We start from the raw sequence: 72,089 nt of genomic DNA on the forward strand, positions 1-72,089 counted from the left end.
CCAAAAACTTTTATAAAAATTGCATCACAACCGTTACTAAGTACACAATTTGATGGCCAACAATTAGCTTGCACACAATTCGTCACCAACACCCATTTGAGATTTTATGACAACTGTGGTAAATATAGCACACCAGTTCCACTTTCAAAACTATGGATTAAACCGTTATTATATCCTAATATTCACTTACTCCTAGGCTTAAATTTTCTTGTAGCACCAAATAGAGCTTTTCTCCTAACCAAGGATTATGCTCTTTTCTTTTCATCACCCATAATATCCCCAATAGTATCAGACTATCCCTCTGTTGTCCACTCCTTAACCACCAAACCTCACATAGAACTCCAACCTTTTGACAACACACCATCTTGTTAATGTTCTCCTAAAAATGCAAGTAAACGACCCAGTAAGCAACTACAACCTAATAACCAAACTTGTGCCATAGACTCTTCTGACCAACAAGACTAGGAAAACTAGCCTCACTTGGCTATTCAAGCCCTATAACTGAGGACATCTGGATCCCACATGATCTCATACTCCCACAACAGTTACTTCAAATAATAAACACCCATAAACCCGATTTAGGCTCCCTCATTTCTAGACTAGAAAAACTAGAAATTATTGGAGACAATCCTACTAAATATTGGGACCTAGATAAAGTCTATTGCAAACTATTAATAATTAATCTAGACCTTACAATTAAGGCTCAAGATTTAAAATATACAAATTGGGAAACTGAAGAATGTAAAATGCACATTAATCAACTCTTAACTTTAGGAGTCATTCAAAGGTCCACATCTAGGCACCGAAGTCCAGGCTTTATAATCAATAAAGGATCAGAACAAAAACGTGGCCAATCTAGAATGAGATTTAACTACAAAAGACTTAATGATAACTGTTAAGAAGATGATTATAAAATCCTTGACAAAGACCAACTCTTAAATAAAATCCAAAACTCAAAATGGTACTCTAAATTTGACATGAAATCATGATTTTGGCAAGTCAAAATGCACCCTGAGTCCATTGAATGGACAACCTTTTCTTGCCCTGAAGGATATTTTGAGTGGCTTGTTATGCCTTTTGGCCTTAAGGTAGCTCCTCAAATATTCCAAAGGAAAATGGATGACATCTTTCGAGATGTTTCTCTCTTCACCTGTGTATATATAGATGACATTCTAATTTTTTCTAAAGCTAAACAAGAACATTATGCTCATCTTCATATTATTTTTAACCTATTTGAGAAACATGGTTTGATTATTTCTTGAAAGAAAATGATAATAGCAACTACTCATATTGATTTCCTAGGCGCAGAGATAGGTCAGGGACAAATAGTCCTTCAACCTCATATCTCTGCTAAAATCCTTGCGTTTACAGAAAAAATGGAAGATACTAAAACCCTAAGAGTTTTTTAGGACTCCTAAATTATGCAAGACCTTATTTAAAAGATATAGGAAAAATTAGCGGCCCCTTATACAATAAAACCTCTTTAACCAAACAAAAATATTTTAATCAACAAGATATAGCACTTGTAAAAAAAAAATTAAACAATTAGTAAAAACAATCCCCATGCTAACACTCCCACTTGATTCTGACTACTTAGGTATTGAAACAGATGGATGTGAAACAGGATGGGGAGATATTTTATTTAGAAAACCCTCCAAATATGGCCCTAAAACTACAGAAACCTTATGCAGGTATGCCTTTGGAAAATTTCAAGAAAAAGGACATTTAACTTCACTAGATTTTGAAATATTAGCAGTTATTTACTGTCTAGAAGAATTCAAACTATTCATGTGCAATAAGCAAGAAATTACTATTAGAACAGACTATAAAGCTATAGTCAAATATAGCCAACAAACTAAAGAATTAAAAAAAGGATTAAGTATTAAAAGATGGTTAAAATTCACAGATACCATTATTAATAAAGGTTTACGTATTCACTGGGAACATATAAAGGGAATTAACAATTATTTAACAGATACTTTATCTCGTTTACTCCACTAAATTTTTTTTTTAGGTAATGGATAGACCAAGGAAGGTACGAACATCATTTGCTACTAAAGCATTAAGATTCGGTACTCAAGAATTATAACAGTTCACACAATAAGAGGATCAGTTCCTCTCTATATTCAGAGACAAACTAGATCATATACAACACTGTCTGATTGACAACATTTAACACATTCCGACTATTCCTGGAAGCTCTGGACATAAGATAGTAGTTATAAATGCTTTAACAAACTATTTTCTAACAACCATACAAAAACCAGCACGCAAGAAATTCTCTTGCTATGTTGTCTTCTCTGGACCACAAGCTAGGGTATATGTTACTTGGGAAGAGACAAATATGGCCATACAAGGCCTAGAACATCCTTTCTTTAAAGGGTACTATTCACTTGAGGAGGCTTTTAATGCTGCCAGAGCCCAACTTGGTGCTAATTTTTTTTATTAGCAGTTTATTAAAAACAACAACCATGATGACAAACTCAACCAGCTCACAAACTGAAGAGACTCCTACATATGCACAAATTACTGAAGGAACTCATGGGTCTCCGTCCTCTTCTATAGCATTAATAGACAAAAAGCCACAAAGGCCTAACTATTTAACATTAGCCCAACTAAAGGAACAAGCTGTTACAACCTTCGCTCAAAGAACAACAATAGCTCATATATTGAGTCTGCCCAATACCATACCTGAAGACATCAACTCTTACATGCAAAAATTAGCAGAACAGTCTACATTACAAACCTTTATTGAATTATGTAAAGCCTTATAAGCCTTCCATAAAAATCCCCCTCCTGGGATAACTATTGTCTATGAAGCAGAATTTGGCCCAAAGCTCAAATGTCAAAAGATCGGTCTAGCCTGTGAAGACTCTGCTAAATACGGATGCCCATGCTAACTGTTATATTCCTTCCGTAAGGTTAACTTGGACTATGAGAAGTATCAAGTAATCTTTTACCAAGGAAGGCTTATTACTCCTTTTCTTCTAATGGACTATGAACTACTTTACAAAGTTTGGATACATGATCCAAATTCGGTCAAAGATTTTCCTAAAAAACTTGGAACTATTATTTCTTTGGCCCTAGAAGAAGAGGAAACGTTTGTCGTATGCACTTTTAACAACTCTCCACCTGAATGGCTCAACCTCAACATTGAACCAGCTAAACATTTGGTTAAGATTGACATCAATGAAGTTGGAGGTATCCAGACAGAACTTGAAGATTATCCTTCCGACCCAGATCTTAATTGGGAAGCTCTTCCTACTATTGGAGATCAACTAAAGCACTGGAGAGCATCAGTACAAGGAACTAATTGGGCTTGGGACCGTCTGACAGATCCAGATAATTACTTCTTAGTCGGAGAAACTTATACCGAAAAAATCTACTAGCCAAAAGATATCGGTACTAGATTCTTCTCTTTTTCCTTTAAAATACAACATACAACTTTGCTGCAACATTATCAAAGAAAAACTGAAAGATACTGCCAGAAGCGACTAGCCAACTCAGTCCTCTCTGTTAGAGCATACAGAGCAGCAACACTCTACAAAAGTATGCAGCCAGACTTAGCCGGAAGCTCACAAACTCCCTCTCTGGACTTGACAGGAGACAATAACCTAGACAACCTAATGGAGACTTAAATGACAAATTTTCCCCTAAAACGTCATCCATGACATCTTCTTCCATTCACAACAACAACATCTAAAAACGTCATCCATGACATTTTTTTCTACTTCTCCAACAGTATGTCCACTCAACTAAATGAAGCCTCATTAAACCTACTTTTGCTTTCCACCTGTTCTCCACCAAGCCTCCTCTTTCTCAGCCCCTCTCTTCCCTTCTCTCCCTGCTTTCCTTCTTCTCCAAGCAAGCACCCTCTCCTCTGCTTATAAAAGGCCTCTCCTTTCTAGGCATCCACTTCCCTTTCCCCCCACTGCCATCGCAACTGTCCAAATTCCCCAGTTCTCTTCAAGTGTGTTTGTAAGTTTTTTTTTGTAAGCTATCTTTATGTACAAATATATAACTCTCTCAGTTTCTGGTTGTAATTCCCTGTAAAATTCTCTGTTACTATTTACTATTTAGTGTAACAAATTTACTATTCATTGTTTAGTATTTACTTCAAACACAACTTCTAAGAAGAAGCTTTTATAATGATAAACTAAGTTTGGTAAAAATAAGATATTCTGCCTATCTTTTCTTGGTTCTTTTCCTCAGTCCTTATCCTAGTAACCAATCGGTAAATGGTAACTGTATCAGGAATAACCAAAATCATATAAGACCTGTGCGGGCTCAGTAAAAAGGATATCCTTAACCTAAAATCTTACGCATAAGTCGGGACACTGATTAAATGGTGAGATCCTGAACATGTGAGGCTCCCTGGAAAATAAACAAGAACAGAAAGCAGCGTAAGTAAAAAAAAAAAAGAAGTAAAAATAGTACTACATCATCACTTTTACTACATCGTTACATTACTGTTATCATTTACTGTAATTCTGCAATTCACTACTACTATACTTTTATTTACTGTTCACTAATTAGTATTCACTATTACTATTCACTTCAAACACAACTTCTAAGAAGAAACATAAAAATAGTGGTATCATTATATATATATATATATTAATGATACCAATAACTATTTAAGAAAAACATGCAAATATAACAACAATAACAATAACTAGATAGATTGAGTTAGAGGGTACCTAGGAGGCATAGTTGGGATTCTGGAGGGAACAAATGGAGAAAAAAAGGATGAAAAGCCAACTGGAAGGTGCCTTGATGTGAAGAAATGAGAACAGAGAGCAAGCCTCTGTTCGCTGTAAAAATTTGGGTTAAAGGCGCCTTCCATGTGTTATGGAGAGAGCCTTCAAGTGCATTGAAGGCGCTTTCAATTGGTTGGGCAGGAATTTTCTTGCCCTTCCAAGGCCGCATTCGATTGAATCAGAGGTGCCTTCGACCAATTTTCTTTTTTTAAATGTTTAGTTTAATTTTATTTTAAGTTTTAATTTTAATTTAATTTTATATTAATTTTTATATTAATTTAAATCTTAAGTTAAGTTAAAATTTAAAACCTAACTTAAAACTTAAAACTTAAAACTTAAACTTAAAATTAAAATTAAAAATTTTAACTTAATGTAAAATTCCTTTATCTTCATACAAAAGACTCTTTCCTAGTGTGCCTCTTATATACCAAAGAATGCAAGTCACAACATCCCAATGTTCCTTGCATGGAGAGTTGAGAAACTGACTTACTACACTTACTGCGAACGAAATATCCGGGCGAGTAATAATAATCGTCTGTACTGTTCAGGATTTGGAAGAGGCTCCCCTTGATTTGGTAGGAGCTTGACATTAGGATCCATGAGGTTGTCGACTGTATTTGAGTTTAACATTCCTGTTTCTTCCATAATATCCATTACATATTTCCTTTGGGATATGAAGATCCCATCTTTCGACTGATCTACTTCTATTCCCAAGAAATATTTAAGTTTGCCGAGATCGTTTGTATGAAAATGTTTTGAAAAGATGTTGTTTCACCTGTGAAATCCCGAGCTGATCACTACCTGTGATGATAATATCATCCACATAAATCACTAAGTAAATGCAACTAGTAGATAAGTGTCGATAAAAGACAGAATGGTCTATCTTGCTTCGAGTCATGCCAAACTATGGGATTATAGCACTAAATCTATCGAATCATGCTCTGGGTGATTGCTTGAGGCCATATAAAGATTTTCACAGGCAACATACAAGACCAGAAGACTCCCCTTGAGTAACAAAACATGGAGGTTGCTTCATGTAGACTTCCTCGAGCAGATCACCATGTAAGAATGCATTTTTGATGTCCAATTGATAAAGAGGTCAATGTCGAATCACAACAATGGAAAGGAATAGGCGCATAGAAGACATCTTGGCAACAGGAGAAAAAGTGTCCCCCATAATCTAATCTGAAGATCTGAGTATAGCCTATAGCGATGAGGTGAGCCTTAAGCCGGTCAACCGTGCCATCTTGACCAACTTTCATCGTATACACCTATCGACAACCAACAACTGACTTCCCAGGTGGTAGAGGAACGAGGTCCCAAGTCTCACTGCGCTACAAGGCACACATTTCATCGAGCATAACCTGTTTCCACCTCAGATGGGCAAAGGCATCACCTGTAGTCTTTAGAAGAGAAACGGATGACAAGGAAGAAAGACAAAAATAGTAGGAAGGAGAAAGACGATGATAACTCAAAGAAACGTAATAAGGAGAAGGACTACGAGTGGAACACATACCTTTCTGAAGTGCAATGGGAATATCATACTCAGGAGATGGGACTGAAGGGAGAGGTGAAGGATGCAACTCCAAAGATGTGTCCATGGTAGTGTTAGTGATAGGCGGTGACAAAGAAGTACGAGGACGACGCTGATAAACCTATAAAGGAGGAGATGGTGCTAGAGGCAATAGAGACTACCCCAAAGGATAAAAGATAGTTACTGGTGCAGGTGGAGAAGGAGAACACTTGGATGGAGATACGTGAGGCCCAAAAAAGGGAACTGAATCAAAGAACGTGACATTAGTAGAGATAAAATACCAACGGAGAGTAGAGGAATAACACTTATATCCTTTCTGAGATCGGGGGTACCAAGGAATACACACTTATGAGACCAGGGAGAGAGTTTGTCAATGCCAGGATCAAAAGCATAAGCAAAACATGTAGAACCAAAGACCCAGGTGGTAAAGGATGAAGAGTCTGATGAGGATAAAGTACTTGATGAGGTATTTTACCCTGGAGAGTTGAGGTAGGCATGCAATTGATGAGATAACACGCAATAAGTACAACTTCACCCCAAAATAGATGAGGAACGTGAGAGTGGAGAAGAAGAGTCTGGGTGGTCTTGAGGATATGACAATTCTTACATTCTGTAATCCCATTTTGTTGAGGGGTATAAGGGCAAGACGTGCGATCCAGCACACCATGGAATGCCAAGAAGGTACAAAACTGAGTAGATAATACTCATTTACATTATCACTTTGCAAAGTTTGAAGAGAAATACCAAACTGAGTTTTGATTTCATGGAAAAAGATTGGAAAATAGAAAATAACTCTGAACGATCCTTCATCAGATACAACCAAGTACAATGGGAAAAATCATCTATAAAAGTAACAAAATATCATGACCCTAGTGTAGAAGAAATACGACTCGGACCCCAAGCATCAGAATGAACCAAAGTAAAAGGGGGCGTAGCGGGAGTGAGGAGAAAAAGAACTATGAATATGCTTTCCTAATTGACACGATTCACAAGACAAATACTCTAAATAAGAAAGACTAGATTGTAATTGTCTCAACTTATCCAGACTTGGATGTCCCAACTGAGCATGAATAAGAAGTGGAGATGTCGTCGTTAAACCAACAAGAGAGGGCTGGTGAAGCCAATATAGGCCATGAGACACATTCGAAGCTAATCATCCTCCCCGTACTCCGATCTTGTAAGGAAACAGAAGTTGTAGTAAAAGAGATGCCACAATCAAAGGACCGAGTAAGTTGAGTTATTGACAATAAATTAAAGGGAGCACCGAGAACATAAAGAACATTTTGGATAGAAAGAGACGGAGAAGGATGAACAATACCAACACCCTGGGACTGAGTTTGGGAACCATTGGCCATGATGGCAAAGAGTAAATAACCGGAAGTAGAGAGAGAAGAAAAAAGAAATTTATTAATATAATCGGTGGCTCCAGAGTCAAGAACCCAAGGACCCGAAGAGTGAGATATGTCAGCAAAGGAATTACCAATGTGTGCGGCGGTAGCAGTGGAATTTGAAGCCTGACGATCCTGGTACCACATCAGAAAGTCATCATAGGAAGGTGGTGGGGTTAGATCTGGTTATGACTGCGTAGTGAAAGCCGAAGAAGCGACAGAGCTCTAAACGACCTGAGCAGCACTAGGAGGTCGACCATGTAGGCTTCAACACTTATCAATCGTGTGTTCTGGTCAGTGGCAGTGATCACACCAACGACACCCTTTGCTATCCTTACAAGGTGGAGGTCTGTTGTTGTTTTGAGAGACTAAAGCTGATGAGTCACTAGGAACGGAAGGAGGCAACGTCAAGACTTTGGTAGGGACATGGAGGAGAGTTGCCCAGGTACTGTCTATGGTAGCTTCTGTGGGGTTGCTCAGGATCTGATCATGAACATGAAAATAATCTTTGGGTAGACCATATAAAGCTAGAGACATAAAAAACTTCTTCCAATTTTTAAGCTCTGCAATAGGAGTGGCCACAGGTGGAAGTAGTTCATTGAATTACAAAGAAGGCTAGAGTCTGAACCCAGATAAGTTGACATTGAATCATTAATCTGATGGGCACTGAGGATAGTCATGAGATCTTCACAAACTTGATAGAGTCACTGAGAGATGTTTGTAAAGAGTTGTTGAGCCTGTGTCCAAACAACTTTACAGGTTTTGTGAGTGCAGAAGACATCCCTAAGAGATGGATAGATGGTGGCTCGGAAATGCAACACAACTGGGTGTCAACCTTTTTTCACAGAGGACGATCGATGACTTAGACTCTTCTTTGGTTTGAGAGAGATGTGTCTCATAACCATGTCCAACAAGCTAAAGCTTAATGTGAGAGGCCCAAGAGGAGTAGTTCTTACCATCCAACTGCTCGGAAGAGAGTGGCGCAATGATGTGGTTGGTAAAGATCAAAATATCTGACTTTGGAGTGTTGGAGGTAGCCATTGATCAGCTCGGTGCCTGACTTTTCGACAATGTTGCAGCACCTCGGAGATAGACACTGAGTTTCTCTCCGTCGTCAGACTGTAGGAGAAGATGACGGTGTGCGCATGACTTAGACAAGAGATGTCAGCATCGGTTCGATCTGTGTGCAAAGAGAGTGGCAGTGATTTGTGTAGCGTTGTCGAAGAAAACGCAGAAAGGAGGGCCATTGGAAAATTTAGGGTTTGCTGCAGCGCAAGGAACGTGCACGATGTTGCGGCGCAAGGAAATTCCATGCAGAAGGGAGGGAAGCGGTGACTTGTGCTCGCAATCGGGAAGGACATGCCTCTGCTTGCGTGCAAGGAATGAAGGCGGCAACTTGTGCTTGCGGGTGACGTGGGAAGGGAGGGCAGCGGCAGCTTGCACTCACGATTGGGAAAGAGATGCCTCTACTCACGCACAAGGAAAGAAGGTGGTGGCTTGTGCTCGCGGGTGACGCGAGAGGGAGAAGCAACGGCTTGTGCTCATGGGCGACGCGAGAGGGAGAAGAGGGATCAGGAGAGATTTTCTCTCATCCAGGTGCGACTGATGGCGGCAGGAATTGGTGGGGTGGCGAAAAAATTAGGGTTGGCTCTGATACCATGTAAGAAGAGAAACGAGAGATATTGGATAAAAGTCTATCCCACTGCCGGATACTATGGGGTTACTTGTTTTTTATAGGGAAGAGGATACATCATAATTACAGAATTACCCCTAGCTATATTTACAATATTCTAACAATAACATTTCATATAAATATAACTGCGAACGTCACTTATACATACTACCATAGTGAGTTCTCAATTCAACGAAATTACATCAAGGATTCTTAAAATCTAAAATAATGCGGAAACTAAGCTGGAAGGTCTTCGGGCTGTACTGCCATTGTCTTAAGCTGGCTCACTAGTCGATGCCTCTTGTCTCATTCGTCCCATTGTCTGCAAAAAGGTTAAAATCTGTGAGTCGAGAGACTCAGTATATTCAAAATCGTGTTATGCAATAGTTAGCACCTACAATCTAGTGTACTAAGGGAACTACATTCTAGGTAACTGGGGGCATTTCTACTAACATACCATGAATGTAAGAATATGCATCGACAAAAGCATGAGAGCATAAATATAAGCATGTAAATGAACTAGGCATAATATTAGACTTGATCATGGGTATGTCCATAAGCATCGACATAAGCATACTTATCAACATACACATAAGAATAGACTTAATCATGAGCATGTATATAAGCATAAACATAAGAATACTTGCATAGAATAAACATACACATAAGAATAGACTTAATCATGAGCATCAGTGTGTAAATAGGCTAAGCATGAAAATAAATATACATAAGGTTAGTGAGCTCTCAGGCTAAGGACACCGGTCATAACCCCCGTCCTATTCATGAATACCAAGTTACATATTTATATGGTTATAACCACCATGTTTCTAAAAAGGATCATAAATTGTAAAATCTTTTTAAGATAAGGTTGGATCATTGACAGTGACTAGCTATCATCATTTTATCGATTGATCAATCTCAGCTGTAAAATCATGGTACCAGGCGGTGGGACATCAGCAATTGCCTTGGCCTATAGTTGGCGGAGTCTCCAGCAACTTTTTTGTCACTGGGCCGTGGCCTATGGAAATCTTGTGTTGGGCTCCCTCTGGGCCCTTGACCCATAAATGGAGTCCCTTTGAAGCCTTTTCCCTCATAGTATTTTCATCAAAATCATTATCATTTTGTCACAGTCCACTTACCCGATATTGGGCTCCCTCTGGGACCTTTTCCCATAAATGAGCTCCCTCTGGGGACTTTTCCCTCACGGTATTCTTATTAAATTTTTATCATTATCACTTTGTTATAGTCAAGTTACTCAATGTTAGGTTCCCTCTGGGGCCTTTTTTCGTAAACGGACTCCCTCTAGGGCCTTTTCCCTCACGGTATCCATATTAAATCTTTATCATTATTATAATTATCTTCATAGCATGTTTGATCCTAATGACCCACAAACTTAACATGTAATCTATAAATGTTATCATGATAAGATGTAGGAAGAAACATAAACATATACCTAAACCTAGAATTCCATAATTTACCTCTAACACCTTAAGGTATCATAATCAGGCATAAGTAGAACATGAATATAAACTTAAGAACAAGAGTACAAATTCATAGCATAAGCTTAAGCATAAGCTTATGCATCAACATAGCATGAGCATGCAGCAACTTAGACATGGTATAATCGTAAACCTAAACGTAAGCATGCAAATTCATATCATAAGCTTAAGCATATACTTGTATATCAACATAACATGAGCATGCATAGCAACTTAGACATGGCATAATCATAAAACTAAACGTAAGCATGCAAATTCATATCATACCTATAGCATACTAAATTATCATGATGTGAAGCAAGAGTAAGCACAAGCACACTAAGCAAATTCCGAAACTTACAAATTTATTGGAGCTAACATTTCTTACCTTCTTAAAAATAAAAGAGCATAAAGAGCTATTAAATCCGAAACCTACTAATTATACAACCCCCCTAGAGCATCAAGTGCCACTTCTAATAGAAAGCCAATATAAAGACCTAAACATGATTGTGAGGAAAGGACTTGATTAATAGCTTAACTTGTTGAATCCCAAGGATCCTAAACTTACATCCCATTAATGAGTTAATAAGGTTGCTGATTTCCTAACATTTATCATGATACAAACTGAAATTTAAGCTATAACATGTGATATTAAACAACTAGCATGTCAACAATATCATTCAATGGCCCTACTACATGGAATATGAAGATCCCCACATATTTTATAGTATTTAAGGGACCTTAAATTCTGATGAGATATCCTAAAATGTTCTCTATACAGTAACCATGAGTTCCATACTTTTAAGAGTCCTTGTATGCATCAATAAAATGAATAAACTACATAAAATGTTAAAGCTACAAACAAGGATCCGATTTAATGAAGCATGAAGAATCCTAACATTTTCACCAAGGATTAAATGACATTAATTCAGATTTAATTCACCTAAATATTTTCCACACAGTAACCATGAGTTCTCTAATTTTAACAGTCATTATATCACTACAAGAAAAACCCTCATAGACATCGGTGGAACAACAATGATTTTAAGCAAAAACCGATGTCTTTGAGTATTTTACACCGGTTTTTCCAAAAACCGGTGTCTATGAGCGCAGATTTTCACTCATAGACATCGGTTTTTTATCCGATGTCTATGAGCGCCTTTTTTTTGTTAATAGACACCAGTTTTAACAGCAGTTTTTAAAACCCGGTGTTAATGAACCAAAAAAAATAATTTAATTTTTCCACCAGCCAAAATTTACAGCACTTCACAAAGTTCCCTCCAAACCTAAACCAATATCGCGCCCTTCTCTCAGCCTAAACCTAAACCTAAACCTCCGACCATCTCTCTCAGCCTCATCTCCCTCTTCCCCTTCGATCGACACCCCTTCCTTCTTCCCCTTCGACCGACGCCCCTTCCTGGATCAACACCCCTTCCTCTCCCGAGCAAGATCAAAACCACCTGCTTCGGTCCTAAGCAAAATCGCAGCATAAATCGTTCCGTTCTGCCTCCTCGTCCGATCCTCTCTTCCTCCTCCTCCTTCCTCTCTTCGCTCTTCCCGGCTAAGGTAGGGGCCGACGAGATCCGAACAGCGAGAGGACGCCCACGACCACCATGGCACGGTTGGTCGGCAACGTGAGGGAATCCGAACGAAGAGAGAACAACACCAAGATCCAGGAGCTCGCTCGCTTTGCCATCGACGAGCACAACAAGAAACAGGTCTTGCTCTCCTCCTAATTACTATTTTTTTCTCTCCCAAAATTGGGGCTTTTTCTCCGGACCAATGTTTTTCGATCTGTCGATGTGCAGAATGCGCTTCTGGAGTTTGCGCATGTTGTGAAGGCGAGGGAGCAAGTTGTCGCTGGAACTCTACATCACTTGACGGTGGAGGCAGTTGAGGGAGGGGAGAAGAAGCTATACGAGCCCAAAGTGTGGGTGAAGACATGGCTTAATTTCAAACAGGTTGAAGAATTCAAGCATGTTGGCGAACAAGGTAAATCTGGCGTCAATTCTTAGCGATGGATTTGGGTTCAATTCCATCAATAAATAAAATGAAAAATAGTATTTTGAGTATCAAATTTCTATCCTCATCACTGTGCTCTATACAAAAAGATTAATATCATGTTTATGCTATACTGCACTGTAGAATAATCTAAACTAGGTTTTTTTGTTACATGTTTGTGCTGTGTATAGATCTTTACACATTTGTTGCACTTCATATCTTCTTGTGAATGTTTTTTAGTAAAATTATACAACCTGATTGTTTTTCTTATTTATTTGCTAGATCTCTGATGTTTTTAATTTTTTATTCATAAAATTGGGTCATCTAGTCAAAGAAATGCCTTAAGGTGTGGTCTATGGTGGGCAGAAATGCTCAAGGCCACGGGGCAGTTCAAGGTTGCCGCAAATATATTTTTTCACATTTCTAATGAAGTAATGCTAAGCGTGTAAATAAAATGACTAAACAGTGTAAACCTGAGTGTCTAAGAGTGCAGCTAATGTACATATTTCATCAGGAGCCTTCTCTGCATGCAGCTGTGATGCTTGAACAAGCATCCTACTGCTATTTGCTTTTCATCCCACCAATGTTACGCAAGTATGGTTTTCATCTTGTTTTGTCTGGAAACCATTACTACATTTCTGATCAGGTACTCGATTGCATGTCAAGTTCATCTTCATATTGAAACTTGTGTCTCAGATATTTAAAGCATGTTCAAAGTTTTATGTGCTAATTGTAAAACATTCATTCTGTAAAATGTAGAGACAACATGCGATTCGAGCTTACAGGAATGCACTCTTCATTTATAGAGAAAATTGTTGGAGTTATATATCTGATCATGTTCACTACAATGTTAGAAGGTTCTCTATGATTTGTTTGTATATTTGTGCATTTATCTTTGATGCTTTTGACCTTATCTCCATCCATTTACTTACGTGGTATTCTTTTATTGGAGTTCTTGATTTGGCTATCAAGCATATGCTGGAGGTTTTTGTTGGGTATTTCGGGCCGCGAAAACCGCTTTTCGCGTCGCGGAAACCTAGAAACTACCTAGCCAACGGATCCGTGCGAAGAGTATAGAACAAAAATTTTACATGTACGAGTTTCTTACCTAGATCTACTCTTAGATCTATATGTTTAGAAAATTACCCTTGATGCGTGCCCTTTTCGAATCTCGCTCGTCCAAGGAAGTGCCGGATCTCAAGATTGTCAACGTAGAGAATCCTCTAGAAGTATCCACACGAACAAGATGTGTTCTCTAATACACAAGGATGGAGAAGAGAACACCACAAGTGTGCTAGCACTTCTTGATGCTCTTGGATGGGATTGGAAGAAGAAGAAAGGAAAAGAAGAGAACACATTCCTCTAAAAAAATCTCTATGTGACTTTCACTAACCTTTCTTCTTGGATTAGACTCACTCTCCTTTCTTCTCCCTTGCTTGAAACCCACGACCAAGAGAAGAGATGGAGCAAAAAGAGAGCTTGAGGAAGAAGATGATGTGAATGTAAGTGAATGAAAAATTCATTCTCATTCAAAACCAAAAAGGTAACCCCTATTCTCATTAAATGTGGCCATTAAAGAGAAAAGATTTGTAACCCCCATGAGGTGGCACACTTTGATGATGTGGCACATCATCATTAGTCCTCCTAATGTCAAATCACTAATGATGTGTCAAATAGTCAAGTCAAACTTGACTCTTCCTCTTCCTCTCAAGTCAAGTCAAACTTGACTTAATCTCTCTCATGGTTGATCTAATCCAACCATTTAATTCAAGCCAATTTAATATAATGAATCTAATTCATTTAATTGAATTGATTCAATGAGTCATGATCTAAATTAGACTCATTGAACACATGAATCAACTTGAGTTCAACTCAATTAGCCCAATTAGGATTACTCTTAATCCAATTTGATTCATCACATGAATCTAATCCTCTTGGTTCATCATATGAACCTAATCTCCATCCACTTGCTCTTTGTGTGTGACCCAATAGGTTCTTGTAATGTTGGCAATGCCCCTAAATTCATTTAGAAGCATAAGTAATGAGCGGTATCTAGCAATACATCATTATTACCCAAGTTACAAGAATGTTGAGATCCAACATCACCTTGTGACTACTAATTGTGACTCCTCACAATATATGACAAGTGTCCTTCTATCCTAGACATCTAGATTGATCAATGTGAGGCATAGACCGTGTCATCCTCTAATCAATCTAAATCTTGAACTCCAAGTAGACTCACTAATCAAATGAGCTCAATATCTCATATTGACTCATTTAGGCATGGGCATGCACTTCGTGGTCTCACTCTATCAAGAATATCGTTGTCTCTCCCGTCATAAAGGAGGGATAGATCTCATCTACATCACTCACATCCCTCTGCATAATTTGTTACATACCCAGTAATCGCCTTTATAGTCCACCCAGTTACGGGTGACGTTTGACGAAACCAAAGTACATAACTCCTTATGTAGGGAATCATGGTGACTTCAAGTCTAAGGACTAATAGTCATACTAATAGCCCCATGAGAAAGTATATGACACTCATATAACGATCCATGATACTTTCTCATGGCGGGTCATTCAGTATACATTCTCCAATGCATACCCATGTGTCAACTTGATATCTCCATATCCATGACTTGTGAGATCAAGTCATCGAGTTGACCTACATGCTAGCCTTATTGTATTAACATTGTCCCTGAATGATAATACTAAACTAGGAATGATTAAGAGTAGTGTTCCCTATATCATCTCACTATCGATTCAACCAATCGATTGATATAGGTAAGAACCTTCTACTCAAGGACGCTATTATACTTAGTTTATTTGGCACCAATACAAGTAAGTATTATAACCAAAACAAATACCTTTATTTATATAGAATATCATACAACAAGTCCATAATACAATCATCAAATGATTGGCTCTAGGGCTCTAGCTAACAATCTCTCACTAGCACTAGTGCCAATCAGTGTAGGCTCTAAGCCCCAATGACCTAGTGTGACCATCATGCTTCCTCTGTGGCAAAGCCTTGGTCAAGGGATCTGCGATGTTAGCCTCTGTGGGTACTCTGCAAATCTTCACATCTCCTCTCTCGATAATCTCTCGAATGAGATGGAAGCGCCGTAGTATGTGTTTGGTCCGCTGGTGTGAGCGAGGTTCCTTCGCCTGTGCTATAGCTCCATTGTTGTCACAATAGAGCTCAATAGGGTCAACAATGCTAGGAACCACCCAAGTTCAGTGACGAACTTGCGAATTTAAACTGCCTCCTTTGCTGCCTCTGATGCTTCAATATACTCAGCCTCTGTCGTAGAATCAACTACTGTGTCCTGCTTCGAACTCTTTCAGCTCACAGCACCACCATTTATTCAAAACACGAACCCTGACTACGATCAATTATCATCCTGGTCGGTCTGGAAGCTAGCATCACTGTAACCCTTTACAGCTAGCTCATCATCGCCTCCATATATCAAGAAATATTCTTTAGTCCTTCTTAAGTACTTAAGAATATTCTTGACCGCTATCCAGTGACTTTCACCTAGATCTGACTGGTATCTGCTCGTCATGCTTAAAGCATATGAGACATCAGGTCGAGTACATAGCATGGTGTACATGATAGATCCTATGGCTGAAGCATAAGGGATCTGATCCATGCGGTCTCTCTCCTCTCTAGAAGAGGGATCTTGAGTCTTCGAAAGACTCACGCCATGTGACATCGGCAGAAACCCCTTCTTGGAGTTCTGCATGGCAAACCAAATGAGTACCTTATCAATATATGTACTCTAACTTAGGCCAAGCAATCTCTTAGATCTATCTCTATAGATCTGTATCCCTAGAATGCGGGATGCTTCACCTAAGTCCTTCATTGAGAAACATGTCCCTAGCCAAGTCTTGACAGACTGTAGCAAAGGGATGTCTTTCCCAATGAGTAGTATGTCATCCACATACAATATGAGGAAGACAACTATGTCCCCTACAACCTTCTTGTAGACACAATGTTCATCTTCGTTCTTGATGAAACCAAACTGTTTGATTGCATCATCGAATCGAAGATTCTAACTCCGAGAAGCTTGCTTTAGTCCATAAATGGACCTATGCAGCTTGCATACTCTGCTAGTATGCTTTAGATCTACAAAACCCTCAGGCTGTGTCATGTACACATCCTCGAGTAGGTTTCCATTCAGAAACGTGGTTTTGACATCCATCTGCCAGATCTCGTAATCGTGGTAAGCTGCAATAGCAAGCATGATCCGAATGGACTTAAACATCGCTACTGGTGAAAAGGTTTCATCATAGTCAATACCATGAATCTTCTTGAAACCTTTAGCTACCAAGCGACCCTTATAGATAAGTCCATCCATGTCAGTCTTTCTCTTAAAGACCCACTTACACCCTATGGGTTTTACCCCTTCAGGTGGATCAACCAAAGTCCATACTTGGTTGGTGTACATGGATTCCATTTCGGATCTCATGGCTTCTAGCCATTTCTCAGAATCTGGTCTCATCACAGCTTCCTGATAGGTGGTAGGCTCATCCTCTATGAGCACAACGTCATCATGGTCAGACAAGAGAAATGATTATCTCTCAGGCTGACGACGTACCCTATCAGACCTGCGAAGAGGTATGTCTACTTGAACTGGTTGTTGTTCCTCAACTCTTTGTGGAACAACATCATCCACAACACTTTGTGGTTCCAGTTCAACTTCCATCGAGGCTTCAGTGCTAGGATCCGCATCTTGAACTTCTTCAAGATCGAATGTACTCCCACTAGTCTTTATAGAAATAAAGTCCCTTTCTAAAAAGACTCCAGTCTTTGCCACAACTATCTTGTGATGACTGAGAATGTAGAAGTAATATACCTTAGTTTCCTTAGGATATCCTATAAAGTAGCACTTGTCGGGTTTGGGTCCTAATTTATCTGAGACTTGATGTCTAACGTAAGCCTCACAACCCCAAATCCTCATGAAAGACACCTGGGCATCTCTCCCAGTCCATATCCTATATGGTGTCTTTATCACGGCCTTAGATGGAACTCGGTTGAGTATAAAAGCTGTCGTGTCTAGAGCATAGCCACAAAGGAATGTCGGAAGATCTGTGTGACTCATCATAGACCGTACCATATCTAATTGGGTACGATTCCTCCTTTCGGATACACCATTCCACTGTGGTGTTCCAGGAGGAGTGAGTTGGGATAGGATCCCACACTCAGCTAGATAGTCACGAAACTCATGGCTAAGGTATTCTCCACCTCGATATGATCGAAGTATCTTAATACTCTTGCCAAGCTGGTTCTGTACTTCATTCTTGAATTCCTTGAACTTTTCAAAGGATTCAGACTTATGTGTCATCAAGTACACATAACCATATCTACTGAAGTCACCAGTAAATGTGATGAAATACCTATAACCGCCTCTAGCAGCAACATTGAAAGGGCCACATACATCACTATGTATAAGTCCTAACAAATCAGTCGCTCTTTCGCTGTGCCCACTAAAGGGAGTCTTGATCATCTTGCCTCGTAGGCATGACTCGCATATCTTATATGATTCAAAATCAAATGAGTCCAGCAAACCATCCTTATGGAGCTGGGATAAGCGCTTGTCATTTATATGACCTAAGCGACAGTGCCAGAGGTAGGTTTGGTTCATGTCATTTGACTTGAACCTCTTGGTATTTATGTTATAGATAGGGCTTTCAAGGTCTAGAATATAGAGTCCGTTCATCAGAGGTGCACTACAATAGAACATATTATTTAAATAGACGAAACAACATTTGTTCTTTATTGTAAACGAAAATCCTTTCTTGTCCAAACAAGAAACTGAAATTATGTTCTTATTCAAGGCATGCACATAACAACAATCATCTAAATCTAGTACAAGCCCAGAGGGTAGAGATAGATAGTAAGTTCCTACAGCAATAGCAGTAACCCGGGCTCCATTGCCTACTCGTAGGTCTACCTCACCCTTCGTCAATGCCCTGCTATTTCTCAGCGCTTGTACATTAGTACAAATGTGTGAAGCACATCCGGTATCTAATACCCACGATGAAGAAATAGAGAGGTTGACTTCTATAACATGTATACCTGAAGTAGAAATCTTATTTCTCTTCTTCTTAAGATCTTCTAGGTATTCTTTGGAGTTCCTCTTCCAGTGCCTTGCTTGTCCTTGATATAGGTGACAAAGATGTTCAACCATATCGTAAGCGCCCATCAACTCATGTTGCTTCTGAAGCTCAGAGTTCATGGTCGCGAGCATAAGACATGACACATCTAATGCGTCATCTTGATGCTTCTTGTAAGCATCTCGGTCTGCTCGCGTGGCAGTGGAAGGAGGAGCCTCCGGAATGGGTTGCTCCAGAACGTACAGTTTACGTTCTTGGGTGAGAACTATTCTCAGGTTCCTGTACCAGTCCAGGAAATTTGCTCCGTTGAGCTTGTCCTTCTTAAGGATAGAACGCAGAGAGAAGTTGTTCGTGTTTAATGTCATGGAAATTCTACAACAAAAATAAATGCAGAAATAAATATCATATTTTTTTAAATCATTTAATTAGGCCTTCAACTAAATGATGCTCCCATTGAATTCTATAATTCATGTGGGACAAGATCCACATCATACTAACCCTTGAGTTAGCTTTGGCTAATACGCCCAAGATTTAGTATGATCGGTAGGTAACGATTACCTATTACATCTCTATGCAACTCTTGTTTATAGGATCATTATCCGCAGTTATATTAAAACTTGAGTTAGCTTTGGCTAATACGCCCAAGAATTAATATAAATGTGATTTATGTCCTAACTTTCCAACCGTTGGAAGAATGCCTATAGTTGTACTCGATCCAACCGAGTAAACTAGGAATACTCAATCTAATTGAGTTTGTACTCGCCCATGCGTTGATAGGCGGGACCAAGATTGTCCCTCCGTACCCTACCAAGATAATATGTGTTGCTCTGCTTTGGCAGATTCAACAACACATGTGATCGAGGTAGTGATAGGTATCACGGCACGGTAGGCATTAGATTTGACGTGATTTAGATCTAATCTAAACGTCGATGTTGTATCATATACTCGATATAGATATAATCTAATCGTTTAGGCACTAATTAATTACTTAATTAAACATGCATCACATACACAAGTAATTAACTAAATTTTGTGATTATGTCATGGCCCTACTACGATCTTCTAAAGCCAATGAGAAGATCGGATGGTCAACCTAAGGTCAACAGCTTCTCAAGCTCCTTCCTTTGACCACCTCGTGTTGCTCGCGCCCTCCTCGTAACTCCGTCTCGAGTGGACCTTCCACCGCTTCAAAATTTACATTACAATTTTGAAACTCGAGTCACATTCGAGTCTAAATCTAATTTACAACCAGAATATAAATAGGGAGACACGACGCGCAGGTCGCGTATCAAATACAGCACACACAAACACATGACGGTACGCAGGCCGTATTATAAATTACAACACAAATCCAATCATATTGGGTCTTTTTGGGCGATGACTATCACAAAAATAATATATAATTCTAAATTATATATTTTTGATAATTTTCTGTAATTTTTCATAATTTTTACAATTTTATGAGTAAATTTTTCCCCGCGGTCCCGATTAGCGATTTCGGGCGCAATCGCGGAGCAAATCCCCTTGCGGGGTTAGGGACAGTACCTGATGTGCGTAGATTATATACTCTTTTATGCATGTTTTTACGCACATTTACATACTTTGAGCATGCTTGATCTATGCATTTTTATACTTCCAGCTTTCCTTTTAGCATATTTATTCTTTTGGTTCGGAGATCTGTTTTTTGTGCATTTTCTGTACACAGGAGTCAAAATTGGTGAAGATTATGCGTCCTCGGACAAGCTTGGAAGGAATTGAAGGGAGAGAGCATTAGGCCGTGTACCACACACGGCCGTGTAGTTTTAACAGGAAGGGAAGAGGACATGGCCGTGTGAATCTCACACGGCCGTGTCTTGATTTGAAGAAATTAGAGCAGATGCCTTACATGACCGTGTAGATCTACACGGCCGTGTGAGGTTTCCAGAGGCCAAGCAGGTGGTGGCCGTGTGCACCACACGGCCGTGTAGCATTTCCAGAGAACAGAAGGGTCCTGGCCGTGTGAGTCACACGGCCGTGCAGCTTTGGCAGAGAAGGAACTGGACATGGCCGTGTGAATCTCACACGGCCGTGTCATGGGGCCGTGTGGCGCCCGATTTCCTCCTCTATTTAAACCCTCCTTCATGAATTGAAAGGGGATCTCTTCCCCTTTGGGAGAAGGCAAGATTTGGTGGTATCCTCCCATTCTTGGGAGGATTTCTGGGCGATTCGAGGGGAGCTCTTGACGATTTCTACTCCGGAGCGAGGATTGGATCCGAAGACGAGGCTTCTTCGTAGATAAGTTTTCTCTTTCCCCCTTTTCTTGGTTTCTTGGATTGGGGATTTAAGAAATGCTTGTAATCTTTATTTCTTCGGGTATTCTTCCTCGATTCATGGAGTAGATCTTGTATTCTAGGATTAAGGGAGTATTTGTATGATGGATTGATGTAATCTCTTATGGATTTGCCAATTTCTTGTTTCAATGACATTGTCTTGCTTGTATCAATTAGATCTTGAATGATTAATGGTGATTTGTGCTTAATTCTCATTCTTGATTGATTGTTTGGATTTCTTGTGAACTTAGTAAAGATAAACTCTCACTCGATCATCCGAGGGATCCACGTGACAGGTGCAAGCCCGTGTAAGGACGCTTGAGAGATAATCTTGAAGAGGAAATAGGAATATTCAAGAGAGTAGGATGGATCTTGTGATTAGTTTCTTATATCTTGATAGATTAATAAGTTGTGGGCTTCTATGTTGATATCCGAGGAAGGCATAGTAATAGGTGCGCTTCTGTGTAAGGACAACGTAGGTTCACGTCTAATTGATCATATTTAGATACATTTCTCAGTCCTTAGCCGGTTATCTATTGCAAGAGAGAACCGGCAACTTTCTACAAGTGTTTGGCAATTGAGGGATAAGAATTGGTGAACCATTTACATTCAAGAAATCTTACAAAGAAACCGAAACTCCTAGAATCTCCCCTTATCATAACCCAAAACACTAAACTCTTGTTTGTTGATCTTTAATATTAGATTTGTTTACCTTCACTTTGCATTTGAAACAATTGGATAGTTGTTTAGCTAATTCGCATTGAGGCATTCCTAGTGCTTATTCCAGTCCCTGTGGATACGATAATCTTTTATATTACTTGCGATATTTCCGTACACTTGCGGAGCGTAATAGTACCCCTACCCGCGATCTAACCATCGCGAGTTGCTCCTAAGCGATCCTACAGCGCCTTAGCCCGCTGTCCCAAAAGGTTTTGGGTCGAAACATTGCCGTTACGGAAAAATCTTCTCGGTAGTCGAAGCCTACAAGTGTCTAAACACTTGTGCTCCGCTTCTACGAGAAAAATACCCTTTAAAACTATAAAAATCATGAAATTACAGAAATTCACAGAAACTATATTTTTCATAAAAATACAAAATAAATTCATACATGTCTTCGCACGTGGCTCTGATACCATAGTTGGGTTTTTCGGGCTGCGAAAACCGCTTTTCGCGTCGCGGAAACCCCGAAACTCCCTAGCCAACGGATCCGTGCGAAGAGTATAGAACAAAAATTTTACATGTACGAGTTTCTTACCTAGATCTACTCTTAGATCTATATGTTTAAAAAATTACCCTTGATGCGTGCCTTTTTCGAATCCCGCTCGTCCAAGGAAGTGCCGGATCTCAAGATTGTCAACGTAGAGAATCCTCTAGAAGTATCCACACGAATAAGATGTGTTCTCTAATACACAAGGATGGAGAAGAGAACACCACAAGTGTGCTAGCACTTCTTGATGCTCTCGGATGGGATTGGAAGAAGAAGAAAAGAAAAGAAGAGAACACACTCCTCTAAAAAAATCTCTATGTGACTTTCACTAACCTTTCTTCTTGGATTAGACTCACTCTCCTTTCTTCTCCCTTACTTGAAACCCATGACCAAGAGAAGAGAAGGAGCAAAACGAGAGCTTGAGGAAGAAGATGATGTGAATGTAAGTGAATGAAAAATTAATTCTCATTCAAAACCAAAAAGGTAACCCCCATTCTCATTAAATGTGGCCATTAAAGAGAATAGATTTGTAACCCTCATGAGGTGACACACTTTGATGATGTGGCACATCATCATTAGTCCTCCTAATGCCAAATCACTAATGATGTGGCAAATAGTCAAGTCAAACTTGACTCTTCCTCTTCCTCTCAAGTCAAGTCAAACTTGACTTAATCTCTCTCATGGTTGATCTAATCCAACCATTTAATTCAAGCCAATTTAATATAATGAATCTAATTCATTTAATTAAATTGATTCAATGAGTCATAATCTAAATTAGACTCATTGAACACATGAATCAACTTGAGTCGAACTCAATTAGCCCAATTAGGATTACTCTTAATCCAATTTGATTCATCACATGAATCTAATCCTCTTGGTTCATCATATGAACCTAATCTCCATCCACTTGTTCTTTGTGTGTGACCCAATAGGTTCTTGTAACGTTGGCAATGCCCCTAAACTCATTTAGAAGCATAAGTAATGAGCGGTATCTAGAAATACATCATTATTACCCAAGTTACAAGAATGTTGAGATCCAACATCACCTTGTGACTACTAATTGTGACTCCTCACAATATATGACAAGTGTCCTTCTATCCTAGACATCTAGATTGATCAATGTGAGGCATAGACCGTGTCATCCTCTAATCAATCTAAATCTTGAACTCCAAGTAGAGTCACTAATCAAATGAGCTCAATATCTCATATTGACTCATTTGGGCATGGCCATGCACTTCGTGGTCTCACTCTATCAAGAATATCTATGTCTCTCCCGTCATATAGGAGGGATAGATCCCATCTACATCACTCACATCCCTCTGCATAATTTGTTACATACCCAGTAATCGCCTTTATAGTCCACCCAGTTACGGGTGACGTTTGACGAAACCAAAGTACATAACTCCTTATGTAGGGAACCATGGTGACTTCAAGTCTAAGGACTAATAGTCATACTAATAGCCACATGAGAAAGTATATGACACTCATATAACGATCCATGATACTTTCTCATGGCGGGTCATTCAGTATACATTCTCCAATGCATACCCATGTGTCAACTTGATATCTCCATATCCATGACTTGTGAGATCAAGTCATCGAGTTGACCTACATGCTAGCCTTATTGTATTAACATTGTCCCTGAATGATAATACTCAACTAGGAATGATTAAGAGTAGTGTTCCTTATATCATCTCACTATCGATTCAACCAATCGATTGATATAGGTAAGAACCTTCTACTCAAGGACGCTATTATACTTAGTTTATTTGGCACCAATACAAATAAGTATAATAACCAAAACAAATGTCTTTATTTATATAGAATATGATACAACAAGTCCATAATACAATCATCAAATGATTGACTCTAGGGCTCTAGCTAACAGTTTTGGCTTGCAGTCATTTGTCCCTAGCCACACAAAATGTATTCCTTAATGAATTTTCCCATGTTGTCCAGGTACTTCTATAGATTCTTCCTCATGATATTTTTGTTTAGTAGTTCATAAATCTTAAAATCTTGCTATACCTTGATTCATCAGAGCATGGGAATGAAATTTGAGGTTTACAATCTTCGACTACCTGTTACCAATATGGCCTCACTAAAAGTATTTTATTAAGATTTTCAAACTTACGTATCACCTTCAGATTTAAGTTAGTTACTTGATTTTCATTGTCTTTGAAGGACTACTGTTATTTTATATTTTCCTTGTTTCTTGTCATGGTTATTCCTTATCCTCTATCCTTTATGTACTTTCTTTTGCTTTAGATGCTAGAACAAAAAACAAACTAATGCTTTGATTGAGGTTATGAAAATTCATAATTTTTTGTGCTCCAGAGACAAATTAATTCTTAGCGATGGATTTGGGTTCAATTCCATCAATAAGAAAAATGAAAAACAGTACTAAACATGGTTTTTGTTTAAAAATTCATGCGGGCTATGAAGAATGCTCCTAAACAAGGAGACAACAACGTTAAACAAACATGTTAACAACATTTAACATCAAAATAATGTTGTAAATACAGAAATTGATTTTCCTCATTATTATTCTTCTTCTATGAACTTGGGATAAAAGCTACTGAGGTTCCTACACAATTGGGAGACTTTGCAAAACCAAAGTAGCTAATTTATTAGGTTGAAATGATAGATAGATGAGTGATCTCAGTCTTGGCATGGCTAACATTTTTTTTTAAATTTTTTTATGTTCGAAACCTTTCATTTTGTTTTGTATGGTTCTCTCTAAGAGCATGGACCTAGTTATCTTTTGACAGCTGAATATGATTCTTTTACTTCATTTGTAACCGCAAATTCAACTTTCTGATACCTTGTGAACCACTGAAGATCCTTATTGCAAGCATTGAAGTAAGCATGCCTTGTTTACTTGTGCTACTTGAAAAACTATCAACATGATCACTAACCGAAGGTAACAAATTGTTTGATTCTTTTCAATTATCAGGTGATTGAAGAGTTTGCTAAGAGTCCATGTTTGGAGCACTACAAGAACCTTGGAGCAACTTAACATTTCGAATAAGATGTAGTAGGAGCATATAGAGCTTGGGTTGTGTTCTCTCTATAGAAAAACGTTCTACTCTTAATTTCCCTTAATACTGGATATATGATGTAGTAAACTAAATTCTTGAGTAAATAAAAAAATATTTAAGTACTAATGAAGTGCAGCTGGTTTGATATATTCCGAAGAAGACATTTGCACGAATGTTCCTATGATATAACATGGGAAAATACGACTGCGATATTGGAATTAACATGATATGGGAATCCATCAATGTAAGTAACATGATACTTTCTTATGTGATGCATTTTTTTTCTTTTCTTTTATTTATTTACTTATATATATGGTTGCATCTATATATGGTTGAAATTCATGTTGACTAGTTAGCATTTTAGCTATTTTCCCCTTGAAATAAAAACTTGTTTTGATGTTATTGTATCATTGGAAATCATATAAATGAATTGATGTTACTCATCTTTATTGCTGCTGAGGAATTTATTTACTTTTCATGTACTCTTAGTGATAAACAGTTATGTCATTTGGGTCGACTACTAATGAATTTAATTTCCATGTACTCTTAGTGATAAACAGTTCCCAGGAATGATAGATATATCACTATATGATGTGGTTGAGATAAATGATGAATGTGTCTCTTTTTAAGCATTCAAATTAGTCATCTTGTTACCTGGTGCTCTTACTACTTTTTCAGCTATGATTTTTTTTCTTGGTTTACTAATATATTATTTATGTGTTTTTACAGTTTACAAATCTCAAGTACTCCAGAGTTGAAATTGATGAAGTGTGGTTCGAGTGAGTTGAATGCATGCTAGATTACATTTGAGTAGGAAAGGTATTTGATTTTTGAAAACTTTGGATGATGCATGCATTTGCATGGAATATAAATTGCGTATATTGTCCCATGTCAATTTCTTTCTGATGGTGATATTCTAGGACTTCTGCAGCATGTATAATTCTTTTGTTTTTGTTCTTTGCTGTAGTTAAGTAGACCAAATGATACTTTTGTTTGACAGATTAGAACAGTGGATGTTTTAACTCAGAAAACTATGCATTTGAAGGTGAAAAGCGGTGAGATTAGGGAAATGAAAGACGCAAGAAGAATGGAGCAGTATACCAAGTTGAACAGATTCTGATTCTCATAATTTAATGTATCCTTAGCTTGATTTTTGACTCACGATGTTCTACCTTGATGTGTTGTTAAAATAATGTTCTACCTTGATTCTGATATCTATTAGCTTTTGATGTAAAAAGAATGTTTGTGTATTTTATGGATACTGTAGTAAGAAGAATATTTATGTAATTTGTGAATATTTGTGTATTTTATGGATACTGTTGAATGAAGAATATTTGTGTAATTTGTGAATATTTGTGTATTTGTTTTTGTTACTGTCAGTTTTTCACTGTTTCGGAAATCAAATTTGTGTTGTTAAAAAATACTGATATTACATCGGTTTTCCACCGCTGCAAAATTGGTGTCATTAACTAATATTACATCGGTCGTATACCGCTGCCAAAACTGGTGTTATTAACATATAATATTAAATCGGTTTTACACCGTTGATGAAACAGTGTCGTTAAGTGATACTACACCGGTTTTAACCCGATGTCTAAAATGAAAGACCTTTTACATCGCCTTCATAGACATCGATCGAAAATGTAATAGACACCGGTGGAAAACTGATGTCTATGAGGGTTTTTATTGTAGTGTATGCATCAAAAGAATGAAGAGACTACATGAAATGTTAAATCAACAAACAATGTTCCAATTTCGTGAAGTATGAAGGAACCTAACATTTTCACTTGCAATTAAATGATATTAAATTAAGATTTAATTCACCTAAATGTTCTCCAAACAGTAACCATGAGTTCTATAATTTTAAGGGTCATTATATGCATCAAAATAATAAAGAAACTACATGAAATAATGTTAAAACAACAAACAATGTTCCGATTTCATGAAGTATGAAAGAACCTAACATTTTCACCAACAATTAAATGACATTAAATTCTTATTTAATTCGTCTAAATGTTCTCCATACAATAACCATAAGTTCTCTAATTTTAATGGTCATTTTATGCATCAAAAGAATAAAGAAACTACATGAAATGTTAAAACAACAAACAATATTCCGATTTCATGAAGTATGAAGGAACCTAACATTTTCACCAGCAATTCAATGACATTAAATTCGTATTTAATTCTCCTAAATGTTATCCATATAATAACCATGAGTTCTCTAATTTTAAGGGTCATTATATGCATCAAAAGAATAAAGAAACTACCTGAGATGTTAAAACAACAAATAATATTCTGATTTGAAGTACGAAGGAATCTAACATTTTCACCAAAAATTAAATGACATTAAATTCGAATTAATTCCCCAAAATGTTCTCCATACATGTCCCTTAATTTTACATGTTATAAGATAGATTTAAAGCATCTCAAAGACAAAGAACATGCATAAACTTGTAAAGTAGAAGCATGATGGGCAACCTTTAAAATTTAGTGAGGAAACTCTCCATTCAAGAAATCCGAAATCCTCTATTCATGCAAACCATTTGAAGCTTAGGAAAAGAACTTAAAGAGAGAGTATCATGCTCCCAAAAACAACCAAGAACATCAAACCATGGTATCCAAAATTCACAAACTATAGAGACTAACTAGAGCATTAACAAGGTAGGGAACATGCCTTTGAATCTTTAGCTATTACCCCCCTTCTTGTCTTCCTTGGAGCTATGGAACCGGTGGAACTTGGTGAGGGTGAGGGGCTTAGGGCCGGCGGAAATTAAAAAGATCTGGTGGAGTTTTATGTGAGGTTTTTATATAAGGTAGGGGTATTAGGACTTGTTCTAAATCTTATCCACTAAACTATGTAAATTTTCATACTAGATAGATTTTATAAATGCTAAGTCTTATATATTTTACATGTTAGACACGTTATGTATATAGCTATATTAATCCTTTATTTAATTTTATGTATACAATATAAATTTAATACTTGACTTCTATATTGATTAGATATAAAATTTTATAAGTCTCTAATAATTTTATACATATTTATATCCTACTATTTTCTTAATATAATTGATTAATAAATTTGTAATTAAATCTAAATTATTCTTAATTGAGCAACTGGGTTTTAAAGAGATGGAGCTTAGGGCATTGTCTAAATTTTATCCACTAAGTCATATAAATTTTATTATACTAAGTCATAAAAATTTATATTTATATGTTATATAAATTTTTATCTACATACTAAGTCTTATAACTTTTATAATGCTAAGTCTTATATAATTTGTTTTTATTATATATAAAAATTTATATCTTATATAAATTTTTATCTGCACACTAAGTCTTTATAAATTTTATTCATAATAAAAATTTATTATGAATTGGGTTATATAAATTTTTATATATTTACTAAGTCATATAAATTTATATAAAAATTTATATACATGGATTATATAAATTTTTATATACATATTTAGTTTTTAATTAAGTTTTATATATTTATATTCAAATTCCATAAATATAAACTAACTTAATTAATTAAATCTAACTAACTATATCTATTTAAATTAAATAAATTCTTAATTAAATCTGAAATAATTAAATAAACCCTCTTAATTAAATAAATTCTGAAATCTAATTAAATTACAATTAATCTAATAAATCTACTTAATTAAATAGATCCAAATTCTAATTGAATTACAAATAATCCAATAAATTTTCGTAATTAAATAAATCTAAATTCTAATTAAATTATAATTTAACCTAATAAATCTCCTTAATTAAATAAATAGTTTTGGATACTACACCACTAGTGTCATTAGTAATACGTAGGTCTAAATTGTGGAGAAGCATGTCTCTTTAAATTTGAATAGTATAGGGAGAATTACTCTCAAGTAGTGGACATTCATGCCACTCATGAACAAAAATATACATGTGCTAGTTTGTAATTTTGGGACCTAACTGTGATTTATACATAGTGAGTACACTACTTTGTGCAACATTATCTTTTTCTTTTTCCCATCATAAAACCTCATAAGAATGGCAAGATACAACTTTGGTAGGTAGGAAACTTCCTCATCCTTATTGTTAAGAGAAGAATTCCAATTTTGGCACATTGGCACTCAAGATTGCAAATTGACAGGGGCCTCATTTGCTTGACCACCTAATTGTTTAACTTCAATCTATCTCTTCTTCATGCACAGAATTCCTAGAAGGAAACAACTGGGAGAACTATCAGATGTAAGGTTTCAGTTAACATGATTCTGTTTATTAATAGTTCTACTCTTCCAAATAACTGAAATCTTTATTGACCGCTGACTGTATAAAGGATCCAGTGATTGTCTATCTGCTGTCTATAAAGTGATAAGGTTATAATTCTGGAGTTGGATCATAATATAATATTTCATTTAATTACATTTATCTATCAATTGCTTAGCTAATAAATGGGACGATGATAAAAAAAAAGAACTTTGAAAATAGCAATACTAAAGTGGATATACCTTCGTGGGAATTTACCCTGTTAGTTTTGTATTTCTTGGTTTGTATTGGTAGTTTTTCCATTTACGCATTGAGGCCAAACTTATACCGCTACAAGGAAATAGAAAGATTCATGTCTGATCTCACCTAAATCACCTCATTTATCCCTAGAAGAAGAACGATATGTCAGTTGGATAGCACTCGGTATTTGATGATCTAAATGCCAAACAACTATTAATATGCTTTATCATAGGGCCCAATGACTGTTGCCAAATCTTTTTCACGTACTGTGAAATAGCCTATTGACCAAGTGGTGAGTGAATTTGCTCAAGTTAGAATGGTTCATGCATCTTCATTGCTGATTTTACAGATTTGGCGTCCATCAGCCACCGTTTTATAGTGTCGACCATCTCCATCTTCACTGTCTAGCACTCCCATTTATACCGAGGTATAGTTGAGCAATATATTCCTTGCTTTCTTCAGTCTTCCTTTAATGCTTGTCAGGTTCTGTGCACTATAACTTATACCTTCGAGTTATCTTTTAACAGCTGGAAACGTCTGAAATATTCTTCGGCTGGTCCTTTTGGCTTTATCGAGGTTGATAAATTGTTGGCCAAGCTCAGGCCAGTATCAGAATCGTCCTCACAGGTGTGACATCAAACGCACATCAGAGGATATTTGTTTCATAGTAAACAAGGGAGAGGAGGTTGTCACCTATTCACTGATACGCTTTGCTGTTGGGATATGGTATTATACTTCTGGTGAGCAGTTCTCTCAAATTTGTACAACACAACCAAAAATACAATTCAATCAGGTTTCATGATCAATTGATTTTTTTTTTTCACATGTTTTTCTTGTTGCTTTTCCACAGGGCATCCTTTTCCCTCATTCATCTATTCAACTAAACGAGCTAGTTATCACTGAAAGAAGGGAGCTCCTTGTGTTTTTCATTAGTTCCTTCTCCTTGTGTTTAAATGATCTCTTGGAACTGAAATTACAATATCAGAGGGCAAGTACTAACAACTGTAATATGAATTAATTTGTATCGAAAGAACAAGTTGGTTGCAGAGGATTGTAGACTTGAGATGTGATATATAAGATTATATGATTGTATAACAACTGGTACAAGCAAGCAAGCTTTGCCTTTACCCAAATGGCAGATATTGTTTTGTTATCTGTATTATCAGTATGCGAGCGATCTTGAAATCTCCTCCTCCTCCTCCTCCTCCCTTGAATTAAATTTATGAGGGCCAGTTCCTGTACCAACCAGCCCACGCTGAGACCAAGCCGCTGATACCCAACGTGACGGCATGGTTGCAGAAAGGATTAGGCTCGATGTCTGCCACCGCAATAACAAAATCCGCCAGGTTGGCCGCTACCGCCATCAATCTCATCATCCTATCACCTCTGATCCGCCTCACCTCCTCCTCCTTGGCCGCCGTCGCCTCCTCCGCCAACCCCTTCTTTATCATAATGGCGTCCATGGCCACGAAGAAGACGTATCCCAGCGCCTCACCGAAGGCCGAGACGTAGCTCATTCGCCGCGCCAGGCCGGCGTCAAGCACCCCGACACGCGAGAGCCAGAGGAAGTGATCGAAGAAGAAGTAGACCATCTCGCCGGCGTTGGCAAAGACAGCGAGGAAGCGGAACAGCGGGGTGCTCCCCGGGCTGCGCCGGAGGGCGTTGAAACCTGTGAGGAAGCGGCCGGAGCGGAAGGCCTTGCGGCTGAGGCCGGAGGCGACCTCCCAGCTCTTGGCGCGGCGGGCGAGGTCCGGCCGGGAGGCCTCCGCCTGCCAATGCACGAGCTTGGAGACGTACTGGAAGGTCTTGACTAGCTTGTCGATGCCGTCGCGCTTCGCGAGGAAGACGACGAGCTTGTCGACGGTGTCGTTCATGTTGAAGTGAGGAAGAAGGGGGAGAAGAGGTGGTGTTGTTTGCAGCAGTGGTGGAGGACGTTGCTGTGTCTTTGGATAACGGGTTTTGAGTTCCTGGCGAGAAGCGAGGTCAGTGGGGGATAGAATTGTTTTGTCTTTCTCTGCCTCTCCCTGGTGGCTACCATCACTTGTTGATCAAATACGCTATTAGCCGGTCCAGAAATGGATAATGCACCGCAAGAGTTTTTTTTTAAAAATCCTTTAGGAATCTATCTTGACACTTTACCGTTGCATTGCACCGTGTCTGTGGGGTGAGATTCATCTTATTCAACATTACATTGTCATTTAATAAGCTACATAGTTGCAGTATTGCGGATTGATAACATTCGGCGAGGTTTACCGCCTGTGATTGAAGGTCATTCTAACACAATAATTTCTCATCTCAAATGCTACACTTATAGACCTAGATCGGGTACTTCAACAATATAGAAAACTTCTACTATAATTTCACAATTGGACGCTGTAGAATTGTAGAATCTTCATCTCTCTTATTAAAACAACACGGATATATAACAAAAAGATAAATAAAATAACATAAAATAATGGATTATATATTGGTATAGAAAACATCAGACGATCGAACTTAAATTTTGAATATGACAAAAAGTTTAAAGTTAATATTTCTTATTGTTTAACAAGGTTGACTGAGTTTACAGGAAAATCCTAATTGATACTAGGCATGAAAGTCCTAGCTGCGGTTAGATAAGTAGAAAGTCCTACCTGCAGTTAGACAACGAAGTCTTGTTCTAGGAGACTCGGCGAAGTCTTGGCGGGTCGAGAACATTAGGTGAAATTCTTGAGTCGAGGACTCTAGGTGAAAATCCTGGGGGTCGCAAACATTAGATGGAAGACTAGACAGGTCGTGGATCAGACGTTCAGCATGAAGTCTTGAAGTCTCAGATGCTGAGTAAAAGTCCAGACTGTCACACCATAAGTAGTCCCTGCCAGAAGAAATTTCGGCAGTATCTCCCCTGTACGGGTGACAATATGAAACTTGACTATATCAATTCAGATACCTTGGCCAACACAGCCGGAACATATGTATAATAACAATGAAAATAATCAAACATCTACGCAGTTTAATAGTAAAACATTAACCTAAGCAACAATAAGATAAACATTTCAAATAACCTACTCAACTACACCCATAAAGCACAAATCCGATATCTTACTCAACTACACCCATAAAACACAAATCCGATATCCTACTCAACTACACTAAAAAAACACAAATCATCAACATGCATCTAAACAAAAACCCATTGAGAATAAGAAATCGTACAAGATCCAAATGTCAAACGATATAAGTCTGAAACATAGTCTATAACATAATAAGGAAATTGAAATGTGTGAACTCGTCGAGATGCGCAGTGGTGGGGGACTAGCGACTGAAACCTCCTGAACAGCCTCTGCCTGAAAATAGTAATAACGGGATATGAGCCCAACACTCAGCGGATACCTTGTTGACATGCTTAGTAAATAATAACCAGCAATAATAAATATGCGTACAGTCTCCTGGATATACACATATGAAATGAAAAGTGTCAAATTGTAAAGCAAAGGAGTATCTGTACTAACCAGAACCTGGGTCTAGGATATCAAGGCCGTCAGACCAAGAGTATCATGAATCCTATATGCATGTCAAATATATGCATCCATCCAATATGCAGCATATAAAGTGCAGCAAACATAAGCAATAAATGCATCATGCATATGATGCCAATGACATGTCCTGGTCACCACTGACGCCAGTCAGCCATCTCACACACGATGGTGAGACCGAGTGGGTAGGGCTATGAAACCATGCACTCTGTCGTTACTGCTCCTGATGAGTGACCGAGTGGACGGGATGTTGTCGGAGTACACCTATCCTCCTACCCCAAATCATAAGTGGGGGAGCGCAATGCTCTCATCTCCTTGAGCCAGTCCAGAGGAGGGATCCCTGCATCACACTACCCATGAGCGGACCAACGGAGCCAAACAGAGCAACCTGCTGCAACACACCCTGCCTGAATGAAAACCACTAACTCATGAGTGGTTGTATGTGCAGATACATGTAACTGACGATGTGCTCAACAATAATAGAGTCGACTATCGCACAACATGCAATCATGCGAGATGGTACATGACATTAAGCATAGAAATATCCTGATCCTATCTACCTCCATACAAACATGTACCATATACGTGGATCAAATAATATGATCTAGGTACACAGGTCAGGTATGGTATCTAACCAGTCTGGTATATCATAGAGCATGACATGTCACTACCTCAATAACATAAATAGTAGACAGGGCATGAACGCTAAACAAGTAACAAACAAAACATGCTCGAAAACAAATAGTGACATGCCGATGCAGATATAAACATAATTATTACAACTTGTTAAGATCTACTAAACATATCAACAAGACATATCAAAATAGATAGGTCAAGGTACCCGCCTCCAAAGAGTGGAGATCGTATCCAAAATAGATCCCACGTTGAGACGTCGTATCGAATCAAAGTCCTGTAATATTAAACATATAATTTTAGCTAATTCTAAATGTAACTAGCTAAACTAAATAAATCAGATCTAACCCGAAGCTCAGATTAGATCCAATATTTTAACCTAAATTAATTATAACTCCACGTTCAACTTGTTGGTTAGTCCTAGGAAAACGTACCGGTTCCACTGTACAAAATTTTTTTTGTACAAATGTCGAACCTTTCCTTAAATAACCTATTGTGTTCTTTAGAAGTTAAATTAGGATTCGCAGACGGAACTTAACATCATTGATTCCAAATTTAACTTATCTGTTCTTAATGGTTTAGATTTGAATCGCAAGTGGAACTTAATACTATTGATTCAAATCCACCTATGTTATTAATTTCATTAAATATTAATTTCCAAAATTAACTTCCAGGACTGCATGGCGAGGTACATGACCTTCTTGGATATGAGAACAACCACCACCGCCTAGACAAAGCCTTTTAAGGAAAGCTAATATTTAATTTCCTTAAATAACTCTAGGTTTAACCAAAAAGAACAATCGAATCACAAATTCAAAAAATAAAAGAAAAGAAACACAACTTCGAAACAAATCCGAAAACTCTAGAATCATATGTTGGGTTTTTCGGGCCGCAAAAACCGCTTTTTGCGTTGCGGAAACCCTGAAACCCCCATGCCACCGGATCCGTGCGAAGAATAAAATTTCGTAAAAACTTCGACTATGAATTTTCTAACCTAGATCTACACTAGATCTACAAGAAAGAAAGGTTACCCTTGATGCGAAGCCCTTCGCGTATCCCGCTTGTCCAAGTGATGCCGGATCTCGAGGTTGTCAAGTGTACAACCCTCTATGTGTATCCACACGAACAAGTCGATGGAGAGAACCTCTAAGGATGTGCTAGCAACCTTAGAAGATCAGTAACCATGGAGGAGAGGGAGAGAAGAGAAGAGCTTGAGGAAGAAGATGGGAGTTTCAACACAAAATGAAACTTACCCCTTGAATGAAAGTGGCCGGCCACTTTTGAGTGGTTTGTAACCTCCATGGGATGCCAAGAGTCACAACTCTTGGTAACTCCCATGAGGTGGCATCCCACTTAAGCAACCATGATGATGTGGAGTATCATCATTGGCCCACTTAATGCCAACTCACCAATAAGGTGGCAAATGGTCAAGTCAAACTTGACCCTTCATCTTCCTCTCAAGTCAAGTCAAACTTGACCACTTCTCTTCCATGGTTGATCAAATCTAACCATTGGTTCAAGTCAATTTTAATTTAATGAATCTCTATTCATTGAATTAAATTAATTAAATGAGTCTAAGTCCAAATTAGACTCACTTAACACATGAACCAAATTGAGTCCAACTCAATTAGCCTAATTTGGATTACTCTTAATCCAATTTGGTTCATCACATGAACCTAATCCTTTAGGTTCATCAAATGAACCTAATCTCCATCTAATTGTCCTTTGTGTGTGACCCTATAGGTTCTTGTAACGTTGACAATGCTCCTAAACCCATTTAGAAGCATAAGTAATGAGCGGTATCTAGCAACACATCATTACTACCCAAGTTACAAGAATGTTGAGATCCAACATCACCTTGTGACTACTAATTGTGACTCCTCACAATATATGACAAGTGTCCTTCTATCCTTGATATCTAGATTGATCAATGTGATGCATAGACCGTGTCATCCTCTAATCAATCTAAATCTTGAACTCCAAGTAGACTCACTCAATCAAATGAGCTCAATATCTCATATTGACTCATTTGGGCATGACCATGCACTTCGTGGTCTCACTCTATCAAGAATATCGATGTCACTCCCGTCATATAGGAGGGATAGATCCCATCTACATCACTCACATCCCTCTGTAAAATTTGTTACATACCTAGTAATCGCCTTTATAGTCCACCCAGTTACGGGCGACGTTTGACGAAGTCAAAGTACGTAACTCCTTATGTAGGGAACCATGGTGACTTCAGGTCCAAGGACTAATAGTCATACTAATAGCCATATGAGAAAGTATATGACACTCATATAATGATCCATGATACTTTCTCATGGCGGGTCATTCAGTATACATTCTCCAATCCATACCCATGTGTCAACTTGATATCTCCATATCCATGACTTGTGAGATCAAGTCATCGAGTTGACCTACATGCTAGTTTCGTCGCATTAACATTGTCCCTGAATGTTAATACTTGACTAGGAATGATTAAGAGTAGTGTTTCCTATATCATCTCACTATCGATTCAACCAATCGATTGATATAGGTAAGAACCTTCTACTCAAGGATGCTATTATACTTAGTTATTTGACACCAATACAAGTAAGTATAATAACAAAAAACAAATGCCTTTATTTATATATACAAGAATATGATACAATGAGTCCATACAACAATCATCAAATGATTGGCTCTAGGGCTCTAACTAATAATCTCCCACTAGCACTAGTGCCAATCAGTGTAGGCTCTAAGGCCTAATGACCTAGTGTGACCATCATGCTTTCTCTGTGCCAAAGCCTTGGTCAAGGGATCTGCGATGTTAGCCTCTGTGGGTACTCCGCAAATCTTCACATCTCCTCTCTCGATAATCTCTCGAATGAGATGGAAGCGCCGTAGTATGTGTTTGGTCCGCTGGTGTGAGCGAGGTTCCTTAGCCTGTTCTATTGCTCCATTGTTGTCACAATAGAGCTCTATGGGGTCAACAATGCTAGGAACCACCCTGATAACCATGATTTTACTGCATTATTTTGATTCATATATGCATGATTTGATGTTGATTTCATAGGTTAAAATCATGGTTACATCACATTTTGTGCATAGTCTGTATTTTTGGACTTAATTACAAATTATATTATTTTTTGGTGTTATTTGATGCTAATATTTGATTCTTATTTTGTAGGCATCAAAGGATCTTGGATTTGGATCTATTTGGACCGAAATTGGGCTCGAATCGGAGTTCAAACGAGAAGATCAAGCTTTGAAGCATTTTGGGCCGTTTATCAAGAATAGGAGAGATCTGAACCATACGTTGAAGATCTGACCGATCCAACTTAATGGGGAGCAGATCTGAGCCATTGATGAAGATCCAAAAGTTTTGATCCAGATCTGAGTTCATCTAGCCATTGATCTAGCCCGAATTAATCTGGGCCATTCAATGAAGACTGGGCTGATCTGGGCCATCCAGTGATGATCTGATCGATCCGACCCATAGGAGGGTAGATCCAGACCCTAGATCAACATCAGTACCTTCAGATCAGATTTTGGATGACTTTTTACCGTTGATTTAGCCCGGAATCATCTCAACCATCCATTCCAGATCCAGATCTGATTTAAAAAAGAAGCTACAGTGCTACAGTGCCTTCGTCGATCCTCCATAGCGCAGCTTCATCCCGATGCGCGTCTTCTCCCGGATTTCGGCCTCTTTCTCTTCTCCAATCAATTTCCCGAGCTTCAATCTCGGTGGAGAACTTCTCGGCGGTGTCATCCCGATCATCTGGAGCCATCGGAGAGTGTTCTCTCCGGCGGAAATCTGCTCACGGCGACTTCTCTGTTTTCTCCAGATTTGGAGGTGGTCTTCCAAATCTGTGTTCCGATTCCCATCAGTGACGCTTGGAGGTGGTCCGCCGGCGTTACTGAGCTTCATCCGATGCCCATCCGCAGTCCGCAACATCATCCCAGATCCAGAGAACCAGATTTGTAGATTTCCAGCAATTTCGGCTATTCTTGGGGTTCCGGGTTGTTCTAGCTCGTCGGGGGTGGTCCGTCGGCGTTCTTGAGCATTACTTGAACTGATACGCCACTGAGATGCTCCACTGAGGTCCAAAGTTGGGTGGTCTCGACTTTGGCACTCTTGTGTGACGGCAAGAGTGTGAAGCTTGTATAGATTGGTTGAAAGATTGGATCGGTTAGGGTTTATTTCGTTTTGTTAGTGTTTTTACAGCTTAGACAGATTTCTTTTAATGTTTGTTACGTTTTAGCAAGTAATCTAGCATTTCATTTCATAGTTGAAGCTTAATTTGTGTTTATTTGATGTTTGGTTAATTGTTTAGTGTTTGAGTTTTAAGTTAGGGTTTACATTTTGCTTTAGATCAGATTTAATTTGATATTTTCTATTTCAATCTTAGTTTAAGTGTGTGTTAATAATTTAATCACAACGTAGAGTGACAATGCGTTTGGGTTTTATTATTGGCACACAAGTAGATTTCATTTATGAATTAGAGTAATCTCTTTATTTGTTGTGCTTAAACTCCCCCATTTACATATTAAAACCCCAAAAATAGGAATAAAAGACAATCCTAGATTACATCCTACCGTTTGTTCCTCGAGAGATCGATCCTGGGCTCGTTACTACAACATTATTGTGAAATTAAGGGGTTCAGTGGAAATATTAATTGTTAATTTGATTTACGAGTGTGATAGACATTGTATATCAAATTTTGGCGCCGTTGCCGGGGACTTCGTTATATGCAGTATTTGGTAATTTTAGGATTGTTGTTTGATTGCTTTCATGATTATAAATTCATGTGTTTGATTTTATTTGTTCCTGAGTCTTCTAATTTTATTTGCTAATTGTCAGTGTAAGAACAGGAAATTCATGTGACCATAGATCCATATCATCAGTATTTTGGAGATGGGATGGAGAATTATTTTTATCAGCCTCAGACTCAGTTCTATCAGTCCTACCTACCTATGGAGCAGCGGAATAGGTATGAGGATGCACAAGAACAAATTGAAGAATCAATGTGGAAAGTCAATGATGTTATGCATCAAATGAGAGAACATCAAGAGCAACAATTTGCAAGAATACCGAATATTCAGAGTCAGTTAGATCAGATTGCATCAGCCATTAATCAGTTACAAGCACAGAACTCCAGTGGAGAGATGAAGAGTAGTGATTTTGTCAGGCCTGACCCTACTCCTATTTATTCACAAGAATTTTCTAGTATTACTTGTGATGATGATGTAGTTGTTAAAATTTTTGATACTACTAATGTTGTTGCTTTAGATGATGTAAATGATGCAGGTTTTGTTGCAGAAGATGATGTAAGTGTAGGGGAATGCTTACTGGAAGCATTACCTCAAGAATCACCAAGAATAGAAGATGATGTAAGTATAGGGACTTGTGCTATGGAGCCAAGCACCCAAGAATTACTACATGAAGATGTACATTCACCAGAACTAGAGTCTGAGCATTTACTTGAGGAAGAGGTAACCAACACCACTCCAGGTACCTTTCAAGATGACAAGGTGAGTATTATTTGTGATTTTTCAGAAAATTTCATAGAGGTACCATTTATTGATTTTATTAGATGTGATGCATTTCTTGATATATGTTTTACCCACACTAATATTCTCCTATTTTCTTTTAATCCCACATGTGTGTGGGAGGTGTTTTCTTTGATTGATGTTGTAGGAGAACATAAGCTTCCGGAGTGGGTGCTTAAACTGAACCGCCTTAGACCTCCAGAAAGAATTTTGAAAGGAAAAAGGATGAATAAGAAGAATTTGAGTGGAACCATGACTACTCCACTTCCGGGGTGGATTCTTCTTCTAAACCTTCTTCAACCACCGAGAAATGAAAGGGGAGTTGGTTCTAATTTAGCTTTCTTTTGCATTTTAATTCACGCTTTGTTAATAAATTCTTTTTGATACGTTTTCTTAGTTTCATACTTACAATTACATTTTGCTTTCATACTTTGCATTTTGTTAGTATACATAGCATGCCATTTGAATAAAATTCTCCATGAATTGTTTAAGTAATACTTTTAAGATGGTAAAGGTCTCTTAAATTTGATCATCAATTTTAGGTCACTTGGCATGATTGAATGCTCTACTTATATGATATTGGTTAAAATGGTGGTGAATTTCATTTTGATTAATTGAGCTTGATTGCATAAAAATTACCTAGAGAGGACCACTTTTAGCCTATACCTAATTATTTTATCTTTGTGTGGCATGCACTCATAGCAATTGAAACTCTAGAACTTGTTTTGCTTCTTTTCAAGGTCACAATAGCGTATGTATGCATGGAAATGAGGGATATTTATCATTCTTGTTTGCTCATAACTTTCCATTTCTTTCTCCATAATTTTCTTGAAACATTCTCATCTAGCAATCTAAACCCTAGGTAATCTTTGCTTATCATTCTCTTATTGAGAGTTTTGGTTGATTATCTTGATGAGTTAGATTATTTAATGATGGCTCAATATTTTAAGTATGATGATGGTACACATGATCAAAGTTCATGGAGATTGGATGGCCGGAATATTGAATGTTCAAAGATAAGTTTGAATGCATTGGAGTTCAATGTTAGATGCTATGGAGTGTACACAAGTTATAATTCAGGAAATGGTTTGAAGACAAGGGCTGATTTTGTAGTATTTTTGTGCCAACATGGTTAAGATTCCTTCTGTACAAGGAAGTGGTGAATGGAGGGTTCATTGGATTGAATGCTAAACCTAATCATTCTTTGAGTTTATTCATGGAAAGAGCAAGCTCCAATAGTTTGGAATTTTAGAGTTTGATACTATGATGATACTAAGTTGAAGAAGGATATGGAATGCTAATGCATGCAAATGAATTCAGAACTCTGCACATTCTGACATTAATGCATAGAAGCATTTCATATTTGAAATCTGAAGTTGGTTTGCTAAGCATTGTTTGTTCTGGACATGAAGTAGAAGAGTTGATTGAGAAAAGCAGAAATTTGCAAATGAAGAAAAATGAAATCTGCAGAATTCTGAAAAGCTGCAGAAACATGGGAATGATGATTTTAGTATCAACGTTGTGCCGGAAATCAGGAATAGCCTTAAAACCAATGTGAAACTCATGTTAAGTTCTGTTTTGTGCTGAAAGAAATGGCATTCTACCTTCCATGGCATCAACAAAATTAAAAAAAAATGGAAGCCAGAAATTTTTTTTTCCGGACACAGAAATGCAGAAACAGGAGGTTTTTGTAGTTACTGAAATTTGACTTAAATGGACCATAATTCGGAATTCAATTGGCGGATAACATTTCATCAATGAAGCACTAAAGCATTGCATCATTTACTTTGAAAAGTTGAAGAAAAGGGCAACATTAACACTCCAAAACAGTGAGGTTAAAAGCTGGAACCAGAATTCAGTTTACATGTGATATCAAGTGTGTGCAACTATTTCATTATCAGCCCATGAAATCTTTGGGAGTCTATTAAAACTCATGTATTTCCAGCAGCAAACGTTGCTAACTTTCCTTTCCATACTCTACAACCCTGCTGGACAGAATGTTGTAAGTTATAATTTGCTGAAATTCTGAAGTGCAGAAACTTTCTAATTGATGTTAAAAGCTGAGACAAGATTTGAATTCAAGCTACTATTTGATTCATTAGTTGTAAAGTTCTATGGGGATAATTTGATCAAGCTTGAAGTGAGAGCAGCAACATCAGGTGAGGATACCAAGTATTAAGCTGAAAATTCAGAGAACTGTTCTAAAAAGCATGAGCTCTCTGAGATGAATCTGAATTCTTAAACTACAAATCTTGTGGCAGCCAAATTCCATTGAATCCTTGCTAAATTAGAGTGGAAATATCTTTCTTATATGGATGACACTATGCTGGAGTAAAATGTGGGTATCCAGATTTTCATGAATTTAGTTCTGAATTGCTATTGCTGTTGTAAATTCTGATACTATCAAGTCTGAAACTGAATTGTGGCTGTGATGAAGTCTGTTGAGTTTATATTCATTTGATTTTGGATTTATGAAATGCAGTAGTGCTTTATATTTGAATCTGAATTAATTTATTTAGTGCCTGCTGAATTCAGTTGATGAAGACTGCAATCCAGAAAATGCTCAACAACACCAGAAATTGTTGTTTTGTTAGAACTAATTTGCCGAATCACTTGAGATACATATGAAGTTTAGGAAATCATGCAAGTATAGATGTCATCATTGAATCCATGTTAGTACCAGATCACTTTGATCAGTTAACTAACAAGGGGATGTTGTTGTAAAATCTGGAATTTATAAGGCAGGGGAATGCATTGAAGAATTACTGTGAATTGCAATGCTGAAATCAGCATGAATTCTGGAAGGAAGATGGAATTTTAAGTGTGAGATCAGTGACAAAATAACACAGAAGGAAAGGGAAACTGAATTTCTTTTAATGAAACATTTTTGTGCCATTTCAGAAAATGAGTTATGACAAGCTAGAATTGTTCAAATCTGGAAATTTTTGGAGGATGAATTGATAGGGTTCTTAAGAGGCTAAGTGAAGAGGAATTGGAATTTTTGGTGGCTAAATGATGACTAGTTAGCACAAAGTCAAGAAGCTGTATAGAGATTCTGGAAACTTGCAAGTTCTGTGATACAAGGTGTTTAGAGCCATTGGATCGCTGAAAAATTATAATCCAACTGTTGTTCAAGCATTGTTAAATGATGAATTTACTTCTCCATAGTTTACAAAACAAAACTGAGAATTGGATGCAAATCAGAAACATAAGATAAGAACTGAAACTGAAAACAAATTCTGCAGTTTGGGTTTTGAACTGTAATTGCTGTGGTGAATGTTAAAATTCAAGTAGAATTTTTGTGTCATTACAGGAAAAGAGGTTAATTCTGGCTACCAGCCAAGTGTAAGAGGATATAAAGTTTAAAGAGGGAAGTGTGCAGTTGCTAGTGGAGTTGAAATGAGGTATAAAAGGAAGGGCAAACCTGCACACTGCTGTGAGCAGTAGTTGAGGCTGCTTATGATGTATCAACTTGGTAATTTCTTACATGTTAATCCATTAAAGAAGCAGTTGAAAGCACTGTTCTGTGGGGAAGTAATTTGATTACATTAAGAAAGCTGGATGCTGCCACCTGAAAACAGCAAGAATCTGATTTTTAATTTGCTACAGTAGCAATCTGCTATCTGTAAACAGAACTATTTGCAGGGAGTTGTTATGCATTTAGCTATGCTACATTGTGTAAGAGTTTTGCAATTGAATGGAATGAGATTTTGCATAAACTAATTTACAATTGTGAAAATTATGAATCTGAAGTAGACCAAAAACAGAGTGAGAAAAAAAAAAGCAGATTCTGAATTGGAACTAAATTAAGTTGCTGAAATTCAATTCTTTTCATTCTATGCTGAATGGGAATCTTTGTTAAGCTGAAAACTGAGGAATGAAATTTGACTACAGAGTTCCTACAGAATGAAATCAGAGAGAACAAATTCTGCAGCAGGGTAATAATGAAAACAGTGGCTTTTAAAGTGTGTTAAGAATTGGAAAGCTTGGTGTTTTGTATTGCCTGAGATGGACAATATTTTAAGTATGGGGGAGCTATTTTCCATTAGCTATTGTGAGTTTTTTTTTGAGCTTTCAAGTGATGGAGTGGAAGTGAAAAATCCAGTGAAAACAGAAGAAAAATTTGGAAATTGGCACATCACAAGAGTGTATCAAAAGAGTATCAAGATTCTTTGTTTACCATCAAATTGAAGGGGAGGTTAGCTTGATACTTTGAATTGGTAATGACAAATGGTATTCATCTCTTTTCACATCAAAATGGTCAACTCATCAAGTATATTCCTCCAATACTCTTATCTTCTCAATTTTCTTCATTAATGCATTTTCTTTTGCCTATTTCATCCAGTTTAATTGTTCTTTTTGATTTCATTTTAATTCTTCATGATAAATTCTTTTTTATTCATGTATGCTATGTTTATAGTGGTGCAGAATTAGAAAATAAGCAAGCTTATGGTAGTGAAATGTTGTGAGTGACATTGAGTGAGCTCCACATATACGCAATTTTGAGTGTGAGAGCTAGTATAGGTAAATCCCTTGTGAGATTGCAATTTGCTTTATTTTTCAATTGGATTGAAACTACCATACCTACTGATTATTGTTTGGATTGTATTCATGATTATTTGTGATCTTTAGATGGTCTTAGTTAAATTCTTTTTACTATCTTCTAGGTATTGCTAGGGAATTTTCTATGGAGATGATTTTTAGTTTTCTTTACTTGCACGGGACGTTCAAGACTAAGTGTGGGGGATTTGATAACCATGATTTTACTGCATTATTTTGATTCATATATGCATGATTTGATGTTGATTTCATAGGTTAAAATCATGGTTACATCACATTTTGTGCATAGTATGTATTTTTGGACTTAATTACAAATTATATTATTTTTTGGTGTTATTTGATGCTAATATTTGATTCTTATTTTGTAGGCATCAAAGGATCTTGGATTTGGATCTATTTGGACCGAAATTGGGCTCAAATCGGAGTTCAAACGAGAAGATCAAGCTTTGAAGCATTATGGGCCGTTTATCAAGAATAGGAGAAATCTGAACCATCCGTTGAAGATCTGGCCGATCCAACTTAATGGGGAGCATATCTGAGCCATTGATGAAGATCCAGAAGTTTTGATCCAGATCTGAGTTCATCTAGCCATTGATCCAGCCCGAATTAATCTGGACCGTTCATTGAAGACAGGGCAGATCTGGGTCATCCAGTGATGATCTGGTCGATCCGACTTAAGGGAGAGTAGATCCAGACCCTAGAGCAAGATCAGTACCTTCAGATCGGATTTTGGGCAAACTTTCACAGTGTTGTTCTTTGCATCCCGTGGCGCTTCTTCGGATTCCGACCCCATCTCCACTTCTAATGCAAGATAAGGCCAAATCTGTCACATCCGCTAATCAAATTGTACAAATGTATTTTTCCACTGAACCCCTTAATTTCACAATAACGTTGTAGTAACGAGCCCAGGATCGATCTCTCGAGGAACCAACGGTAGGATGTAATCTAGTATTGTCTTTTATTCCTATTTTTGGGGGTTTCGATATAAAAATGGAATTGGGGGGATTAAACTTGAATTTAAATCTAACAAATGAAAAGCACAGTAAATAAGAAACTAATCTAATGCAAGAGTCAAACCTAACTATGTGCCAACAATCAAACCCAAACGCATTGTCACTCTACGTTGTGATTAAATTATTAACACACACTTAAACTAAGATTGAAATAGAAAATATCAAATTAAATCTGATCTAAAGAAAAATGTAAACCCTAACTTAAAACTCAAACACTAAACAATTAACCAAACATCAAATAAACACAAATTAAGCTACAACTATGAAATGAAATGCTAGATTACTTGCTAAAACGTAACAAACATTAAAAGAAATCTGTCTAAGCTATAAAAACACTAACAAAATGAAATAAACCCTAACCGATCCAATCTCTCAACCAATCTATACAAGCTTCACACACTTGCCGTCGCACAAGAGTGCCAAAGTCGAGACCACCCAACTTTGGACCTCAATGGAGCATCTCAGTGGCGTATCAGTTCAAGTAATGCTCAAGAACGCCGACGGACCACCCCCGACGAGCTAGAACAACCCGGAACCCCAAGAATAGCCGAAATTGCTGGAAATCTATAAATCTGGTTCTCTGGATCTGGATGGAGTTGCGGACTGCGGATGGGCATCGGATGAAGCTCAATAACGCCGGCGGACCACCTCCAAGCGTCACTGATGGGAATCAGAACGCAGATTTGGAAGACCACCTCTAAATCTGGCGAAAACAGAGAAGTCGCCGTGAGCAGATTTTCGCCGAAGAGAACACTCTCCGATGGCTCCAGATGATCCGGGTTGTTCTAGCTTGTATAGATTTGTTAGGGCTCTAACTAACAATCTCCCACTAGCACTAGTGCCAATCAGTGCAGTCTCTAAGGCCTAATGACCTAGTGTGACCATCATGCTTTCTCTGTGCCAAAGCCTTGGTCAAGGGATCTGCGATGTTAGCCTCTGTGGGTACTCCGCAAATCTTCACATCTCCTCTCTCGATAATCTCTCGAATGAGATGGAAGCGCCGTAGTATGTGTTTGGTCCGCTGGTGTGAGTGAGGTTCCTTAGCCTATTCTATTGCTCCATTGTTGTCACAATAGAGCTCTATGGGGTCAGCGATGCTAGGAACCACCCCAAGCTCAGTAATGAACTTGCGGATCCAAACTGCCTCCTTTGCTGCTTCTGATGCAGCAATATACTCGGCCTCTGTTGTAGAATCAGCAACTGTGTCCTGCTTCGAACTCTTCCAGCTCACAACACCACCATTTATGCAAAACATGAACCCTGACTGCGATCGATAATCATCCTGGTCGGTCTGGAAGCTAGCATCACTGTAACCCTTTACAGCTTGCTCGTCATTGCCTCCATATATCAAGAAATATTCTTTAGTCCTTCTCAAGTACTTAAGAATATTCTTGACTGCTATCCAGTGACTTTCACCTGGATCTGACTGGTATCTGTTCGTCATGCTCAAAGCATACGAGACATCAGGACAAGTACATAGCATGGCGTACATGATAGATCCTATGACTGAAGCATAAGGGATCTGATCCATGCGGTCTCTCTCCTCTCTAGAAGAGGGACCTTGAGTCTTCAAAAGACTCACACCATGTGACATCGGCAGAAATCCCTTCTTGGAGTTCTGCATGGCAAACCGTACGAGTACCTTGTCAATATATGTACTCTGACTTAGGCCAAGCAATCTCTTAGATCTATTTCTATAGATCTGTATACCTAGAATGCGGGATGCTTCACCAAAGGCCTTCATTCAGAAACAAGTCCCTAGCCAAGTCTTGACAGACTGCAACAAAGGGATATCTTTCCCAATGAGTAGTATGTAATCCACATACAATATAAGGAAGACAACTGTACTCCCAACAACCTTCTTGTAGACACAAGGCTCATCTTCGTTCTTGATAAAACCAAACTGTTTGATTGCATCATCGAATCGAAGATTCCAGCTCCAAGAAGCTTGCTTTAGTCCATAAATGGACATATGCAGCTTGCATACTATGCTAGTATGCTGTGGATCTACAAAACCCTCAGGTTGTGTCATGTACACATCCTCGAGCAGGTTTCCATTCAGAAACGCGGTTTTGACATCCATCTGCCATATCTAATAGTCATGATATGCTGCAATAGCAAGCATGATCTGAATGGACTTAAACATCATTACTGGAGAAAAGGTTTCATTATAGTCAATACCATGAATCTGCTTGAAACCTTTAGCTACCAAGTGACCCTTATAGATAAGTTCATCCATGTCAGTCTTGTTGGTGCAACCTTAGGTCAAGGTTGACCTGGTTGACCCGACTCGAGGTGACTTGACTCGAGTTGTATTTTGATGTTTGACTTGGGAAGATTGTCGGTGCAACCTTAGGTCAAGGTTGACCTAGTTGAGTTGCATGTTGATGTTTGACACTCGTGAGAGAGTTCTATTCTTGATGTGAGACAAGAATAGATGGTTGGGAGATTATTGGTTCAACCCTAGGTCAAGGTTGACCTGGTTGACCTGAAAAGTCTAAGTATGGAGACTTGGCACTGGAAAAGTCCAAGCAGGGAGCTTGGCACGCGAAAAGTCCAAGTATGGAGACTTGGCACTGGAGAAGTCCAAGCAGGGAGCTTGGCACGGAAAAAGTCCAAGCAGGGAGCTTGGCACGAGGGAAAGTCCTAACTGGGATGTTAGGCAGTTGGAAAGTCCTGGTGAGTGAAGCCAGACAGTGGGAAAGTCCTAACTGGGATGTTAGGTAGTTGTAAAGTCCTGGTGAGTGAAGCCAGGCAGTGGGAAAGTCCTGGTAAGTGAAGCCAGGCAGTGGGAAAGTCCTGGTAAGTGAAGCCAGGCAGTGAGAAAGTCCTAACTGGGATGTTAGGCAGTGTGGAAATCCTGGTGAGTGAAGCCAGGTGGAAAGTCCTGGTGAGTGAAGCCGGGCAAGGGAAAATCCAGATAGATCAAGGGTGATCGGACATCTGGTGTTGAGAAGTCCAAGTGAGTGAAGCTTGGCATATGGAGTCGGAGAGGGCTCGGTAGCTCGTTCTCCGAACTAGGTTAGAGAGGGCACTCTAAACCTAGGAGTTGGATCGGTCAGCAGACCGATCCAGTGATACTCAGTGTTTCCTGATCGGTCCGGTGGAGATTCCACTCAATAGCATACGTGGAGTTCTTGATCGGTCCACGACCAATCGAGCGATCAAGTGAAGAAAGAGCTCTGATCGGTCGAGGACCATCAGTGTATGTCGGTCTCCACGCCGATCGAGACGAAAAGTGCGATTCTCGTGAGAGGCTGGAGAGCTAGGATCGGTGCGGGGACCGATCAGAGAGCCTGATCGGTCCACGCCGATCGATGACGATCCATCTCTTCACGATCGGTCTGCATCGATCGAGGTTCTAGCTGACGCAGCGGCTAGTTTCTTCATTGTCTTCTTCGCAGGTATAAAGGTGCTGCTGCACCAAGACTTCTTCTCCTTTCCCGGAACTTCGTTCTTCCGCTACTAAAGCTTCGCTTCAACCGAGCTTTGATTGAGCTCGCCTCCGAAGCTTCGTGAGCTTCCATCGTCGACAAGCTGCTGCATTTGGGTTGTGAAGTTGCTGCTTCACCTCCAGTCGACAAGAAAGCAAGCAATTGGTAGAGTGCTATTGTATTCATATTGTATTGCTTTTCTTACTGTTCTTGTACTCTTTGTTTGCTGTTGCAAACGTTTGTGGCGAGGTTTCTCCACCCACAAGGAGTATATTGTATTAGCCGGTTCTCCGGGGACTCATCCACCGACGGATTGACTGGACTCGTCCACCTTACGGACACGCCGAGGAGTAGGAGCCCTAATCTCCGAACCTCGTTACATCCTTGTGTTAAGGTTTGGTTTTCTTCTCTTTCGTTTCTTTGTATTTTCCGCTGCGCTAACACGTTTTGTAGAAAGAAACGACGATTTGGGGTCGGCTATTCACACCCCCCCTCTCTAGCCGAGTACGAACGATCCCAACAAGTGGTATCAGAGCGAGGTCGCTCTTCATCGGATCAACACCCGTGGGAGCAAAGCTAGAGAATGGATCTCTATGGAGAAGACATCACCATTCCACCCTTCTACGAATGCGGCGACTTCGCGTATTGGAAGGTAAGGATGAAGTACTTTCTTATGACTAACATAATGAATTGGTTTTGTGTACAAGAAGGTTTTACTCCTCCGGTGGATAAGGAAGGAAAACCACTTGAGAAGAAGGAGTGGACAAGAGAACAAATTCACAAATCCGAAATCAACGAAGAGGTAACGAGAATAATTGAATTTTCATTGCCTACTAATATCTTGTGTAAGATAGGTTACAACAATGCCAAGGAATTATGGGATAACTTGGCCAAGTTCCATGAGGGAAGCTCAAATTCAAGCCATGAAGAGGAGCTAAGTGAGCCAAGTAGCTCACATCATGGAGGAGAAGATTTAGAAGTTGAGGGCCACTCAACATCTAAAGAAGAAGAGGAGGAGAGTTCCTCTTCAAGGTCGGAGCAAGAAGAAGAAGCTTCTACCTCCGGAAGGGATGAAGATGAGAGCGTTCATCCATCCTCAACCCTAGGTAACTCAAGCATTTTAATTTCTAGCAAATTACACATAATGTGCTTCGAGTGTAGAGAATTTGGGCACTACAAGAGCAAGTGTCCAAAGAGGGTTAGAAAGACTCCACCGGCACCAAAGGTCAAGGAAGCCGGCGTCCCAACACGCAAAGGCAAGAAGCACGTGGTGTGCTTTCAATGCAAGCAACGGGGACACTATAGGAGCCAATGTCCGAAGGGGAGGAAACCTCACAAGGACAAGGGATGCACATCGATAGGGGGAGCTAAGGCAAACCCTAAGGTAGCTTTTAAGGCTCATTCGTGCAATTCTAGTAGGATACATGCTAGTAATTTTATTGCATTAGTCAATAATGATAAGCATGTTAACACTAGAAATCAATACATGTGCTTAGGTGCTAAACATGTCAACCTAGATAGGGATACTACTAGGAATGCTAACCCTAGGATTAACACTTCTAAGGTTAAGGAAAACCTAGGTAGAAACCCTAAATCAACTAGACACATGCCTAGGAACACCTCAAGAAAGAATGACAAATCAAAACTTGAGGTAATAGAAAAGGAGAATCAAGTCTTGAGTTCAAGGCTTGATACCCTAGAAAAGGCCCTTAAAAATTTAGAGAAGTCAACTCTAGGGCCTAAGGGTCAAAAGTCCCAGGACAAGAAAGGTTTGGGTCACAAATCTAAGTCCCAAGTGGTCAAGCCCACTTACCACAATGTTCCATTCGATTATGGAACAAAACCTAGGGCTAGGAAGACCACCACCAAGGTCACAAGGGGAGTCACCCCTAGAGTTGATCTTGATGAGTCCCAAATGACCAAGGCTTCAAAGCCTAAGAGGGTCATTAGGAGGGTTGCTAGGGAAGTTATCCCTAGTGAATATTTAGTGAACCCAATGAGCTCAAATAGGTATTGGGTTCGTAGGAGCATCTTCTCTACCCCATAGATGGGTTAGAGAGTGTCAACTCCGATTAGAAGGGTAGTTAACCCAACTTTGAGGAAATTGATACTCAAGGAGCATTTTCAAGATTTTGAGAACTTTTGAAAATGAAATGGAATTATCATTTACTCCTTTGAAGAGTTAAATGTGCCTAAAAGATTGGAAATTTCATTTTTAATCTCAATTGGCACAATTTGGAAAAATCTAGAGAACTCTCGAGGAAAAATGAAACATGCCAAGTTTTGAGGATAAATTTGATCTTTAAGTGGCATGAATTAATCTAGAGTTCAAGAAGTGTCAAAATTAGGATTTTGGCATTTTGGGGCAATCTAGGATTAAATTTGAAGTTAGCCAAGTGGTTAAGGATACTTAGATAGGTAATCTAGGTATATTTATTTATGCTAAATCTTGCCATGATTGTTTGCCCTCACATGTCATGACATCATGTTTAGTTTTATTATCATTTGAAATGTCATGATAATGCTTAGGCTAGTTTTTATGTCATGTTTATTTAAGTTTCAAACTTTATACCATGACATCATGACATTGGCACATGTTTTCATTTATGATACCATTTTATGCCATGTCATCATCTCTTGCATTAGTAATCAATTGAATTGATTTAAGGATGAAAAACACATTTTGATATTGAGATCAAATTTGTGTTTAGAAAATGCATGAGACCTTAGTCTAAGATACCTAAACCCATATCTCACATCAAAATTGACATGAATGCGTTTGATACACTTTAGATGTGTGTGAGATATTAGGATCATGAGTTAGGATCAAGGTGCATAGTTCTTGTACCTAGATGAGCCTAATTCAAGAAATGGAGGATCATAGGGAAAACTTGTGTACAAGTCATGTACATATAGTCCTAAGATTATGATCCTAAATTAAAGGGTTTAAAATCATTTCAAAATTGATTTGAAAAACCTTGATGAAGCTTTCCTAGTGATTGCATTCATCATTGAACATTGTGATACAAAGTTGAGTTAAACTTGAACTATTTCAAAGTTTTTGAACTTTGTATCAAGATTGAAAAATGGAAGTTATTTTCATAGAAAACTATTTTTCCATGATAGTGTATGATATGAGGAATGTATCCTCAAAGTTTCGTAATTTTTGAAATTTTCTTGAATTTATTAGGAGTTTCTGATTTTCCGGAAGGGGAAATCAGAAGTTCTGATTTCAGTGGCTGGATCGGTCCGGGGACCGATCCAGGGAAGATCTGATCGGTCTGCGGACCGATCCAGAGTATTGTGGATCGGTCTGCAGACCGATCCAGTGAGTTCCAGTAGCACGAGTGCGATCTGGTGAAGGGCTGATCGGTCTGGGGACCGATCAGGGCATGCCGAATTTCTGATTTTTCAGCTGTTGTCTGAAATTTCAGTTATGAAAATGGTGTTTTTGGATTTCTAAAGGTTTGGAACTCTCAAAGACATTGTTGGTGCAATGGTCAAAGGGGGAGTTGACCTTTAGGGGGAGTTTTACCTAATTGTCAAGGGGAAGTTGACTTTTAGGGGGAGTTTTTACTCCTTAAGACTTTTAAGGATTAGTGATATGGGATTATCACTAATAGTGATATGAGTTTAGTATCAAGGGGGAAATTAAGAGTTTCAATGAAAGGTATGGGGCTTTCATTAGGAAGAAACTCTTGACCTTGATACCCTTCTTTTTCTTTTTGATGTGTGTCAAAAAAGGGGAGAGTGTTCATTGGAGAATTATTGGAGAACCCAAGTTAGGTTATCGGGTTAACCTAAGCTAGGGGAAGAATGTCAAGGAATGTTCGAGGAAGAACATTGGAATTCTTTTTGATGTGTGTCAAAAAGGGAGAGAATTATTGGAGAACCCAAGTTAGGTTATCGGGTTAATCTAAGGGGAGAATGTCCAGAGAATGTTCAAGGAAAGAACATTGGACATTGGAAGATGGTTGGAAAACCTAAGTTAGGTTATCGGGTTAACCTAACTTGATTATGGGTTTTGTCAAACATCAAAAAGGGGGAGATTGTTAGTGCAACCTTAGGTCAAGGTTGACCTGGTTGACCCGACTCGAGGTGACTTGACTCGAGTTGTATTTTGATGTTTGACTTGGGAAGATTGTCGGTGCAACCTTAGGTCAAGGTTGACCTAGTTGAGTTGCATGTTGATGTTTGACACTCGTGAGAGAGTTCTATTCTTGATGTGAGACAAGAATAGATGGTTGGGAGATTATTGGTTCAACCCTAGGTCAAGGTTGACCTGGTTGACCTGAAAAGTCCAAGTATGGAGACTTGGCACTGGAAAAGTCCAAGCAGGGAGCTTGGCACGCGAAAAGTCCAAGTATGGAGACTTGGCACTGGAGAAGTCCAAGCAGGGAGCTTGGCACGGAAAAAGTCCAAGCAGGGAGCTTGGCACGAGGGAAAGTCCTAACTGGGATGTTAGGCAGTTGGAAAGTCCTGGTGAGTGAAGCCAGGCAGTGGGAAAGTCCTAACTGGGATGTTAGGTAGTTGGAAAGTCCTGGTGAGTGAAGCCAGGCAGTGGGAAAGTCCTGGTAAGTGAAGCCAGGCAGTGAGAAAGTCCTAACTGGGATGTTAGGCAGTGTGGAAATCCTGGTGAGTGAAGCCAGGTGGAAAGTCCTGGTGAGTGAAGCCGGGCAAGGGAAAATCCAGATAGATCAAGGGTGATCGGACATCTGGTGTTGAGAAGTCCAAGTGAGTGAAACTTGGCATATGGAGTCGGAGAGGGCTCGGTAGCTCGTTCTCCGAACTAGGTTAGAGAGGGCACTCTAAACCTAGGAGTTGGATCGGTCTGCAGACCGATCCAGTGATACTCAGTGTTTCCTGATCGGTCTGGTGACCGATCAGATTCCACTCAGTAGCATACTGTGGAGTTCCTGATCGGTCCACAGACCGATCAGGCGACGATCAGAAGTGAAGAAAGAAGCTCCTGATCGGTCCAGGGACCGATCAGGTGTATGCCTGATCGGTCTCCACGACCGATCAGGAGACGAGTGCGATTCTCTGTGAGAGAGCTGGGAGAGCTAGGATCGGTCTGGGGACCGATCAGGACCGATCAGTGACGATCCATCTCTTCCCTGATCGGTCTGCAGACCGATCAGGGTTCTAGCCGTTGCGACGCAACGGCTAGTTTCTTCGCTGTCTTCTTCGCAGGTATAAAGGGGTCGAGGGCTGCTGCTGCACTGTGACTTCTTCTCTTTTCCTAGAACTTCTGTTCTTCTGCTGCTGAAGCTTCTGCTTCAACTGAGCTTTGATTGAGCTCGCCTCCGAAGCTTCGCGTGAGCTTCCAGTCGTCGACAAGCTGCTGCGTTTGGGTTGTGAAGTTGCTGCTTCACCTCCAGTCGACAAGAAAGCAAGCAATTGGTAGAGTGCTATTGTATTCATATTGTATTGCTTTTCTTACTGTTCTTGTACTCTTTGTTTGCTGTTGCAAACGTTTGTGGCGAGGTTTCTCCACCCACAAGGAGTATATTGTATTAGCCGGTTCTCCGGGGACTCATCCACCGACGGATTGACTGGACTCGTCCACCTTACGGACACGCCGAGGAGTAGAAGCCCTAATCTCCGAACCTCGTTACATCCTTGTGTTAAGGTTTGGTTTTCTTCTCTTTCGTTTCTTTGTATTTTCCGCTGCGCTAACACGTTTTGTAGAAAGAAACGACGATTTGGGGTCGGCTATTCACACCCCCCTCTCTAGCTGAGTACGAACGATCCCAACAAGTCTTTCTCTTAAAGACCCACTTACACTCAATGAGTTTGACCCCTTCAGGTGGATCAACCAAAGTCCATACTTGGTTAGTGTACATGGATTCCATCTCGGATCTCATGGCCTCTAGCCATTTCTCAGAATCTGGACTCATCACAGCTTCCTGATAGGAGGTAGGCTCATCCTCAATGAGCATAACTTCATCATGGTCAGACAAGAGAAATGAGTATCTCTCAGGCTGATGGCGTACCCTATCAGATCTGTGAAGAGGTAGGTCTACTTGAACTGGTTGTGGTTCCTCAACTCCTTGTGGAACAACATCATCCACAACACTTTGTGGTTCCAGTTCAACTTCCATCGAGGCTTCAGTGCTATAGTCCACATCTTGAACTTCTTCAAGATCGAACGTACTTCCACTAGTCTTTCTAGAAAGAAAGTCTCTTTCTAGAAATACCCCAGTCTTAGCATGAGTGAGGTGGCAAGATGTGGACCAATAGTGTTGTTCCACATCATCTTGCTTTGCCACCTCATGGAGGTTACAAGCCTTCATTGCATTTAATGTGGGTTGGCCACATTAAATGAGTGGAGGTTACTCATTTGCCACATCATTGTGAGGTGGCAAGATGTGGACCAATGGTAATGGTCCACATCTTCATGATGTGCCACATCATAGGAGTTACACAACACCTCTTAATGGCTTCACATTAATTGTGATTAATGTGGAATGGGAGTTACACTCCATGGAGTGGCCGGCCACACAAAAGTGGTGAATGAAATTTGATTTTCATTCAAGGCATTACTTCTTCTTCTTCTTCCTCAAGAAAGCTCTCTCCCTCTCCTCCTCTTGCCGTGACCACACAAGGTGCTAGCACACCTTTGTGTGAGGTCTTCTCCACCTACGTGTCCGTGTGGATACTTCTAGAGGACCGACGCTTGACGGTCTAGAGATCCGGCAACTCCTTGGACGAGCAGGAACGCGAAAGGGCACGCAACAAGGGTAAAGCTCTCAACACATAGATCTAGGAGTAGATCTAAAGGTTTTTTTTTGAAACTCGTACTTGTATTTCGTTCGGTTTTCCTTGCACGGATCTACGGCTTTGGGTGATTCGGGGTTTCCACGACGCGAAAAGCAATTTTCGCGGCCCGAAAAACCCAACACAAGAGGCCTAAACCAATTCCTCCTTTAGGTCCATGTTGTAGCCTCTATATAAAGCCTCGTATCCACCCATCCATAACTTTGTTTGGTTTAACTTGGTTTGGTTTAACTTGGTTATAGAAAGGGAGATTTTTTCTAAACAGAATTCTGTTATTTTTCTTTCTTTGTAACATACAACAAAGGTTATAAAAGGAGTAGGTGGTGCCCCCTAAAACCTAATTTTTCCCACAATTCTCTTCTCTCCTCCTAGGGCTGGCAGCACACATCCTTCCCCGTGTGGCCGACGCCCCTCATCTCCTCCCTCCTTGTGGCCGGCGCCCCTCCCCCCTTCCTTCTTGCTTAGGGTCGGTGCCCCTTCACGTATTGCTAAAGGTCGGCGCCCCTTCTCCCTTGGTGGACGATGACTTGAAGAAGAGGAAGAAGAGAAGAGAAGGAAGAAGATTAGAAGGTGCCCCATCCTAGAGCCTCCTTTTGTAGCCGGCGGTTTCGAAATCAAGAAGAGAAGGATGGTGGTGTTGTCTTAGTAGATCGTCGCCCACACGACGTCCAAGAAGAGGAGAGGAATACGGTAGAAGATCAAGAGGTCTTTACCTACAAAGAAAAGGTACAACTAGTTCTTTAATTCCGCTGCGTAATTATTTTAAGTTTTCTTTGTATCGATTTTGAATACCAACACAAGAGGCCAGCGATCTTGTACTTCGATCAAGGTGTACTTTGATCCGTCAAGAACTTGTTTGATTGATGAAACACATGTCTGATCGAACATGCGGGTTGCTAGGAATAGTTCTGTACTTGTACAATTTTTGTACAGAGAAATTTAAATAGAACGGAATTCCAGCGCCTTCAGTTTCAATATCCAAGAAGGCCTAGTGTCTCGCTACAACCTAGAAACTAATTATTGAAATTAATGTTTAATTGACTAACTGTTAAATCTAAGTCTAACTCAAATATAAATGAATCTTTAGATTTAAATTTAAATTAAATATTAAATTAACCAATAGAATTCCCTAATTGAAAATCTATAAAGGGTGAGATGGATTTCGGTTTAAATTGAGAATTAGTCTAACCTAATTCAAACTAATCAAATTTAAAATTAATTTCAAAATTTTAATTAATTTTAAAACCTTAATTAATTTTTAAAACTTTAATTAATTTTAAAATTTAATTAATCTTCAAATGCAATTATAAAATTTAGTTATTCAAACTTAATTATTTTTAGGTGTTAATTAATTTTCAAATCAAAAATTAATTTCAAAATCTTATTGACATTCAAATATTAATTAACTTTAAAATCTTAATTATTTTTAAATGTTAATTAATTTTAAAATTTTAATTATTTTCAAATATTAATTAAAAGTTTTAAATTTTAAAATTTAATTATTCAGACGTAAATATTCTAGAATATTTTGAAACTCAAATTTAAAATACTTTTTATAAATTCAAATTTAAATATTTTAAAATTTTTAAATTCAAACTTAATAATTTTTAAATTTTAAAATCAACTTTAAAATTAAGTTAACTCCATCTCATACAAACTCTTAAGATGAACATGTTTAAGAAAGGGTGAGATGGAATATCAAGAAAATAAATAATAAGTTTTATATTTTTCTTCTATGTTTTCTCATGCTTGCATTCTAGGATTCTTAAACATAAATAATTTTGACAAAATTTTTTTAAATTATTAATCAAAAGGGAGTGAAGAGAGTTAAGTTAAGCGTTTTTTTAAAGTTAAATATTTTCTCAAAGTTAAAATATTTGTTTTTCAAAATCTCAAAATTAAATATCCTTTTAAGTTAAAGTATTTTTTTAAAATTTCAAATTTTTTTTTTTAAAAAAGTAAGTTCTTTAAAATGGTCAAAGTATTTTTAAAAAATAAAGTTAAGTTTTTTTAAGGTTTAACTATTTTTAAAAGAAAGTTTAAACCATTTTGAATGGTGAGCTTTAATATTTTTGAGAAAGTAAGTTTAAATATTTTTTATATCTAGCTAAGTTTGTTTGAAATCTTTTCACTTAAGTACTTAACTAAGTTTTTTAAATCCTTTCCAAAATTCCTTTTTATGCTAAGTTTGTTGAAAGTGATGAATTTAGGGGGAGCTTAAAGTTAAAAGAGATTAAAGTTAGTTTTTTTTACTAGATTTAATGTAAAAATTAATTTTCTCTCTACTTAGTATTATTTTTTATTTATGTTAAAGGGGGAGAGAAAGATTAAAAGTTAAGTCAAACATAACTTAATAATTTTTCTAAGGACTAAAAGTCAAACATAACTTAATAATTTTTCTTGAGGACTAAATTAAGGGGGAGCATCATCTTTAATTTACTTAATTGGTTTATTTATCCTCAATTTACATAATTATGACTAAATTAGTTTATTTATGCTCAATTTACATACTTATGCTACATTTTTTTATTATATTTTACTTAACTTTGAATTGTATTGCCATAATCAAAAAGGGAGAGGTTGTTAGTGTAGAAAGCACAAGACGATCGAACCTAAGTGTTGATTATGGCAAAGAGTTCAAAGTTAAGGTTTCTTGTTATCTAACAAGGTTGAGTGAGTTTGCAGGAAAGTCCTAAGTGATCTTAGGAAAAAGAAAGTCCTAGTCGATACTAGGTAGGTGGAAAGTCTTAGCTGCTGTTAGATAAGTGGAAAGTCCTAGTTATGATTAGACAACGAAGGCCTGGTCCGGGGGACTGGGTGAAGTCTTGGTAGGTCGAGGACTTTGGACGAAATCCTAGAGTCAAAGACTCTAGGTGAAAATCCTAGGGGTCGCGGACACCAGGTGGAAGACTGGATGAGTCGTGGAACAGACATTCAGCATGAAGTTCTGAAGCCTCGGATGCTGAGCAAAAGTCTAGACGGTCTGGAGGACCAGTTTGGCAAAAGATAATTTCTCCTGAGAGTAGGTGAGGACGCATTCCCTATTGAGGGAATAGTAGGCATCAGTTCAACCTAGGGTTTCTAGGAAATCCGAAAGTCAGAACTAGACAGTCCGGAGATTGTCAAACATTTCATTAATCATATTTTATTGTGCTAACTTTGTTTTGCAGGGTATATTTGGTATTTTGGACTAATGTATCTTGCAAGGAGTGAAAAACACATTTCAAGCTTGGATGAACAGTGTTCAAGGTGCCTCCAGGGTGGTTGGAGACACCTCACCTTGGAGACTGGATGAAAGGAGCTTTCCATGAGCTTGAAGGCACCTTCGAAGGGATAAACTTCGCAGAAAGCAGAAGTTATCCAGACCGAAGCTGCGGGGATAAGTTTCATAGTTGGAGGTGCCTTCCATGGGGTTGAAGGCACCTTCAACAGTCCATAAAAGGCTGGTTCGAGCAGATGCAAAAGACAATTGATTTTCACAATCTTTCTCCTGTGCGCTGCTCTAAAAAATATTCGACGAAGCCGTAACGTAACTCCGACAATTGGAAGCCCGAAATTTCTCATTCTTAGTTGTCGGTATAATTTTAATTATTGTAGTTAAATTATTGTACTTATAATTCTCCAATTTATTAGTGAATTGCCCAAAGTAAACATTCAATGAGTGTGTGCCTTGAAGTAGGAGTAGTCATAGACTTTGAACCAAGTAAATGTTAGGGTCGAAAAGTAGCTAGAGGGGGGGGGGGGGGGGGGGGGAATAGCTTGGCGCGATCCCGTGCTCGTCGTTGCTTGCCTCTTGCGATGATGTGCAGCGGAAATACAAGAAAAGAAACACACAATGCTAACTCTAGGGATTTACTTGGTATCCACCTCAAGAAGAGGTGACTAGTCCAAGGATCCAGACACTTACCATCCTCCACTATAAAAACACTCCTTCTAGGTAACTACCGAAGGCGGAGAAGCCGTACAACCTTACAATACAATAATGAGAAAGAAAGAAGCAACTTGCAAATGAATCTTACAAGATTACAATGAAAACCCTAGCTTCTTCTTCTTCTTGTTGCAACTTGCCTCTTGACTTAGATAAGCCTCCAAGAACCTTCAAGAATTGGCGGTGAGGAAGCAAAGATCGCTGTGGAGAAGTTCTGTAATCGCCTGTAGAGAAGAGAGGAAGAAGTGTGCAGAAAAACGCTCGCTAATGGCTTTATCCACGCCAACGGTCGAATCTCAATCGATTGGATTGCTCCCAATCGATTGGGGAGGCTTTGGATCGATTGGTTGATCGATCCACAGTGCCTCTGTGCTCTTGGAATCGCCCTGAATCGATTACCCGATCGATTCAAGACTTCTCGAGCGATTTCCAGAGCTCCAATCGATCGGCCAATCGATTGGAGGTTTCAATTGATCAACTGATCGATTCAGAAGCTCACTGTTCACTCAAAAACTCTCCCAATCGATTGATCGATCGATTGGGAAAGTTTCAATCGATTACCTAATCGATTCAGCCCATTTCTACACAAAATCACGTTGCTCAATCGATTGAACCCCCAAATCGATTGGTCAATCGATCGGAAAGTAGAAAACTGGATAGAGCTTGAAATTATCTTCGTTTCGCATCTAAGCTCACCTCATTCCGATATCCGAGTCAAAAGTTATTGCCTTCGGAAGCTCACTACGTCTGAACTTCTTAGTTCCATGCCAACTCCCTATTGGACTTACGACCGCTAAGAGTTTGATCAACTTTTGACCCATCTAGACTTTCTCCTTGTGCCAAGTGTTCTGTCAACCTTGACCCACTTGGACTTATCATCTCGTGCAAAATGTCCGGTCCTCCATGACCCACTTGGACTTCCTTCTACCAGATGTCCGGTCACCCTTGACCCATCTAGATTTTCTCGTGCCTAGCTTCACTTACTAGGTCTTTCCATTGCCCGACTTCACTCACCGGGACTTTCCCCTGCCTGGCTTCAATCACCAGCTCTTTTCATCTGCCTAGCTTCACTCACTAGGTCTTTCCCCTGGCTTCACTCACCAGGATTTTCCCACTGCCCGGCTTCACTCACCGGGACTTTCCATCTGCCTAGCTTTACTCACCAGGACTTTCACCTAGCTTGACTCACTAGGACTTTCACCTAGCTTCACTCACTAGGACTTCCCATCTGCCTGACTTCACTCACCAGGACTTTCACCTAGCTTCACTCACTAGGACTTCCCATCTGCCTGGCTTCACTCACCAGGACTTTCACCTAGCTTCACTCACTAGGATTTCCATCTGCCTGGCTTCACTCACCAGGACTTTCACTTCTGCCTAGCTTCACTCACTAGGTCTTTCAGGACTTTCACCTAGCTTCACTCACTAGGATTTCCCAGTCAAGTATCCAGTCAACCTTGACCTACTTGACTCTCCTTCACAATCTCCCCACATGAACAATTGCACCTGCAATCTTCATGTATTGTCTCAATGTATTGTCAAACATCGAAACCCAAACATCAAGACTCAAGCTTGAGCCAACTCAAGCTTAGTCAAACAAATCAACCTTGACCTAGGGATATTGCATCAACAATCTCCCCCTTTTTGATATTTGATAATACATTTAAGTTAGACTAATCTCATAGTCTCAACTTTCTTCATGCCAATGAATGAAGGATGGTTGCATTCATTCTCCCCCTTTCCTAGAGAACAAACTCCCTCTTTAGGTAATGAAGGCCTAACTTAACCATACATTTTCACCTAGCTTCACTCACTAGGATTTCCCAGTCAAGTATCCAGTCAACCTTGACCTACTTGACTCTCCTTCACAATCTCCCCACATGAACAATTGTACATGCAATCTTCATGTATTGTCTCAATGTATTGTCAAACATCAAAACTCAAACATCAAGACTCAAGCTTGAGCCAACTCAAGCTTAGTCAAACAGGTCAACCTTGACCTAGGGATATTGCACCAACAATCTCCCCCTTTTTGATGTTTGACAATACCTTTAAGTTAGGCTAATCTCATAGCCTCAACTTTCTTCATGCCAATGTGTGAATGATGGTTTCATTCATTCTCCCACTTTCCTAGAGAGCAAACTCCCTCTTTAGGTAATGAAGGTCTAACTTAACCATACATTCTCCCCCTATTGGCATACATCAAAAACTCTCCCCTTGAAGAGTTACCCAATGTTGTTCACAACTTCACTCGTGGCTCACAACACGATAATGAAAGTCCCATACCTTTCATTTTCCTTAATGCTCACCCTTGAGCATTATCACTTAAACAATGAAGATATCCACTCTCTATTGTATTCAAATGCCCAACCTTGAGCATTTTCACGAAAGAAGGTTAACCACCTTCCAAGGTGTATGAAATTTTCATGTCCTTAAAGAGTAACTCCCCCTAAAGACATGCACATAACTTCTATCATTTCACCAACAATGACTTGGAATCCCTAAACATATAGGAAATCCAAATTTAGAAGTTCTGAGGTTCAAAAATTCAATATTGAAACCAAGCCTCAACCTAAACTTCTACTTAGTCTTCCTTAACCAATCTATCCTTGTTTTCATCATGAAAACTCCCTCTAAATGTATATAAATGTGTTTTGAGGGGTTAGGAAAGGTTTTATCGACTAAAAATGGTTTAGAATGCTGAACATAAGCTTTCCCAAGCCAAAATTAGCATCCCCAATCGATTGGAGTTAGGTCCCAATCGATTGAACCCTGCTAAATCGATCCACTGATCGATTCAGACCGCGTGGATCGATCGGTGGATCAATCCAGTGAGATTCTGTTCGCGAGAAGCTCACACTCAATCGATCGCCCGATCGATTGAGACCCTTCAATCGATCGGGTGATCGATTGAAGTTCTGAAGTTGCTGAAATTCTATTTCAGTCAACTTCAGAAACCCCTAGAAAATTCTACAAAATTCTAAAAATCATGAAAATTCATGTAGACATTATTTATGATATATATTATCAAGGAAAAATAGTTTCCTATGAAAATACTTTCTATTTTTCAAGATTGATACAAACTTGAAAACTTGTAAAAACTTTAGTGTTTTCTTCTAGTTTGTGCCTAACTTTTCAATGATAATTACTATCAAAAGATAGTCTTCACCAAGGTTTTCCAAAAGCATTTTAAAACCTTTTTCAAAACCAATATTCAACCATGTTCCTTGGACTCAATGCACATGACTTGTACATTAGCTTTCCCAATGATTGGAAAACACATCACTATGTGTTTTGATGAATTTAAAACTCAAAAGAATGCACTAAATCAACATCTTGAGTTTTGTTCATCATCCTAACATCTCACTTGTATTTAATGTGTATGCAACTACATACAAGTCACCTTATAGTTCTTAGTGAGATGTAAACTTTGTTTTTGCCCTAATCTAGGGATCATGCATATCTATCTAGGCATTTTGAGGTTAGGAACATCCACCAAGGATGCTACTTGTTAATGAATGTCATTTGTCCTTAGTTTGCAAGGAATTAAAAAACCAATGTATGATGTGTTATGGCATACATCAAAGATAAATAATTTTCAAAAGAAAATTTCCTATGACTACATAATGTATGTATATCATGATATGGTATTTTTTTGTTTTTCATAATAAAATATGAATGCAAAATATGATGTCATGGCATATGATGAGCAAGCAAAACATGGCCAATTTACTTAAATAGAATACCTAGATTATCTATCTAAGTATCCTTAATTTTAGTTAACTTAAAATTGGATTCTAGATTGCCCACTATTTCCCAAAAAAATGCCAAAATCTAATTTTGACATTTCTTTTGCTTTTCGCAATTTGTGACAATTTAAATTAAGCATATTCCTCAAATTTTTTCACAATTTACTCTTCCAAGAGTAACCAATTTAGATTAAGGCTTAATTGCCTCTAATTTCCCAAGAACATACCACAATCCCAACTTGGTAGTTCTTATGATTTTCCTAAATGTGCCAATTTAATTTTAAAATTAAATTTCTCACATTATGGCACATCTTACTATTTCCATGAGTAAATCAACTACAATAAGGCTTAAATTTGCCTTTAACTTCCCAATAAAATGTCAAAATCCATACTTGGCATTTCTTTACACTTGATTTCTTGTGTCAATTAACATTGTATCCAATTTCTCAAGTTATGGCACATCTTACCCTTTCCAAGAGCAATTTATCAATCCTTATCATTTTTAAAGGTTAACAATAACCTTGAAAATGCTCTTAGAGTGTCAACTTCATCATGATTGGGTTAACTACCCTTTCAATTAGAGTTGACACTCTCTAACACATCTAAGGGGTAGAGAAAATGCTCCTAGGAACCTAAAACCTATTGGTGCTCCTTGGATGCTTTAGGTATTCTGTAACGCCCGCCCTCCCTGCTAACCCTAAGGGACAGGGCTACGATACTCTACGTATATATTACAGCGGAAGACTTAAAATAATTTTTCTTAGATTAATAAAACTTTTCCTTTGTTTTCATATCCGAACTACACTAATATGGTTTCCATAACATGATAACAAGATAAATAGAAACATAACATCAAGTCACCCATTTAGTACTACAATTTATGAAACCAAAGCGTAATTCTTAAAAGTTCTTAAAGCAGGTTCTTATTTGGTTGCCTAGCCACCGCCACACACATCTCCTTGCCTCTCCTGCTGCTCCTTTAGCACATCCAGCTTTTTCCTTTATCTGTGGTACAAGGAAAGTAAGCTATGAGCACTCATGGCTCAGTAAGTTCCTTTCCTACTCACTAAAACCGAAAATCATCACATGATCAAAGAATATCTCAACATAACATGATCTCAATTAGTCATGGTATAACATATCATACTCTTTAAGCATATCATGCAACATAACAAAATCATAACTAGTCATGGCATATCATCTCTTAAAGCATAGCATGATACATAACATAATCATATCTAATCATGGCATATCATAGCATCATCATAAGGTAGCATGGCATATCAAGCATAGCATGAAACATAACATACTCATATCTAATCATGGCATATCATAGCATCATCATAAGGTAGCATGACATATCAAGCATAGCATGAAACATAACATAATCATATCTAATCATGACATATCATCTCTTACAACATAGCATGAAACATAACATAATCATATATAATCATGGCATATCATCTCTTAAAACATAGCATGAAACATAACATAATCATATCTAATCATGGCATATCATAAATCATAGCATCATCATAACATGATCATAAGGTATATGCAATATGATTTTGAAAACATGTATCCGAAAAAACATGTGTATGTCTCATGATCTTTAAAATCATTTCTTCTTACATATATACTTGAACATAATCTCAACTTAAAGGGGATCCCGGCTATGTACCACTTACATATTGCGCGCAACCTATGTAGGTCTAAGGTAGCAAGTCTTGAACCCTACAAGGCAAACATACTAGGCCCGAGTCTTACTCCATCGACCTAGGGGCACTTAGGAGCCCATCCCTAACGAGGTCCGAGTCTTATTCCATTGACCCCGGGGCGCTTATGGAGCCCACCCTTGGTACAAGCCATATAAAGTAAAGTACATGTCATACTTATACATATCACATATCATAAAAGTATGCATTACTTAGGCATACATCATATCATAAAAGTATGCATCACTTAGGCATGCATCATATCATAAAGGTATGCATCACTTAGGCATACATCATGTCATAAAAGTATGCATCACTTAGGCATACATCATATCATAAAGGTATGCATCACTTAGGCATACATCATGTCATAAAAGCATGCATATTTTCACCACATAGCATATCATAAAAGCATGCATATTTCTATCCACATAGCATATCATAAAAGCATGCATATTTTCACCACATAGCATATCATAAAAGCATGCATATTTCTATCCACATAACATATCATGAAAGCATGCATATTCTAAGCACATAACATATCATCAAAGCATGCATATTTCTAAGCACATATCATATCATGGAAAGTATAAATCACAAGCATACATGTTTAAGCATAAGGGTGTATCATGTGATTATACTAACATAAGAAACATGGTAACATAGTTAACTTGGGTTCTAAGCTTCCTAATCCCTTGGGTTCTTATCATGGCCGAACCCCCTTAGATCTCAATTTAGGTAAAAACAACCTCCAAGCATGTGGAACCTAAATTATCATTACATCAATTTCATAGGAAGCATTATAAGCATGATTAACTTAGTTTCTAAGTTCTCCAAGTCCCTAAACTCATGTGGCCAAACCCTATCAGGTGTGAAACAAGGTCTCAAATGTCATGAAAGCATGGAAACCTTAAACCATATTTATAGCATTTTTTTCCAAGTAACATAGTAAGCACATTTGAGCTAGTTACTAAGTTCTTCAAGCCCTTAACATATGTCATGGCCAAACTTTTAACAATTATTCCTTAGGGCTAAAAACAAGTATACAAGTATGAGAACTTGAACTAACATCATGTATAAATTCATAATAAAACATCATACAATAGGTATGGCCGAAACTTACCTTAGCCTCATTTAGGTCACTAAATAACATATAGCATGAGAACTTTGGTTTTCTACTTATCATATTTCATGTAGAGTGACATAAGCATATTTAATTTTTGTTCTAGGGTTTCTAGGGCATCTATCCCTTCATGTCCGAAACATACAATGGTCCATTTAGGTCATGGAAAAATTATACAAGCATGTGACACAATCAACATATTATCATATTTCCATAAGAAGCATTTTTAACACCATTGGTTTCAATTCTAAGGCTTCTAGGTCTTTTAAACCCTACTTGGCCGAGACTCATCAGTGTATAAACTTGATTCAAATAGCCTAAAAGCATAAGAAGTCATACAAGTTTCATAGCATATATAAAGACAAGCATAATAAACATACATATGAATTGTGTCTTAGGCTTCCTAGGTTTCTTTCCCTTTTTCTTTTATTTTTCCTCATGGCCGAAACCTACCAATCCCTAAACTAGGTTTTAAGTGGCCTAAAGCATGAAAAACCTAAGTAAGTTTCATGGTAAAAATTACTAAGAACATCATATACAAAGTTGGTTCATAAACAAGCTAGGACCCTTGTGATCTTACATGTCATATATCATGTAACTAAATTTTTCTATACTCTAATTAAGCATAAGAGCATCTAACAACTTCCATATCATAATATTACAGAGGTCTTGAGCATGTTAAATTTTTTTTTAAGCTTTTCTAAGCTATCCATCTTATCATGGCCGAAAATCTAAAATAAGAGTTCATGAATTTCTAGCAATATTCAACATGCAATTCTTTAAGAGAACTCTATATTCTATCATACAAAAATGGTTACTTAAATTTAAAGGTCTTCCTAACCCTAAGCCCTTTTTCTTGGCCAAAACATATGAGTGGATTTCTTTTGGTTCCAAGTAACTTTCAAGCAAGAAAACCAATAAAGGACCCTTAGTAGTTCATGGGGGAAATCTTGTACTAGTTTGGTTAAACAATGATTTCTCTAACCTTTTGAAAATATTTTTGGCCGAAATCCTAGGGTTAGGTACTCCTCTGATCAAGCATCATATAGATATAAAAACATGAAGGAAAAACCTTCCTACATAGCATAGAAAAATATCATGAAATGAGGACTTGTTTAAACCTTCCTAGATTTGAAAGCTCTTCTTTGGCCGAATTTTCTTAAATTCTTTTCTAGGTTTTCTAATCCTCATAAAATCCAAAAATCACATAAAAAGCCTTGTACCACAGGTGAGGGGAAGCTTACATCCTTTTCGCTTGTGGATCTAAGGTATGGTGATGGAAGAAGTAGCCTCTTCTTCTAGTTCCCTTCCCTTGTTCCTCTTGCTAAGTCCTCCTTGTATCTTAGGCTTTCTTAGGAGAAAACCTTGGCTTGGGGCCAAAGATGGAGGAGAGGGAAGTGGTGTTCGGTGAGGGAGAGGGAGGATGAGGAAATGAGAGAAAAATAACCTTCTCTTTTCTTGCTCCCTTTTATGTTAAGGGGGAAGAGGTAGCAAAATTGATTTTTGCTTTCCTTCTCCCTTAACCCATTTTCTATTTTTATTTTATTTATTTTATTTCCTAATTTATTCTCACCATTCATGATGAAATAAGGGGGAATGAATCCCTTTAATTCCCTCTTAAATTTTCGGCAAAATGAAGAAAGAAAGAGGGAGAGAAAGAAGGAAGGCAAGTTGCCTTTCTCTTGCTCTTTTCTTGTTTTCTTTTGGCTAACTTTTACTCTCACCCTTATCATGAGTTTCCCTCCTTTGCTATCAATATCTTCTCTCTATCCCAATTGGTTTCTACTAATTAATCCTATGAATTATAATATAAGAGGTTCAAGGTTCAATCCTTGACCTCCTCTTCTTTTTGTTTCATTTTATTTCTTTTTGCTTTAACCCACTTCTCATTATTTTTCTAAGGCAAAAATCCTACATTCATATGCTTATCTTAAAAGCTTAGTGGGTGTTACATATTCACTAGGAATAGCCTCCCTAAATACCTTTCTAGTGACCTTGTTAGGCTTCTTAGGGGCCTTGGTCACATTTTCTAGGTCAACCCTAGGGATTGCTTCCCTTGTGACCTTCCTAGTGACTTTCTTAGACTTCTTATAAGTCTTAGTCACATTTGTTGTTGCAAAAATACTTCTAGGGATAACTTCCCTTGTATTTTTGACTTGACCACTAGGCCTAGGGTTAGTTCCATAGCTATATGGAACCCTATGGTAAGAAATTGCATCCTTCTTGGCCTTAGGTTTGTATCTCAAACCTTTACGACCATAGGATGACCCTTGTTTCTCTAAACCTAGGTTTTGACTCTTGAACCCTTGTGTATCATTTGTGATCTTTCTAAGGGTCCTTTCCATTTTGTCAAGTCTTGACCTCAAGACTTGATTTTCCTTCCATAATTCCTCAACCTTAGATTTTTCACTAAAATCTTGATTCTCCTTTTTCTTAGGCAAATACCTAGAGTCCTTAGAGTTCTTGCCTAAATTTTTACCTACCTTCCTAATCCTAGGTGTGGTAGTTTTAGCATGAAGAGCTACATGTTTTTCCTTAATGCTATCATGCTTCCTATTTTTATGGTAAATAACATTAAAATGATATAAATTAGAACTTGCATGCTTTTTACCATTATTTAAAGGGGTAGGCTCAATAAATGATACCTTTCATTTTACCTTGGAGGCTCCCCCTTCACACATGCTTCCTCCTTGAGCCTTGACCACTTTCTTCCCCTTGGGACATTGACTCCAATAATGTGCCCTTTGATTGCAAGAGAAGCACACAATGTGCTCCTTGCTCTTCTTTGTTCCGGGAGCGGTCTCTTTGGGCTTCTCCTTGCCCTTTGGTGCCACTTGGCCCTTCTTCTTGGCCAATTTAGGGCACTTGCTCTTGTAGTGCCCATGTTTCCTACACTCAAAACATATAATATAGTTTTTATTTTTAATTGAAACATTTATACCTTCTTGTGTAGGGATGACATCTTCTCCTTTTGATCCGGAGGTAGAAGCTTCCTCTTGTTTCGATAATGGTGCTCCTCCAATAGATTTGACTTGACTTGTGGAGATGGAAGCTTCTTCATCCTCTTCTTCTCTTGACCCGGATGTGGAAGCTTCTCCTTCTTCTTGATCCGGTGTCAAAGAAGATCACTCCCCCTCAATCCTAGAGGTGGAGGCTTCATCATCTTCATCTTGTACATGGAACAAAGAGTATGCTCCCTCTTTTCCATTTTCATTGTACTCCTTTGACGATGAGGCTTCTTGGACTTCTTCTTCTTCGGAAGTTGAGCATCTCTCAACTTCGGAGTTCTCTTGCTCTTGGTCTTGCTCCAATGAGTTGCCCTCTTTGGATTTATCTTGATTTGGTACAGTGAAGAGCTCTTCATGAAGTTTGGCCAACTTGCTCCATAGCTCTTTGGAATCCTCAAATTCTCCAATTTGAGCCAATATATTGCTTGGCAACAAATTGACCAAAAGCTTGGTCACTTTATCATTTGCCTCGCTCCTTTGAATTTGCTCTTGACTCCATTTGCTCTTCTTGAGGATCTTGCCCTTTGAACTTGTTGGAGCTTTGAAGCCTTCCATTAGAGCAAACTATTGCTCTATCTCCATCATAAAAAAATTTTCAATTCTTGATTTCCAAGAATCGAAACTCGTAGATACATATGGTAGAGCCACCCTTATGTCGAATCTGAGTCCATCTCGAAATTCCATCTTGAAGTTGACCCTTTTGATGAAGTCTTCGACTTGTAGAATTGCTCCAACTTCTTCACCCTCTATCTTTTTACCCCTTCCGGCGATGATTTCGGTGAAGAGCAACCTTGCTCTGATACCACTTGTTAGGGTCGAAAAGTAGCTAGAGGGGGGGGGGGGGTGAATAGCTCCGCGCGATCCCGTTCTCGTCGTTGCTTGCCTCTTGCGATGATGTGCAGCGAAAATACAAGAAAACAAACACACAACACTAACTCTAGGGATTTACTTGGTATCCACCTCAAGAAGAGGTGACTAGTCCAAGGATCCACACACTCACGCACCCTCCACTATAAAAACACTCCTTCTCGGTAACTACCGAAGGCGGAGAAGCCGTACAACCTTACAATACAACAATGAGAAAGAAAGAAGCAAAATACAAATGAATCTTACAAGATTACAATGAAAACCCTAGATTCTTCTTCTTCTTGTTGCAACTCGCCTCTTGACTTGGATGAGCCTCCAAGAACCTTCAAGAACTGGCGGTGAGGAAGAAAAGATCGCTGTGGAGAAGTTCTGTAATCGCCTGTAGAGAAGAGAGTAAGAAGTGCGCAGAAAAATGCTCGCTAATGGCCTTATCCGCGCCAACGGTCGAATCCCAATCGATTGGATTGCTCTCAATCGATTGGGGAGGCTTTGGATCGATCGGTTGATCAATCCAGAGCACCTCCGTGCTCTTGGAATCGCCCTGAATCGATTACCCGATCGATTCAAGGCTTCTCGAGCGATTTCCAGTGCTCCAATCGATCGACCGATCGATTGGAGGTTTCAATCGATCAACTGATCGATTCAGAAGCTCACTGTTCACTCAAAAACTCTCCCAATCGATTGACCGATCGATTGGGGAAGTTTCAATCGATTACCCAATCGATTCAGCCAATTTCTGCATAAAATCACATCGCCCAATCGATTGACCAATCGATTGAACCCAATTGATTAGCCAATCGATTGGAAAGTAGAAAACTAGATAGAGCTTGAAATTAGCTTCGTTTTGCATCCAAGATCACCTCATTCTGATATCCGAGTCAAAAGTAATGGCCTTCGGAAGCTCACTACGTCCGAACTTCCTAGTTCCATGCCAACTCCCTATTGGACTTACGACCGCTAAGAGTTCGATCAACTTTTGACCCATCTAGACTTTCTCCTTGTGCCAAGTGTTCGGTCAACCTTGACCCACTTAGACTTATCATCTCGTGCCAAGTGTCCGGTCCTCCATGACCCACTTGGACTTCCTTCTACCAGATGTCCGGTCACCCTTGACCCATCTGGATTTCCTCATGCCTAGCTTCACTCACCAGGTCTTTCCATTGCCCAACTTCACTCACCGGGACTTTCCCCTGCCTGGCTTCACTGTTGGGTTCTTCGGGCCGTGAAAACCGCTTTTTCGCGTCGCGGAAACCCCGAGTCACCCAAAACCATGGATCTCGTGCAATGATTCGTAAACAAAATTATCGAAAAACCTTTTCTTGTACGAGTTTGTAAAAACTTTAGATCTACACTAAAGTTAAGATCATTACCCTTGTAGCGAAGCCCTTCGCACTCCCGCTTGTCCAGATGTCGCCGGATCTCTAGTTGTCAAAGTAGACAACCTCTATATGTATTCACACGGACACAAGTAGATGGAGATGACCAAAACACAAGGTGTGCTAGCACCAATGGAGTGTTTGGCCAAGGAATGGGAGAAGGAGAAGAGAGAGCACCCAAGGGAGGAGAAGAGTGAATAAATCAATATGAGGAAAATCAAAAAAACCCCTTAGCCATCAAGTGGCCGGCCACTCTAGGAGGTGTAAAACCCCCACATTAATTCCAATTAATGTGGAGACCATTAAGAGTTGTAACCCCCATGAGGTGGCACTCTAGGATGATGTGGATCAACACTATTGGTCCACATCTTGCCACCTCACTAAATGACATGGCAACAAGTGTAACCTCCTCATTTAATGTGGGCCGACCACATTAAATGCTATGGAGGCTTGTAACCTCCATGAGGTGGCACACATTGATGATGTGGAGCAATCCTATTGGTCCACATCTTGCCAACTCACTAGTGATGTGGCAAAAAGTCAAGTCAAACATGACTTTTTCTCTTCCTCTCAAATCAAGTCAAACTTGATCAAATCTCTCTCATGGTTGATCTAATCCAACCATATGATTCAAGCCAACTTAATATAATGAATCTAATTCATTAAATTAAGTTGATTTAATGAGTCATAATCTAAATTAGACTCATTGAATACATGAATCAACTTGAGTCCAACTCAATTAGCCCAATTTGGATTACTCTTAATCCAATATGATTCATCGAATGAATCTAATCCTCTTGGTTCATCATATGAACCAAATCTCCATCTAATTGT

The 72,089-nt window shown here is 38.6% G+C and overlaps 2 protein-coding genes and 1 long non-coding RNA gene across 3 annotated transcripts; 2 read left to right on the plus strand and 1 right to left on the minus strand.

Moving 5' to 3' along the window:
* The first annotated feature begins 12,368 nt into the window (after positions 1 to 12,368).
* LOC121971604 (cysteine proteinase inhibitor A-like) lies at positions 12,369 to 12,936 on the plus strand. Its single transcript, XM_042522978.1, has 2 exons — positions 12,369 to 12,550; positions 12,641 to 12,936. Exons 1-2 carry the CDS (start codon positions 12,446 to 12,448, stop codon positions 12,845 to 12,847), a joined length of 312 nt encoding a protein of 103 aa, XP_042378912.1. The 5' UTR covers positions 12,369 to 12,445; the 3' UTR covers positions 12,848 to 12,936.
* A 12,305-nt stretch (positions 12,937 to 25,241) lies between these two features.
* Positions 25,242 to 25,639, plus strand: LOC121971679. Its single transcript, XR_006109198.1, has 2 exons — positions 25,242 to 25,334; positions 25,429 to 25,639. It is a non-coding gene; the product is annotated as an uncharacterized LOC121971679 (long non-coding RNA).
* Positions 25,640 to 31,003: 5,364 nt separating this feature from the next.
* LOC121971731 (peroxisomal membrane protein 11-4-like) lies at positions 31,004 to 32,031 on the minus strand. Its single transcript, XM_042523172.1, has one exon. It carries the CDS (start codon positions 31,882 to 31,884, stop codon positions 31,231 to 31,233), a length of 654 nt encoding a protein of 217 aa, XP_042379106.1. The 5' UTR covers positions 31,885 to 32,031; the 3' UTR covers positions 31,004 to 31,230.
* Between the last annotated feature and the right edge of the window lie 40,058 nt (positions 32,032 to 72,089).

This window comes from Zingiber officinale, chromosome 1B, assembly GCF_018446385.1.
Source record: "Zingiber officinale cultivar Zhangliang chromosome 1B, Zo_v1.1, whole genome shotgun sequence".
Classification (NCBI taxonomy): domain Eukaryota; kingdom Viridiplantae; phylum Streptophyta; class Magnoliopsida; order Zingiberales; family Zingiberaceae; genus Zingiber; species Zingiber officinale.

Excerpts from the sequence above, each read along its gene's own strand:
- LOC121971604 (XM_042522978.1), top strand. The coding sequence starts at position 12,446 with ATGGCACGGTTGGTCGGCAACGTGAGGGAATCCGAACGAAGAGAGAAC. Across the intron at positions 12,551-12,640 it reads ACGAGCACAACAAGAAACAG|AATGCGCTTCTGGAGTTTGC; the intron begins GTCTTGCTCTCC and ends GTCGATGTGCAG.
- LOC121971731 (XM_042523172.1), bottom strand. The coding sequence starts at position 31,884 with ATGAACGACACCGTCGACAAGCTCGTCGTCTTCCTCGCGAAGCGCGAC.